The sequence below is a fragment of the Augochlora pura genome, chromosome 3 (genome assembly GCF_028453695.1).
Source record: "Augochlora pura isolate Apur16 chromosome 3, APUR_v2.2.1, whole genome shotgun sequence".
NCBI lineage: Eukaryota > Metazoa > Arthropoda > Insecta > Hymenoptera > Halictidae > Augochlora > Augochlora pura.
Genome location: NC_135774.1, coordinates 29,748,747 through 29,813,244, shown reverse-complemented (window position 1 = coordinate 29,813,244; position 64,498 = coordinate 29,748,747). Strand labels below are relative to the sequence as shown.

Sequence of the window (64,498 nt, the reverse complement as noted above, 5' to 3'; positions counted from 1 at the left end):
GCAATTTGTCTAGACCCGGAAAGTGAGTCATTTTCCCGGCTTCTAAATCCTTTAGCGGCGTTTCAATTGAAATTCCAGGGGCCCGAATTGCAGCAACGTGTAAGAGTTAAATAAACCCGGCAAAAAGCGACAAACCGTTCTGTAGAACAATTAACCCGAGCCCATTCGTTCGCAACGAGTGCGCGCGCGAAATTGCTCGGCCTCGGTGCGAAAAAAAAAAAAAAAAAAAAAAAAGAATAGAAGAAAGAAGGAGAGCGGAGGAACGCGTGCGAGAGTAATTCGCCACGCGTTCGATACAATTTCGCCAGCGGCCGATCGCGTAACGCCAGCGCCGTCGGCCTTTTTTGCCGTAGTCATCCGAGAGAAACGCTTGAAATGAAGTCATTCCGCGGTCTGCTAACTGGTTTACGAGGTGGGTCCGAGTGTAATTGCTCGTGGATTTTGCATTCCACGGTTTTAGGATGCTGCCTCTTCCCACCGACTTTCCATTCCCTTCTTTAAAAAAACAAAAAAAGAAAAGACAAATAAGGAGCCGCGTATACGAGCCGTCACTAATCCTTCGCGCTGCTCCCGTTTTATTCGCAGATTTATGTAACGCCGGCCGATTCGGATTTTATTCGCGAGATCGTCGGTGAACTCTCGCCCGTTTCGCCGCGACAGGGACGCCGGTGTAATATCGAACGGACGGTCGAGAGTCTTCCGTGGGTTTCAGCTCGCTTAAAACCGGATCCCAGCTTCGTGCATTTCATGCAAATCGCGTTTCCCGTAGACTGCAACGGATAGCTTCTCGAGGCCTGTCGACAAATATAGACGAGTCTCTATAAATATTCCCGGCGATGAAAATAACATTTTTACGATGTCTGGCGGTCGTTCGCGAGGGACGCCTCGAATCGAATAAACGGCGGCCCTGGCGGCTTCTATTAAATAAGAGGATTTTGTAATCGTGAAAGAGGCTGACCGAACGACTCCATCTAGTCGGTGGCCCGCTCGAAGACGAGTCTGACGACATAATCGAGATGATCGAGCAAACGCCGCGGCACGATCGACGTTCTCCCGCGGTAGCTTATCTCACCGGAGATCTAGCTCCGTAGCAAGTGTCTTCCTATGAGAACCGCCGTATCGAGATGGTATCGTACCTCGGAATAAGTGGCATTCCTGTCTGCCGGTTCATTCACGGGACGCTTCGTGACAAGATAATGTATTGCGGGAGGGGGGGGGGGGGGCGGGGTGGGCTAGAGCCGTATTTCTCACGATTCGAACAGCTGCGCGGTGGCCCCTCGTCTCTCTCTCACTCTCTTTCTCTTTCTCTTTCTCTCTGTCGGGCTGGCTGCGGAAAAAATCGGGATTGAACTAGAAACCACATGTGGTTGATATGAAACACATCGAACCGGCAATGGGACTGTCAGTGGCATTAGAACTGAACCGCCAGACGGTGTTCAGTGACATCGGGTATAGAAAGGCAGCCGACTCGTCCGTAAGTTTGCCGTCGAAGTCGCGTTCCGATCGAAAAATCCTCGACTAAAATCAATTAACGATCCGCCATATTTCACGGGATTGATGAAAATACCAATTAAATCTAGTATTTGAAAATACTATTGAGCTAATATATAACGAAACGCGTTAGATCCTTTATTAATTAATTCCTATTAAATTTCACAGCAGTGTATGGCGATTTTTATTTAACTTTGTATAGCAAAATTACAATTTTTAAAAAATTCGCTCCTGGGAGATAATTTGTGTAAATAATTGTATAAATCCTCAGAGTACCAAGGGTCAAAGTGATTAACCAAAGGTCACTTCATCATAATCGCTTCTCCGTGTAACTTCGAGGTGATTTAACTAGCTCGGAGCAACCGGCTATCACCGTTAACTCCTGCTTCTTCGCAACAATGTAGATTTTGCATAAAGATCGACAGCCTAACGACAGCAGAGCCAGAGAAATCGTGCTTCCTCTCCGGTTGCCAGGGTTGGCCAATTTTCCCGTGGCATTGCGAAATCGTAGAAACCTGTAATTAATAGCGTCTTCGGAGCCAGGTTTCGAAACCGCCCAGTCATCTGCCGAACGGACCACCGTCCGCCGGGTTGTTAGTTACGTCGGGCCTGTATGTTTATTAGACGAGTCACCCGCGCATTGTCGAGCCAATCAGCCAATTGGAGCAACTTAATACTTCCTGTCGCGAAGGACGTCCTTTGAAAGGGACCGTTTGTTCCTTCTACGGCAAATATCGGCGACACAATTTCCGGCCCGCGCCGTCCGAACGACGCCGTGGCTCCTTTCTCGTCTTTCCCTCCGGTATTTTCTTCATTTCGGCGACGGCACCCACCTTCCGAGCGCCTCGCCGAACTATTTCCAACTATCGCGATTGCTTTGCTGTTTAGCTTCTGCTCGGATCCTCGCTATTCGCGACGTTTCCATTGCTTTTACGAAATTAATCTATTCTTTGCGTCTATTTTAATTTTGTATTTTTTCATCGAAAAAATTTCTAATTACTGACAATATATAACACGTAACATATATATTATATATAGTATTTATTATATATCTATTTTATGTATACAATACCAACTGCTGTGATATATGTATTTAAACTCCAGAAAAATTTAAATTCGTCCGTTCGCCGGGAAATTAACAAGGACCTTGGCAGCATGTAAAAACTGGGTCCTGTTTCTAGGCCACGAGGTGAAACGAAATTTATTAACATCTCGATAAATTTTTTCGTCAGATTTAGAAACTAATCCGCGCCGTGTAATGTTCGAGCGAACTAAATTTTAGTCGAATTCGTGTAACTTTCTAATTCCAGGTTTCTAAACGCCAAACCTACCGTTCCGGACAAAATGGCCGATTTCGTATTTGTAGTTTCGATGTTGCTGAAATTGTATAGACTCTCTAATGGATAATGGTCGAATAAATTTACTTTGTTTCATTTATTTATTAATCCACGGATGAGAGCCTTTGGTAGAATTGGAATAAAAAAGAAAACGTAATAAAATATATAACTGGGTTATGTCACTGAAAATACTTCTTATTTTTGTAAAATTATACACGTTAAACCTTCCTAGGTTTTGAGAGGTTCACAATTTGAAGTTACATAATTTTTAAAGGTTCCAATCGATCAGTGACCGCGTTAAATTAACCCCTATGCCATATTTTAACCCCTTGACGTATATTTCTAGTAATAATTTATTACCTGTGAATACTATACCATTCTCTTTAGTCCGAATAAAATTCTAATTTCTCATAATCAGTATTTAAACATTTAACAAACGTCGACACACGATAAATCTACATTGTATATCCTCTTCTTTAGATTTATCATCTGTCAACATGTCCAAAAAATTATCTTCTTCTTAGAAAATATTTGCAATGAAAAAACTTCTAATAATTGTAAATAATTACGAATAAAATTAAACATCAAAGGGTTAGTAAATGTCACGAGCGCGTTCGAAAAAAAGGAGCGTTCGCGAGAGGCCGCGAAAGCGGAGACCGTCGCATCGTGGAAACATTGTAAACAAATCCTCGGACACTTTCTCGCTAGATCGACCACCGATCGCATGGCCGGCACAGCCACTTTCTCTGGAAAACGCGCTTTTCCTCCCGGCTCCCCTGTATACGACGGTTCGACGATCGTAATATCGTGTTATCGTATTGTCAAGGGTCTCGCGTTACCGACGGTAACTAGACACTTCTGCGTACAGGGGACACCCGTCGTCCACCAGGCGATAGCTCCGCATGCTTCCGGCGAAAGAATGACACGCGAGACGGAGACAATGTCGAAGACGACGACGACGACGACGGTGGTGGCGTCGCATTGACTTTCCATGACGCCGGCGCGACGTCCCTCCGGAATGTTTGGACTAGCGGCGTTCTAAAACAACGCGACAGGCCTACCTGACACTCCGGATTGCAATTAGATCGTGAGTATCGAGCCACGGCGCGGCCGTGTACTGTTCTTGCGTTAGGTAATGCTACAGCTTTACCGAATTCCTGGGATTTCATGGAACTTGGAGGAAATTGCTCTGGTCGCGCGACGATTAATTCACGCCGCGTCGAAGTCTTTATTATTGCTTCGTACGAGTCTATTATACCAGTACGATTTATACGGGTCTGATAACGCTGCACACACTGAGCTCTGATTGCAATAAATATATATATATATATGATACTAAATGTATAATTAAACTTAGTAGAATTTCTGCATTAATATATGCATGAATAAAAAGGAACTAAAAATTTCTTATGAAAACTTTTTTTACAATATTAAAAATTGTAAGAGAAAATATCAGAGATATATCTCTAAATCTTTTAGAAAAATTTTTACAGAAATATTGTTAATAAATAAGAAACGATTTTCTCTAAAATTCGGTGTTCTTTTTGAGCAGCTTTCAGGAAAAAGCTTTCTGCGATTCGAATCGTGTCTCGATCTCGATCAATTTCACGAACTTATTTATATATACTAAATTTTTATGAATACTAAATTCGCGAACTTGCAAGGAACTGCAGACGATCTCGTCCGACGATTTTGATCGCGCTCTTTTCTCATGCGATCCAGATCTCGCTGAAATGAGCATCGAGAGGGTCTTGCTGCTGAGCTGCCTACTGAGCTGCTGCCTGGTGATCGCCGCTTCCGCTAGTCGCTCCGTACTCCTGCCCGAGGCTGCGTGCACCAGGCTAGAAAAGTGAGTGGTTCCTCGAGAGCAGATTGAAAAATCGAAACGAAGTCTAGGCATTTGCGAACGATACAGATTTATGGCAATTATCTCCAATGCTCGCCAGCAGATGGACACCTTTCTCGCAACTACCCGAGCCGCTCCGATTTCTATATATACGATCCTAAACCACCCTTCCAACGTCCCCGCGTCTAAGGCAGGGCCCGCTAGAAAGCCTCACTGATCTCTAGCGGGGCCAGGACGAAACGCGTTACAACCTTTCCCTTCGTCCACAGTCTTCTACTATCCAGAGCAACGTCAACATTAGGGTGACACCGACGACGACGGAAGCCGACGACGCACACAAAGCCCCACGTATTCTCCGTCTGTGGAATTGAAAATGAAAGCACGCGGAGCGACATGGGCGCGTGAGAACAATGCAAAGGGTGGTGCGGCAACATTACACAGGGCCGAGATTATCGTAATTCCCTGTCTTGGTGTGGCCATCGCAACTCGTCCTTTGGACGATGAAAGTCTCAATAGATCGGACGACAATGCGAAAATGAGCTCTATCTACAAAAAGGTCATGCCAAGGCAGTAATCTGCGGCTCTAACGAAGCAACTCATCGTCACGCAATCACGTTTACCCCATTGTTCTCATGGAACTACCGATATCCTTCTTCCTATATTCTGGCGTCTAAGGCAGGATCCGCTAGAAAAAAAAGCCTTACTGATGAGTCCTCTAGCGCGATCAGGACGAAACGCTCCTCTATTTTTTTCTTCCTCCGCTTTCCTGTCATTCATCCACCGCCACGAAGCAATGTTCCGCAGTTTCGCGAACGCGCCTTGACAATAACCCAGACGTTTTTATCGCGGTCCCCGACTGGTCCGCGGCATTCCAACACTCTCCCGATAAGGGTATCGCGTCGGACGGTTAATTGATCGAACGGTTTGCAGTTACACGGTCACCTCGCTGGAAAGGTACGAGGAGCCGGTCACCGTGGAAACGTTCGCCTGGTGCCTGCAGATCCCGCCCAGGTGCAAGATGACGAGGACCGAGATGCGGGAACGGTACACGTTAAAGGTGAGCGCCGCCGTTTGAACTCTAACCTTCCGTTCTCGCGTCTGAATCGCCGACTCGCGCCAAACGGAATCTCTTCTCCAGGTAATTCCTCGCCGTTGAATGCTTCGGCGTTTTTTTTTTCGTTTGTGGTCCGCTTTAATCTTTCACGGAGAGCAAGCTGAATGGCTCCGGGGCATCTCTTCCAGTCTTGTTCTCCGCCAGCGATCCGTCGATTTCGGCCGGCGTTCGCTGGTTGAAAGCAAAGATCCCGGCTTCTCGGGCCAACCTTCGACTTGCCGCGAACTTCTCCGCAGGCTTTTCAATGCCTGGACTCGCTACGTCGAAAGAGTCTGCGTCGTTAAATGAGAGGAGATGGTTGCTCGCTCAATTAACCGTTTATTCGATCTGAAGTCATTCCGGCGACGACCGCGATTTAGCTAAAGATCCATTAGCTGTTATCCGAGAATTTTCTCTGTTTAATGCACTCTTTTTTTCTCTGTTACCGCACCTGTACGCTTGCTAATTATCAATCTAAATTGTATAATATTTCATACTACGTCGATCGGATTGGATATCTAAAAATGAAGCAGTTACCTTAAAGTCGAATAAGCAGTTAATTTCGAATGTTAATACCGTGATGAGGATGCAATTAATTCGTCTCCTCTTCAGGCAGACTATCTACAGCAGTGTCTATAGTTATACAAGGTGTTTCGTCTGACCGAGTACGATCAATACTAATAAGAAATTCATGTAGAACAATTTTAAATAATCAAGTAGACCTTGAAATATCCCCTACCTTTATATAAATAAAGAGATCGTTCGCGCTATAGCTTCTTCGTAGCTTCTCCTTCATAGCTTCAACGCATTCCAATAGATTTCACTGTACTTAATTAGACGAGACACTAAGTAATGGACTCGTTCCGTTTTAACCCCTTGCAGTTGGAGCCATTTTAACTAGGAATCCAAAAATCTTTCTCCAGACTTACAGTGTTTCCATTTGATATAATCTGGTGCATTTTATACATTGTGGAATCGAATTTTGCGAGTCGTGCAACATTTAACAACTCTTGAGCATTTTTCGAATATAAGTAAATTTGATAAAAATTATTTTGACACGCGGCATGATAATGTTTAGTGGCGACTCTAAGGCGACCGCAAAGGGTTAATTTTGCGGGACCGACCGCATCGTCTCGGCTCTATAATTAGCTATTTATCGTTGAAGATCGATGTTCCTCGAGACGGCGGGACACGTTTCCAGCAAATCCTCCAACGATGTAACGTTCCCTCGCGCGAGCGACGATAAAGCAGCGGGTCTTCCGGTTCTGGACAGCCGAGTCGGCCCCGCGGTCGATACCAGGGTCCGAGCTAATTGCAGGGAAACCGAGCACCTCGTGCGTCTCATTAAACGGGGCTGAAAAAGGACGAGCGGGACGCGTCGTTGCCTCGGGGAAAATCCCCGCGACGCGCTGCGAAGTCGCCGGAATCGCCGACCTGTCGTTTGCCGAACGAATGCGCGGAAACACTTGGCAGCAGACGCGTTTCCCGGATCGCGGAACCCGGCGGACACTTGTCGTCACTTTGGGGCCGAGTAGAGCTTCGCTGGTTCTTCCGGCTTGCGAGAAATTAGCAGGGCCAGCGTCGGAATTCGCGTCTGCTCGTTTGCATCCGCGGGACCGGAAGCGTTTCTTTTGTTTAATTACTAAATAACATACGACGCTGCTAGATGAAATCTATTGTTCGTATCTGCTCGTTACGAGTCACCGGGACAAACGAGCATCTGTTTTCACCGAACAGATCAGCTCGCGAAATAAGTGGAATAGAAAAAAGAACGAAGAAAGGATGAAATAGATATCCGATAAGGAGACGGAAGTTATATATGACTCGACTTAATATTTAATTAGTCGCAAACGTCGTCGCCCGTCGTAGAGATTAAATCGCCACATTGTAGCGCAAAAAATATCTCGTTTCTTGAAGAATCTCAACCGCGAAGCACGGAAGAAGTTTTACAGCCCGTGGCGCGAATTTTCCCGCGGCTCGTTCTTTTCGAGCGGGCACCGCTCGTCGTCGGTTACATTGCTGCGGATCGCGAGGCAAAGCAGCATTGTCGGCGTGTTAATCAGCGTCGGCGGCACCTCGGGGCCTCCGTTTAATTGTTTCCTGGTCGACGACAGTCGTCCCGGCTTAAAGAGACAGTTACACTTTCGTGCGCCACCGGTGCGTCCGGCCGCCGGTTTCTCAGCCGGCCGGAAGAAAATCGCGCGCGGAGGACACTCGAGCGCGAACGCGCGCCGGCCGTTGCGCAACGGCATAATTAGAGGAAAGTTTTCGGCCACCGTTTCTGGTGGCCATCAATCTCCGCGGAATGATATCGCGTTTGCCTGTTTCCTCGCGGAATAATTAGCGTGATTAACGTAAGTTAAACGCTCGTGATTCGACGGAATTCGCCGGCCGATTCCGCGCCGATTGTCCGTGGGATCTGTTGCGGAAAACGCGCCGGCACCGATATGATGAATTTACGCGATACGCGCGGAACACCGGCCGATTAATTGGCGGCCGGCCGAGATAGATCAATTAACCGGGGATCCAGCAGCAGCAGCCGTGTTCCGATTTATCGGTAGAATCGATCGCTCCGGCGCGCCAGGACGATTCTACCCGGCCAGCTTAATGGCCAGAGCTTGCGTAACCCGTCGTTCTACCAGAGCTCTGCTTGCCGCCGGAAGAAGGCGAGCGCGCGTTGTTCGATGCAAATAAGCTCGGCGGGCCGGACCGTAAACGGCGATCGATAGTCGTGCGCCGATTTATCGAATCGTTCCGCGGGACTCCGCTTCGTGGATCATAACGGGGTGCCGCGTCGAGCAAGAATCCGGGATTACGAAGGCGACCGTAAAATCCGCGGCCGGCGATTTTTTCATAGAGGCTTTTCCAATAGGGACGGATCGACGTTGATAGTCTGTAGCGGCCATGTTGTTTCGAATGCGTCGATTAAATCATTTTCTACTTCCTCGAGTGTTTAGCAGAGATTACACGAGATGGAGTGTCCGCGCCAAACTGTTTCAAACGAATTGATATGAATATTATCAATTTCTTCTGCATCGAAGTAAAAATAAATTCTTCTGTTATCTTCGAAACAAAAATACGTAAAGACGATAAAAGGAACAAGAATTGTCCGGTCCTTCTAGAGGGTTTTTCAGTAAGGGGCGACCCGCCCTTAAAACCCTATATTAATCGGTCAGGTGTTCGCGGCGAGCCGATGTAAACACCTGCGCTCTCTCCGACGAAAATTCACGGTGGACAACAGAGCTCGGCGAAGATCCCCGTCGAATTCGCGCGTGTATACGCGATGATCGAGATAACGGGTCGCCGGAAGAGAAAAGAGGTCTCGCCTGAATACGCGTTTCGCAATCGGCTCCCATTAACGCGACGGCGGACGGGCTCGAGTGGAAAATCGCGGCGAGAGAACGCGGCTGCGAGACCGCCGCGGCTAGAAATTCCACCCTTCTCGAGCGTGTCGCCCCACGAGCATGTACCAGCTCCAGTTTTTTACCGAATATTACAGTATCCTCTACGGTTCTAGTTTTTGCCGGACAGCGCGCGCCGGATCGATCCAGAATGGTAATTGTTCGATCTACGAGCCGGTTGCGGTGCTGCGTACCAAGTCGGATCGATTCGACGCGATCGGAAGAAACAAAGCTCGTTCTCGGCCGCTTTAAAAATGCATCCGACTTCCACGCTACGTTTAATCGGCGCCTTTATGCTCGACGAGCATGTGTCCCAATCTGATACGGATCTAATTCACATCGCGTTCCCAAGTTTCGCCTGAGAGATCCCCCCCCGATCGGAAGGTCATCTAGATCCCGCCGGCAGATTATACCGGCTGCAAAACGTCTAATGTCTAGGACAAAGAAGAGCCGCAGATCGCGGCGAGACTGCCGCGAACAGCGTTGGGTCATTAGGCCAAAGTCTGCGTCAACCATCGATGCGCAATGGACGAAGCTCGCTTGTCTTCACTAATGTTGCATCCTTAACACCTTGCCGCACTTTAACGAGTCAGACTCGTGATGGAGATTTATTACAATTAGGTATAAATGTTCAGCCATTCCTTTGAGTAGGGATCAAATTTTACTCTCTTGTTACTAATATTTAAATATTCAAGTAGATGCGAGCACAGGATAAATATAAAATTACTTTTTCTTCCAAAACAATTAGTGCGATCGAAAGAATTTTAATCATAGTAATTGCGAAGAAAATGGTACGGAAAGGGGTGTAGTTGTTACTTTTTCTTAACAATAAATTATTCTAAGTAAATGGAATAATTCGGGTTGAATATTCGTATGAAAAGAGCTCGATCGAATAGCTGTCTCAGACAAATGTTTTAAATAATTCGAAGAACGTCTAGCTCGGACAGGAGCGGTGCCGGATCGAGATCGCTCCTATATCTAACCATGGACTCGCCGGTCCCAGAAGTCGCGCGGCAAAGTCGTGCCCGACCGACAATTGAGAGAGCACACTTCTATGAGAAAGAGTCGAAGCCCCACGTGCACCTCGAACGGCGGTATCGAGCCTCTCGGGTTGTGCAGCTACTTGTATCGCGTGTTGGCCAAGTCTCTCACGGCCGGAGCGGGCATAATATTTATTGCGTAGGAACATCACGCCGCGTAATGCGGAGCAAAAGGTTTGCGCAACGATCGGCGCGAGCGCGCGCGGTTCGGCGCGGAAAAGGACTTTCGAACGGCGGCCGATTCGCGCGGGAATTTTCCTCGCCGTGAAAAATTCGTCGGAGTTCCGCCACGGCTCGGGCCGTGTTTCGACACGCGTTGCAACTCGCGGAGACCGGCGCCGGCCCGCCGCGTATCGATCACCGCTCGCCGCTTCGAAACCGCGTTGCGCACGAGCAGGATGCGCGACTGATAACGCAACGATTGCATCGCGCGAGGATCGTCGGCGAATAGACGGTCGATGTCCGCCGTCGAACGGGCGCAGGAAAACGGTGAACGATCGGCGGTGGGTGCTGTTGCGACAACGATTATTGCAGGCGCGACCGGTACGAGGAAGTTTGGGGCGGTTTGAAACGGACTTCCTCCTAGATTCTGGCCGCCGAACTGTTCGCAGATCTGGATATGAGCTTGGAGAACGGAAAATGGCACCTGCGTGTCAAATTCGCAGTGGTGCGGAGACGTTGGAGTTAGTTTGGAGGGAATGAATTCAACGAGGATTTTATCTATAGTTCAAGCTCGATTAACCGCTTGCACTGCGATTCATTTCACGTCGCGTTGATCAACATTCATTTATCCTTAACATTTTTAATATAGGGTTTTCGAGTAAGGGCGGGTCGATTTTCAAATGGAATAAAATAGGCTGTGTGTGAGGTATTTAATTTTTTTTTACTTGAAAGGCCCGTATGTGCCATTATATATGGAATATGACATCGTTCAAATGTCCCCAGCGGCTTCGCACGGTGACACGTATCCGAGTGGTCCAATTATCAATGACTCTGCCGCATAGCTCCGGTGAATTTGAGCGATGGCCTGGGCTAGCACCCGTGGATGGATAGATGGATTTAGATGCATTTGGACGCACGATAATATTCATATTCAGTAGATCTTATATGGAACCGGTATCACGTGTCCGACTCGTTGTAATACCGCAAGCGGTTAAGCATGAAATGGTACTTTATTGAATTCGCAATGGCGCGAAGCTGTTTGAAACAGTTATCGCAGACACTTCATCTCGCGTAATCTCTGCTAAACACTCGAGGAAGTACAAAATGATATCCAACAGCAATGAGTCACAGACGCACATACGAGCATGCATGTTGCAACCGGCATCGTTACAAAAATCTGCAATTAATACAGCATCTACATTTGCGAAACACTTGATATCAACCGTATATGGAAGAATGAGGGAAATCTGAAGCGATCCGAAGCCAGTGCTTCTGAAATTTTATAGCCGAGCGATCTACGATCCATGAGGGAGCAATAGTTCGTTGCGAACAGCACGTTAGAGAGTACTATCGTGAACGTCGACGCGAATTCGCAGCGTCGGCTTACCAAGGACATGATTGGTTCGCGGCAACGGCACCCAATGTTATAATTTTATCGTCCATTAACATCTCGTAACTCAAATGCCAATCGATTCGCAGATCGTGTTCGGGCGATACGGCGTAAACGGCGCGCGGTGATCGTCGAAACGCCGGTTCGAAGCCGTTCGAACAAAAATCGTCGATTCGCCACGGTTACTTTTGCCGGGCGGTCGCTCGCGTAATAATAGGTCGTGGCGAAAACTGTATCGACGATAGGGTATAACAATGGGCGCATTAGCGGAGACAACGAGGCGGACCTTGAACGCGTTACCAGGCGGCCGCGGTTATGGTTGGCTCGGAGCGCGTAAAACGGTACCTGCAACGGCCCCGGCCGAGCCGAGCTTCCACACGAGGCGGGAAAACGCGACGGCCGGCGGGCGCAGGAATTTTTCGAAAGTTTCCCCGGGAAATCGCGGAAAATCGAACGATCCGGCCCCGCGCTGTGGAAACCCATGCCGTCGGACAGTGCCGCGAGCGGCGAGGTCGGCCGACGTTTTCTACGATAGAAAATCCTCGGAATTGCACAACTTTTCGGCGGTTACGTGTTCGCGGGCAATCGATACCCCCCGAAGAGAGCGAGAGAGCCGACTTGCCGCAGTCGACTTTACGAGCCCATAGAATCTAGTTAAGTGGCAATTATTCGATCGGTCTCCGAAAAACGGGGCTGGTGTTGCGCAAAACGACCGTTCCCGTTGTCATTATATATCGCTCATTATCATAGCGATTCGCGCCTTAATTGATTCGAGAGGAGCCCGACCACCGGTTATGAAACCAGAACTATAATTAATGGAAGGCATCGGCTGAATTATAAGAGAGGCGGGGGTTTCGTCAGATCAAGATCGACTTAATCGGCCTTACCCGATAAATATTTACAAGATTCCCGTACTTAAATCTTCGCTCGCGGAAACTATCGAGTCCAGCGCTCGGGCCTCGACTTTCCCTTTACATAAATTTTCGCCGGCCACCGGTTCGATCTCTTTGGTGAAAAAACTTCTCCTGAAACGTGGAATCGGCGAGCGCCGATTATTTCATGATTATTGCTCGATTAAAGTACGCGGATAGGAGACGCGGAAGGCTGGCCGTCCACCTGGTTCTCGTCGAACTGGTAAACGGCCCTGATCGTTGCACCCGGCATCGCGGAAGCGTCAATAAACGCTAAAAGTTCGTTCGATACGTTCACGCGCTCTTCGGAATCACGTCCGACGTTGGCCAACTTTTCACTTAGGCTCGCTGTCAGTATACCGCAGCTGCGAAGAAAACGACTGCTGCAGCGTAGAAATATTTCGGTGGAAACTTCGCAGTTTCGATTAACAAGTCCGCCACGATTGGATCAACCCGCGCTGCAACTTCGCGCGAGTTCGATTAGACGGTAATCGATTCACGGAAATTCAACACTTCTCGGGATTTCTCGAAGCTCGGATAAGACCGGTACTACTCGCTAGATTAACTTGAAAGTTCGAAGATGTGGTGTTTGAAAAATTTGTTAATTCGGCACCGATCTAATTAGGTTGGGGATCTTTATGTATGCTAGAAGTGATTATAGAGTGTTTTTATGACTGTTATAATAGAGGGTTTCATCACTGTCACATAGCTTGTCGATCAATATCCTGTCAGTAACTGTAATTTTAGGTTTCTATTGGTAATTAATAATTTTTATATTTCTTTCTGTGTTTTACACAAATTCCGAACTTTTGTATTATTACTCAAGTCTTTTTGTACCGATAATGGTAACTTTCATTATTCTATTTTAATAATGGCAACTCTCATTATTCTATTTTAATAATAATAATAATTATTATCATTATTATCACTTTATACCTAATTATTATTATTATGGGCTAAACAGTGCGTAAATGGAGACAGTCTAAAAAATTCCATACTATAGTTCACTGATCCGAAAAATCAGAATTTCTTGAAGACAGACATCTATGAATTAAACTCGCGTTGGAAAAAGTGTATAGAAACGAATGGGGCATCTTTTAATTAAATCAATAGCTTTTGGAAAAAGATATACAGTTTCATATACTCACTCAAAAATCCGATATTTCATATGCGCCAGCCTTATATCTAACCCTGTAAAAATTGGCAATAATTGCCGCGCGATCTGTCCAGCTCGCAGAACGTCTTCATTCGCCGGCTCGCGGAGACCGTAGGTAAAGAAACGGTTTTCCCTCGAGCCTCGCGCGAGTTTCACCGCGTATAAATTGGGAACCCGATCCCGGTCTAGCGAGAGCACGGATCGGAGGAAACGGCCGCGAAAGACGGAAACAGGTGGTGTGCCGCGGGATTACGTCGATCGGGGCTACGTGACCGAATGATCTACGAGCGGGAATATTTCGCGTTTCCAGAGCATAGATTAAATCGGCATCCACACGGTATCGTTACGGTGGAATGCCTGGCTCGAAGGTAACGGGAGCCCGTTCCGATGTCGAAAGCTCCTCCGGTCCGGGCGTATGATATCGTTTTAATTGACACGCGGATGAGGCGGCCGGGCCCCCGTGGCGTGTCGCTGATCTCGTGGTTTTTTTTCTTCTCCCGGCACTCCGAATCCCGTTGACAGAGTGAAAGGAACAATTTAATAGCGATAAAGGGTACGTGTTAATGATCCGTGCCGTCGCGTCGCCCAACGCCGCGGGAGAAATCAGTTTTCGCGTTTGCCGCGCGAGCCTCTGTTGCTCGCGCCTTAGCCGACTCGCGATTAATCCGCGAGTCGTCTCGCTTGCGCAACTCTAGCTCCTCCGTCCTCGCTGCACGATGGGGAATATCCGTTGCAACATTGTGCCGGGGGACGATTCCGGGTCGATCGATGATCGGCTCTATCCGCCGAGATCTGCGAACCGATGACGATAGCTGCGCGACGAACAAAACATTGGCAATTCCTCCTCGGACTCAGAGATCCATCACGGGAGAATAACGCGGTTAGAACTGCCCTTAGAGCTATTTTATATACAGTTCTGAAATTGTAACTACAGTGAATATAGTTCTAAAATTTATTTTAGTATTCGTTTGCCAACGAAAACGATTTCTTAGGTCGTGAGTCAGAAATAACTTTTGGATGCAGCTAGGTAAAATCGATTATTTTCTATAATATTTATTGTATCTATTATTTTCTATTATTATTGTATTCTATTTAAATAAAAGAAAACAAGAAGTCTAAAAGGATTTCCGTTCGATAGGTGACCGAGAGAAACCGCTCCGCGTTAAATCGCAAGCCTCTGCGGCTTGTCCGCGAAAGATAGTCGCAATCGAGAGAGTCCGGTAACAGGGTTTATCCGGTTCCAGACGGGGGGTACCCGTGAATTATTACCTCGGCCTCGGTCACCATAAGCAGGATTACGGTCCTAATTCGGGTTAGGATTCACGTGATCCTGAACTTGCGTGTACGACAGGCTCGACCGCGAGCGTGTTTGCACTGTTGATCGATTAATCGTGTGCTCGAGCTTGCGAACTAACTTGCTAACAGTTCCGCCCGGTTTAGGGCTTCGGTTCACGTATAAAGAGGCCCCCCTCCCCCCGCGGCGCGATATACCAGCCGGCTCTACTTGACGCGTCCCTGTAACCAGTCCTTCAACCCGTTACACCGGATCTAATGTCTGCCAGAATCGAACGGAGCCGGGCCGGAATCTTATCTCCACAGTTCGCGGATACGCGAACGATTAGATCGGAGAGGCATTCTCGCCGTCCCGAATTATGCCATTTCTATTCTTGAACGATCCGACGCCGTTTGCGTAACGCGCGCTCTGCAAACGCAAACAGATCCGAGTAATCAGGAAATGAACGCGCGCGGAGCACCAGTTTCTAGAAACTAGATTAAAGATTTTTTCGATCGGAGGGGACTGGCCTGCTTCGCTCGCGCGTATCTTGACCATGTCAACGCCGGCATTAAATCGCTCGCATCGTTAGCGTGGATACGGGGCCGATATTTTCTCGATCGGAGGTGCGTCATCGGGAAAAGCTCGTCTCGACAACGTTGGCTGGTTTGCTCGTCGCTGGAGACGAGGCGAGAAGTAGTTTATCCGCTTCGAACAATGCCGTGCGAAACGCAATCGGCGATAAGCTCGTCGCTAGCAATTTTTCTTCGCTATTTCGCCGGTTAATTGGCTCGCGATCGAGAGGCGGCGGGACGATCGGGCGAGTAAAGTCCGTGAAACGGACTTGGGGAAACAAAAGGATCGAGAATGCCTGGGCGAGCGAGATTTAGCGTGCAGGAACGCGATCGAAGATTAGGAGCGAGAAAAAGGAGGCGCAATCGTTCCGCTCAGACTCGCGTGTAAAACGATCGAGGCGGATCGCGGCGGATCGCGGCGGGGCGCAGCGGCGATCCAGGAGGAAGTGAGAGCGGCGATGGAAGGAGTGGGCGGGTTAGGTTTATGGTTGCTTTATGGACGCGGACTTGGCTTTTCTCGCGCGTATCCACTTACGACGGATTACGAACGGAACGGTTACACGTTTGCACGTGCCTCCGCTCGCTTTCGTTTCGCGCGCGCGCGCTCTCCGTTCGCCCGTTACCGTTTGGCGATCCCCGGTCTTGTCCGACGGAAAGTGGGATCCGGTCCAAAAAGCCGGCCCCCCGTGCCCTGCCAGAACACGACGGCGTCCCCGACGCCCTACTTTTTTCTCTACCCCTAATCCATTTCCTTAACCGCCGCGCCCGTTTGGACGGCCCGCTGTTTTATAGAATTCGAGCCGCGCGCGATTGCACATTTGGATCGAGCGGACAATCTGCCGCGATTTAACGCCTTGCGGCCGGCTGAATCGCTTAGGCGTTAGCCTTATCGTCGATGGACCACTTGGAATCGGCCGCGTCGTTTCGACCCGCGATGCTAGGCTTGCGAGTTTTCTCGCATAAAGGTACAGCGGGCTTGTGTTCGGATCGCTTATAAAAGTTTCGAAATTTATAAGACCTCGAGCCGGAGCCTCCAATTTTGTCGGACACGGAACGGCGCGACCTTCGGCTTTACGTTCCGATCGATTTCAAGCGGAAATATATTTTTGAGATGTGGTGGGAGAAGATGAAAAATTGGGCGTTTTAAATAAAACGGAATCGTTTACGAAGTGATTTTTGACGAAGTGATTTAGTTTAACGGTGAAGGATAATTACTTTCTGTTTCAGACGGAGATAAGAACGAGGACTGTGAACGAGTGCTGCGAGGGCTACAAAATGGTATCCGTCGACGATTCCGACGCACCTGTGTGCGCACCGATCTGCAAACAGTGCGTCGCCGGTATCTGCGTCTCGCCCGGCCACTGCGAGTGCTATCCCGGCTATACCGGAGAGAATTGCTCGATCGGTGAGTCTCTGTTACCATCGTTTCTGGGTTCCGATTATTTTTTTCTCCAGAGAAGCCTTATAGTACCGAGTCATACCGCAGCCGGGCTTTTTCACGGGTCGCTGGCCGGAGAGATCGATGGTTACGCCGTTCGAAATCGAAAGATAAGCGCAGTCGATCCGACCCGTTTCCGGGAGCTTCGCGGACTTTGAAGAGCGCGCGGAACGCTTCGCCAGGCCGGATATATTTCACGCTCGATGAAACAGACCGACCTTCCACGATCGCGCGGGAACGCGCGCGCGGCCGGCAATTCTCGCCGCGATTCCGAAATCGGCGTTCACCGCCATAAAACACGACCCGCGGAAGCTCGGCTGCTTCATTTGCAAACCGACCTCCGCAAACGTTCCAAAAACATCTTCATATTGTTTAATTGAGTCTGTTAACGTTGATTACAAATCGCTCTGTTTTAATACATTCCTTTCACAAAATTTAAAAAAAAATATTTCCGAGAAAATTTTGAAACCGTGAAGCTTGATACAAAGCTTGAAAATTGCGCTTTATATTAGCGTCGTTGTCGTTTGAAAAATAATTTGCGGAAATGTTTTAAAAAATCGACAAATCTCGATATCGTTGCCTCGAAGAGAACTGCTTTGATCTCGGAGGCGGAATCGATTTTATGTCACATTTCCGTGGGAGTTCTTTTTACATAATATAGCTTAAATTAAAGCTGGAAATGTCTGCTTTAAGATAGGGTGTATTAAATGCAAAAAGACTGCATAATTAATTATTAGGAAAACTTAAGGCGACGTTATGTTCTATTCCCATAGACATTGTTCCTCGTAGATCCATTTACGTTTCCGGAGAAAGTCGAAATCATTTTCCCCTGTAATAAATTAGTATTTCAAAGTCTCGAGGTTCCTCGTTTTACATCTGTTGACAGTGTGCAAGCCACACACATGGGGCCCGGCGTGCAAACACGAGTGCGACTGCGGCGAAAACGTGACCTGCAATTTCTTAGATGGAAAGTGTCCGTGCCCGCGAGGATTGAGTGGACCAACGTAAGATTGCATCTTCGCAGCGTTATAAATTTCTTCGTAGCCGCGGTGAAAAGAATTCGACCACGCTTTGGCGTGATTGGCCAACTTAACAATGGCGACTCGCGAGCCATCGGCCCCGTTTCGAACGGTATAGCGAGCCAGTTGCAGCCCGGCCGGTAGATCCAGCGCTAACGAGGAACAGATCCATAAAGTTTCCGCTAACAAACCCGCTCGCGCGGTATTGTGCAACGGAAGGCTTCCGCTATTTATAGAAACCGAGAAAAACGTTCTTCCTGTCCGCGTTACCTGGACAGAGGCCCTCGACTTCCTCGGATTACATAAAGCCACCTGTCGATTGAACCGGCTCCCGCCTAATACGCGGCGCTCGTGCATCTCGATCGACCTGTTTCGCGCGTAACCGCAGCGTTTACCAACCCCCCCAGGTGCAACGAGTCCTGTCCGGAACACCGCTGGGGACCGGACTGCGCGTTTTCGTGCAACTGCGACGGCAACCGATGCGATCCGGCGACGGGCAAATGCGTCGCTATCGAGACACCTCGCTACGAGACCGCGGAGGCTGCCAATACCACGCTGCCGGATGATCGGCAGGAATCGTCGTCGACGCCGCCCGAGACAACGGTGACGTTGGAGACCAAAGGTAAGAAAACCGTGATAGTTGACTCGCGTGACGCAACAGGCGATCGCCGACAAATATTTGCTCTCGCCAAACACGGTTGTTTCTGAGACTTCGGTTCCGTGAGTCAACGATTTGAAACAACGGAACGCGCTGCTCAAACGAACCGAGCACTTCTCACCGGTGCAACGGTCCCGGAATCGTTTCCGGGTCGGATATTCGCGCGGAATGCACCGATCTTTCTTCCCCCTCTCTCTCTCTCTCTCTCTCTGTTTCGAAACGTAGCCGGCGACGAGGCTTCCGTCCCGTCGGATAATCTGCCTAGAACAACGAGCCCGGAAACGACCGCCGCCTCGAGCCCGGATCAGCCGAGAACTAGGACGCAGACGAGCGAGGACGCGAACCCGAGCACCGCCAGGCCCGTGATCGTTCTGGTCTCGGTGCCGGAGAGAAGGCGGAACTTGGAGAAGGACAAGTTCGCGATACAGAACCCGTTCCTGAGGCACCGGGACGTCGTCGAGGACCATCTGCACGAGCTGCCCACGTTGAAATCCGATTACGAGAAGCACATTCACAAAGGTAACCCGACGCTCTCTATGCGCCTCGAACGAAAGCGAGTCTAACGGAGAACCTGACACGCCGTCGATCCTCGTCAGACATGATGCACGTGTCTTCGATCCCGCTGGACATCGCTCTGATCGTCGTAGCCTCGATCTTCTCCCTCGGCTTGACGTCGGTCGCCGTGGTGCTGGTGCTGTACGTGCGGTCCAAGCTGCTCGAGACGGCCAGAGTCTCGATCTACGAGGTCGAGAAGACTAAGAGCCAGGAGAACACCGGCACCATAGACAAGAGGAACCCTTCGCTGGTCAACACCTCGACCCGTGAGTCCCTCTCTCTCTCTCTCTCTCTCTCGCTCTCTTTGCCTCCCCAGATCCTGCTTTTCCACGCCTCTCGGTGAAATCCCGCCGCCCTTGACCCCGATCTCATCCGCGTAATCCTATCGCGACGGCCATCTTGAACCGTTCCGAGGCGTGGATTACTCGTCCGTCGGATTAGATCGTCCCGCTGCTCGCTGTTTCCTCCCACCCTTTCTTTCGACGGAGATACCTCTCCCTTTCTCTCTCTCTCTCTCTATTTTTCTGATCCTATTTAAAAAATTGTGTCAACTCATACAGCGAGATTTCTCGAAATCTGCCTTCTGAATTTTAGAATCTCCTATACGAGAGATCCCGGCGTTCTTCACGTCCACGCCAGAAGCTGGCACTATACTGACGATCCCGACCATCGATCCCAACAGCAATTATGCCAACGGCGCTGCCGCCATCGGCTTCCGCATATCCGGCAATCTGCGTGGTAAGCAGCAATTCGATTTTTCTCGGCTCTCTCTCTCTCTCTCTCTGGTCAGCTCTTCGGAGGGCTTTATTGCAACATAATTCGGAACGTGCTCCACGGCTGCCAAGGGCAACTTCGATTTTCCCTTTAAACTCTTGCCGAGCCATTTTCTACGCGATTAAAACGATACGTTTACGGTTCAACCCTTTGCCCTCTAAGCCACTTTAATTATAAATTTAATATAATTGTTCTAGCTTCTACTATGTCCACTGTATGTGACAAAGTGTATTTTATACATATAAAATTGATTCTTGCGACTCGTACCAACAGTTTCACTGTAAACAATTTTTTAAATCTAAACTATATTAATATACAAATTATTTGAAAACCGTGATAGATTAATTTCAGTGGTGCCTCAGAGTCACCACTCGAGTGCAAAGGGTTAATTATTGGGTTGGGGAATAAATTCGCAGCGTTTTTATATTTATTTTTTACTTTGCAACGATTTGTTGTCAAATTGTATAATATTCATTCGATAGTGGTGTTGAATATTATACACTTTGTCAAACAGCAACAATTGGTGTTAAATGAAAGAAGATGTAATAACGCTTACGAACTTATTCCCCAACCCATATATTTGGAAGGAAACCTCGTACAAAATTTCAAAAAGCTTCCGTCGCGCAGATTTCCTGCAGGACGACCACTACGATCGTCCTCCGTCGACTCGGATCCGTTTGCAGACGTTCGGCTGCGAGACGACCCCGGAGCACATCTACGACGAGATCCCTCTGTAGCCGAGCGGCCAGGTGTCCGCGCAGGAGCGCGCGACCGGGTTGCCGATCGATCGTGGATCGACAGAGGGCGGCCGGGGCCCGGGTATCGAGGCCATAGGTGCCGCGGGATCCGGCGATCCAGCTCAATTAGTCCGTTAAGAAAGCGGCGGCAGGCCTTTTTCCAGGGCCGGTCGGTTTCACGGAAGAGAGGTCGCCGGGAAAAGTGTCGCGCCAGAGGCGTTCGCGTGCCATTGTTCGAGTCACGAGCTCACGTGCGATTCCGGAGGCGGATGTGAGCGAGCCGGCCGGACTCCGCTTCGATCTGCTCCGATCTGCTCGGCTCGGCGCGTCCACGGACCGAGAAATATCCGACCGGACTGGTTTCCGACCTTACGCGAGGCTCGTCCACGGCGCGCAAGGCTCAACGCGATTGCGATCTATCCTTTTGTCGCCCGTCCACGTGACCATAGATCGATTCTCGACTCCGAAGTGGCCTGTATCCACCGCGGAGAAAGGATTGGACCGATCGAAAGCGCAAAGTGTCACCACGCTGCCAGAAGATCTCTATCGGGCGATCTATCTGTCCGATTCTTTTGGATCGCTCGCGATCCGAGAGCGTCGGGCCAAGTGGACGGCGCGGCTGCAGCCGGCAGAAAAACAGCGGCGATTAGATTATCCGGCGGGGGTCGGGCGTGTACCGCGACAAGGCAACATTTCTCCGGGCCCCGTTGACGTCAACGTGGCCATCGAGCCTCCCGGTGGTGCGCTTACGTCAGCCGTGGACACGCGAGTCTCTCGGTCCTGAACAGACTCGTATCCGCGCCGGCCATTCTGGTACCGGACATGGGAACCGGCCGCTCGAACTCTCCTCGAAGAATCTCCAACGAAAGCAACCTCGGACAGCGAGGCGGCCGCGGCGGAGCCGGGCCATTCGGACTATCTATTTTCGCGGGCCGATAATGACGGCTGTCTTAAATTATCTGCCGAGTCGGCAGAAGTTCCAACGGAAGTTATCCGGGAGGTCGTGTCGTGAACTTTATGAATGAATGGCTGGAGATAAACGCCGACTGGGAAAGTGGAGCGCGTGGCGTTTGGATTAGGTTGTCGATGGCTACGAGATCGGACTTCGAGAACACTCGTGGGAGATCGGGCTCGAAAAGCTGCTCCGCGATTCATTGCGATCGAGGGCGAGGCTTTCGTTCGCTGAAACCAAACGCGAAAGAAGAGGAGCCTGTTCGTTGCAGGGATTACCGAAGATCGCGCGCGCTCGGCGTGTCAACGGAAACGGACAAGTGGGACTGCGCCGGAGGCTTGCACTTACGCGCTGACATCATCGATCATAATAAAGTCGCGACGAATCGGACGGGGGTCCATCATCGAGAAACTGCGTCGGAGGCGGCCGAAGAAGAACCGGCAATTGCGATGCATCGCGTCGATTATCGCGTTTGCACGCCTCGGAACATGCCTCGGAACGATAACGAGCCGAGCTCACGCATCGGACCGGCCGCGCACGCACGCGTTTCACTTTGTTACGGCACGGATGCTATCCACGATCGATCGGGAATAGCAACTCGAACGTTTCTCGCCGCGAATTCGGTCTTCGAGCGAATCTCTTCCTTCTTTTTCTCTCTCTTTATCTTTCTCCTTTTTCTCTCTTTATCTTCTTGTTTCTCTCTTTCTCGCCCAGAGCGATTTTGACACTGTCGGCTTTTTTTCGCCGTCGGCTTATCGCGGATCAGAAATGGGACACGAGCAGGCCATCGCGCTTCGCGGACTCCCGACACGTCGCCCCGCAGAACGCGGCCGCATCCTTTTGTTCGACGGTATCGACGGATTACATAAACGCGACGCGCCCGCCTGAAACTGCCGGCTTTTCCGGCGAGCGCGTTCGCGACGCCGATGCCAGCGTGATTCGACCGAGCACTTTTCTCTCGTTTTGTCCGAGGCAATCGAACGAGGGGGAAACATTGAAGCCGAACGTCCATCGAGAGGATTGAATCGTTGATGTCGCGGACGTATTAGCCCGATCTCTCGCGGGAGCGACGCGAGAGAACGTAGGAACAGCGGATGGAAAACGGCTCGCGTATGCCACCTGTACGCTTGTCAAGGCCTACGTTAGGCCTTGTACGTTCGACAAAACAATGAGTCATTTCTTTCTTGGTAAGATATCGAAGAACGGTGCGAGGAAAAAGGAAATGCATAGTCGAAACAGTCCGCGTGTCCCGGCTCGCGCCGGATACCAAGGTCTCAGACACGCGTAACGTAAAACGTTTCTCTTGTTAAGCTAACTATAAATCAAACGGTACGCGACGGAAGCGTCTCCGAGATAGGATTCGAGCGTCTCTAGGATTCCGAGAAGCTGCGGCAGACGCTCCCGGGTCCAAGGACGCGAGTCCGCGGAGGTGTCTTAAACGGGAAAACCGTGGGCCGCGTTCCCGGGAACCGGTCTGAAAAAATGATCGGCGACTGTGCGCTCGAAAGCCGCGATTCGCGCACGAACTCGGCCGGGTTTCGCCACCCGGCGATCTATAAACATTTCTGCGAACAACTACGCAGCCGGATCCGCTGGAAGATGGCACGGGCGGTGTGACCCCGGGACCACTCGGTGTTATCGTAATCGATGTGATCGCGCGCGGCGCGAACATAAGAAACCAGTCTTCGATCCGCGCTCACATGATCAACATGCGTAGAACCGCGATCGTATGCGCGCTGCTGGTTACGCTGCTCGCCGCCGACACCATGGCGGTCGAGGGCGTCAAGGGCGGCTACCGGTCCCGGACAGGTGTCAAAGGGGGTAGGCAAGGACAGGGCGCCGCTGTCAACGCCACCACGCTCGCTGGACGTTGCTACAAGACGATGTCGTGAGTAAAAGCACCGTTTCCACGATCCTCCTCGTTTCCTCGTGCTCGAAACGGATCCGGCAACGCCGATCCAAAAAGAATTTGCACCGAATCGCGAACTTTGGGAATTTTTTCCGGAGAAATCCGTAGGCTTCTTTACTAAATATTGAACCTGATTAAAATCGTATACTTTGCACCATAGGTGGTAATTTTTTTTGAGAGAGAAACTTATGACAATGCCCGAGTGACATCCTCTCTTTCTGATAAAGTACGCGAGCGCTAGTTCTCGATAACGGAGAAAGATAAATATATAAAAATAGAAGAAGTCGACTATTCATAGAGAGCCTGTTAACATCTGATTTCGTTTAGTACGTGGTCGGTTTAATATAGGATATATTTTCGGAGGAATTGATTTGAAAAACGTGATTGGATCAATGTTTTCACGGTTAAATTCTTTTCGACGTTCGGAGCGTAGTAGAGCGGATCGCAGCGTTCGAGGCTCGCGTAAGAACGCGCAACCTTTGGCCCCCGGTTATCACGGCAACGTGAGCTGGCTGGCCCGTTTATGTTTTCATACGTCGTATGTGTATTTCAGCTACGCAGAGGCCATGGCTTTGAACGCCACGAAACAGTTCCCACACAACACTCTACCCTCGACGCCGGAGGAAGGGGCGGTAAGTATCTACGAATATTCGCATTTCGTCGTTTTTAATTGATGAGGATAATTTTAACCCTTTTCAGTACCTATACCTTCGCAGTAACAATGCTTAAATGATTTTTTACCGCAATAATGTCTTGGGGGTGAAATAAAATCAATACTTATGGTGTGCCTTTACTTCGGCGCTTAAACATTAACCCCTTGCACTATGGTTCCTTTCCCGTTGTTTTTTTAACATTTATTTATTCTTAACATTTTTCTTAATAGCGCTAGACAATTTCTCTTTTTTTGTTGTCCTTCATTTTCGTTTTGATCGCAGAAGAATTTATTTTTATTTAGATATAGAAGAAATTAATAATATTCATATGTCTTGCATGAAATGTGTATCACGAGTCCGACTCGTTGTTATAACGCAAGGGGTTAATAACAAAAGCACAGTATTTTATTTTGGCTTGAAGAATAACGTTCATACTTAACAGATCATGATTAGAAATCGCGAGCCAGACTCGTCAAAGTACGGCTAGGGGTTGTATAATTACACAAAATCCTATAGCTGTTTCGATCAGCAAAGATCCGATCTATAAATTTCAATGATCTATGTCCTCTCAGACAAACGGGCAGATCACGATCTTGTACTGCTGCGACGGCTACGAGGCGAACGAGACGTCCGACGCCTGCGAGCCACGCTGCCCGCAGGGTTGCTTCGGCGGCAAGTGCACCGCGCCGAACGAGTGCAGCTGCCCCGACAACTGGTACCCTCTGAAGGGCGTCTGCATGCCGTACTGCGAGAAACCCTGCCAGAAGGACGCGTACTGTTTCTCGCCTAACAATTGCATCTGCAAGCTGGGCTACGACGAGGTCGACGGCGAGTGCAAGCCGATCTGTCTCGGCGGGTGCAACAACGGTGACTGCGTGGCCCCGAGAGTTTGCAGGTGCAAGACCGGCTACATCCTGCAGTCCTCCCCGTCGCCGAACATCTACGAGCCCGAGGAAACCAAGTGCGTGCCCGCCTGCGAGAATTGTCGCAACGGAGAGTGCACTTCTCCGGGCGTGTGCTCCTGCCGCGAAGGGTGAGATTTGGATCAACGATCCTGCATTCTGAGCCAATGCAGTCGCGGATGTTGCATTGCGTCAACGCATGAATAACTTCCGTAGTTTTATCAGGCATTTATTATATTTATTTTATTTATTTCGAAGTGTTATCTATTTACTGAGAACAGAAGCTTGGCCGCTCCGGTGACTCATAGTTGGTAGATGGGAGTAATAAATTCTATCTAGCGGCATCGGAAGTTATTTATGATTCGATCCAATAATTTAATAGAAACGAAACTAAATTTCTATTGCCTTCAGGTACGTGAACCCGCCAGGCGACACCGAGACCTGCACTCCCAGCTGTCCGAAGGGCTGCGAGGGCGGCGACTGTGTCGAGCCAGGCGTCTGCAACTGCAAGCCAGGCTACAAGAAGAATCCATCCGGCAACTGCAGCCCAGACTGTCCCGGAGGATGTCCGAACGGCGACTGCGTTCAGCCGGGTGTCTGCAACTGCAGGCCAGGCTACAAGAAGGATCAGTACGACAACTGTAGCCCCGAGTGTCCGCGAGGATGTCTGAACGGCGACTGCGTTGCCCCAGACGTCTGCACCTGCAAGCCAGAATACTCGATGGACTCGGCCGGCGTCTGCAGACCGGAATGTCCCCGAGGCTGTCAAAACGGCGACTGCGTAGCCCCGGGCTTCTGCAACTGTAAGCCAGGTTACACGAAGAACTCGTCCGACACCTGCAGCCCGGACTGTCCCGCAGGCTGTCCGAACGGCATCTGCGTCCAGCCAGGCGTCTGCAATTGCAGACCAGGCTACACGATGGACCAATCCGGCAGATGCGTCCCGGAGTGCGCTCAAGGCTGCTCGAACGGCGATTGCGTGGAGCCAGGCGTCTGCAACTGCAGACCAGGCTACAAGATGGACGCGTCGAATAGCTGCGTGCCGGACTGTCCCCGAGGGTGCCAGAACGGCGAGTGCGTGGCCCCGGGTACCTGCAACTGCAGGATCGGGTTCGAGCGCGACCAGCGCGGCAATTGCGTGCCCCTGACGTCTTTGTCGGACACCAAGCCCCTGTGCAGGAACGGTTGCGGCGTGAACGGGACCTGCGTGGGCCCGAATCAGTGCGTCTGCGGCGAGGGCTCCCGATTGGACCCCGACCTCCGCAAGTGCGTGGCGTCCTCGTTCCAATGCAGAAACGGCTGCGGTCCCCTCGGCTACTGCGTAGGCCCCGACCTATGCATGTGCGACTACGGACTCGTCCCGGACCCCAACACCGGCCGCTGTCCCCAGTTCAGGCCCAACGAGGGCCCCTCGCAGTGTCAATACGGCTGCGGTCCCTACGGCAGATGCGTCGGACCGAATAACTGCATGTGCGAAGCCGGGTACGTCGTCGATCAGCAGACCGGTGTCTGCGTCCAACCGGCAACCACGCGCCCTGGCAACTCGTATCCTGGAAACTCGTACCCTGGCAACCAGCACCCTGGAAACTCGTATCCTGGCAGCTCCCAACCTGGCAACTCGTACCCAGGCAATTCATACCCTGGCAATTCGTACCCTGGCAACTCGTACCCCGGCAACTCGTACCCCGGCAACTCGTATCCCGGCAACTCGCAGACTGGCATGTCGCAGACCGGCATGTCGCCGTCCGGCGAGCCAATCTGCGAGAGCACCTGCATGAACGGCGAGTGCGTCGGGCTGAATCAGTGCCGGTGCAAGCGCGGCTACATCATGGACCCATCAGACCCGACCCGTACCAGGTGTCTGCCGTTCTGCCCGGGCGGATGCCCGAACGGCACTTGCACCCTGCCCAACTACTGCATCTGCAATTACGGATTCAGGAAGGAGACCGGCGTCAAAGGCAGGCAGAGATGCGTCCGCGACGAGTCGTTGTTGGTGTCGTAAAAACTGCGAGCGTGAATGCGTGAGAAAGAGTGAGAGCGAGAAGGAGAGATTCACAGCGACGAGCGACGTCGCTGGTTTTGGAATGAATGGGTACCTGACATTTCGGGTCCCGAAAGCTTGACGATACCCGAAGATTACACAGGTGCATCGAAGTCGCGTCGGCCAGCGTTAGGTAGATTTTAGGTAATCCGACTCGTCTTCGATGTGGCAAGCTCTCGGCTCCCGTCCTCGACCCGAGTCACGCCGATCCAAGGGATAAGGTACCCGAAATTTTCAGGCACCTTTCCCACCCCTGGCAGGCGTGTCCTAGTGCGAACCGCCGCAAAAGCCGCGAGCCGGCTGTTAGGCTGTCGCGGCGGTACACGTCGATGTAACTTTTGTAAAGTTGTCGGACGAATAAAGGAACGAAAAGAACATATGGAAACGGTAGATAGAGATTTCATATCGTAATGCGTTCGGAGGTTCCCCGATTGTCCAGGAAAGCGGTATCTCTCGGCTTCCTGTTTGGTCTCTGGCCGAGACTGTCGTCGTAGCGGCGTGGAGAGGAAAAACTGCGGCTGTGTTCGGTGGAGCGATACGCCTCGCGAGCATTCAGTCGCGGTCCAAGTTTCGCGAGATGTTGCGGTTACTTTTGTTCGCCGTTGTCCTCGCTCCGGACGATACGTGGGGCCTTGAAGTGCCGACGGATCATGGATCAGGCTATTGCCACAAGTTGGTGAGGTGAGTCCGAATCGCGTGAAATCGCCAGCGGCCACGAGACTCAGACGGGACGCACGTTTTTCAGTTACAACGAGTCCCATTACGTTCCGTACATCGAGACCTACCATGAGAGGCATTTGGGTATTTTCTACAAGAGGCGAGAACGATGGAATTACAAAAAAGAGGTGAGCGACGCGGGAACGTCGGCGGTGTTTGCCGTTAATCTTCGCACCCCCGATAGAGAGCTCTCGATCGAATAGTTCGATCACCAGGCATTACCAATGGCTGTGCGTATGGCTTGTCGATTTTTTTTTTTGCAACGCGACATTGGAGTTTGATTAAGACGTCTTAACTACCTTGAAGAGAACTCTTCGACTCTTCCCTTCAAACTGAACTAAATTCGAAAATGTTCATATCGCAATTTACCTTGAAATCCGTATGGAAACGTTCCGTCGGAATCGAATCGTTTTACTTCGTCTCGGTGGTTGGTATAATTCCCGACCCCTTAGTAACGATCCCGCAGTTAATTCCCAATGAAAATGATTCCGTCTTGAATGCATCTTTAAGTCCATTGGAGATTGTCCCTCGGAACCGGGATACTCTGCGTCGTCGTGACGGCGATCGGAATTACTCGATTTATCGTAATGAGAAAAGTCAAACAAAAGACGATCCTGTCGTTAGGCGGGATCATTCGTCTGCGGTGCAAAGATGATAATCGTCGTTCAATCTCGCCGTTCCAGTACGTCACATTCTTTAAAACGGTGAGGGAATGCTGCAGAGGCTACACGAGAACCGCGTCCGACACCTGCGTCCCGACGTGCTCGTCGCCCTGCGTTAACGGCGAGTGCACGGCCCCGGAAACGTGCAGCTGTCACCCCGGCTACTACTTGAATGACACTATGACGACAGACGAACCGGCGTACGTCTGCGTGCCGATATGCCATGAGGACTGCTTGTGGGGCGAGTGCGTAAGACCCTTTACCTGCATGTGCGATTACGGCTACCAGAAGAAAGGGGACTCGAGCAACGTGTGCGAGCCGATCTGCGAGAACGCTTGCGTGAACGGGAAGTGCACGGAGCCGAACACGTGCACCTGCTACGATGGCTACGGGTACAGCAGAGAGTATCTCCTATACGGCAACGAGACCATGAAACACGTGTGCGTGCCTTATTGCTCCGAGTGCGGCGAGTTCCAGCACTGCAGCGGACCGGAAGAGTGCAGCTGCGACGACGGATACGAACAGGTAATCGTTCGCGTTTTCGTTGAATTCGAATCACGTCGCGTCCCTTTTGGGTAACCGAATGCTTCCAGGTCGGAGATTCCTGCAAGCCGGTGTGTCCCCATGGATGCACGAACGGCCATTGCGTATCCCCTGGCACCTGCGCCTGCTACGACGGCTACGATCATCTGGAGAACGACACGACGCGGTGCGAGCCCCAATGCACTCCACCCTGCACGAACGGCAAATGCATCGAACCGAATGTGTGCAAGTGCGACGTAGGATACGAAATGGTAATCGCTCGACCTCTGATTAAACTACGATCGCGTCGCCCCTTCGCCAAAGCTGCGCAGAACTACAATTTAATTACTCAAGGCATTGTACTTGCGAATGTAATTAACTTGCATTGTAATTTGATAAAATTGCGTTCGAATTACATTACGTTGCAATGATACTGCGTTTTAATTAAAGTGTACTTCGACTACACTGTATTTCCGTAACACCCGCAATTAAAATAATTAGTAATTGAACGAACCGAGAAGCTTGAATTATAAAATTGTCTAGAACGCGGTCGAATTACGATGCAATAAAAACACAATGCGATTCAATTGCACGATTGAATTAACAGAACTCGGCTAACCGAATGCTTCCAGAATGGACCGTTTCGTATATGCGAGCCGGTGTGTCCCTTTGGATGCGGGGACGGCGGCCACTGCGTTTCGCCGAACGTTTGCGAGTGCGAGCACGGCTACGCGCACGTGTCGAACGAGACGTCGAGATGCGAGCCCCGATGCGAAGTGCCCTGCGTCCACGGAACGTGCGTCGCGCCGAACGAGTGCAGGTGCTACAAGGGATACGAGTCCCCGGACGGACTGACGCACTCCTGCGTGCCCACCTGCGGAGTTCCCTGCGGCAACGGCACTTGCGACGCGCCCGACCATTGCGACTGCAACGTCGGCTACCTGCCGACGCCGGGCAATCCGGTCGTCTGCGCGCCGAACTGCAGCGACGGCTGTCCGTTCGGTACCTGCGTCGCGCCGAACGAGTGCAGCTGCAACAAAGGCTACAAGAAGACCGAATCGGGTTGCGTGCCCGACTGCAAGCAACCTTGCGGCGACAACGGGGTCTGCGTGGCGCCCGACATCTGCAGGTGCAAGGACGGCTACCGGTGAGTGCGGAAGCTTCCGAAAGCTCGACGGAGAGCGACGTCGACACTCGTTTCACACTGTTCGCTTTAATGAAACCATAATTTCTCTTCTCGAAATACCCTTTATTTATGTCAACACCACTGGTCGAAATGGCTTCGAGCGCAAAGCGTGAACTCTGTCTCTCTTCTCGTATCTCTCCTGGCGTATATTTTCTGTTACTCTTTCTTTCTCTTCTTACTTATATGTCCTCGAGTTTGTTCCACCCGCGCGACCAAACGCCACCACTTTTATCCACGCCGGTGTCCGCAGGTACGTCGAGAACCCGGCGGAATTCACCTGCGAGCCGGTCTGCCCTTTCGACTGCGCCAACGGCACCTGCCACGCGCCGCAGCTCTGCACGTGCGACCACGGTTTCGTGAAGGACCTGGACGGTAGATGTGTGCCGTTCTGCGTCTCCTGCGTGAATGGCAGTTGCACGGCTACCGGGGTCTGCGAGTGCGCAGACGGGCACAAGCTCGTCGTTCGCAGCGAGGCGAGCCAGGTCTGCGAGCCCGATTGCGGAAACTGCACCTACGGCAGGTGCATAGCGCCCGGGGACTGCCGGTGCGACGTCGGGTTCGTTCGGAAAGACAACGAGACCGGCTGCGTCAGCGCCTGCGAGGACAACTGCAACGAGCGCGGCCTCTGCGTCACTGAGAACGCCACGTGCGAGTGCTTCTACGGCTGGAACGGGCCGCGATGCGACCAACCCTCGTTCTGCGTTGTCCACGCGCGACCCGACGACCAACACCTGAACGCGTGAGTACGGGTTCTCAAGCACCCGGTGTGTCGTGGAATGTTTTAGGTAACGATGTCCTTGGCTCACAAGACTCTGGAACCAATTGTCTTTGAAGTAGGCGACTGGTAAACGAGGATATGGGTGGTCTCTGATACAGAGTGCATTCCGAGCGGCGGAGGGTCTCAAGGGATTGCAAGACCTCACAATGAATGCCATTAGAATACATTGGCATTTTTTAATCATATTCTCGAGGTCTTCTCTCCACCACGCGGAGCACATTCCACAGCATCGGCGATCTTGTCCGTGACGCGACGCCCTGAAACAATGCTCCCTTCTATTGCAGAACGGTCATCGCCGACACCGTGAACGACACCATCGCCAGCGTGTTCGCCAGCAGCCCGCTGTGCTACAACAATTGCTCGAACGAGATCGGCAGCGAGACTCTCTGCTCCAAGGGATACAGGCCGGATGGCGCCAACAACGATTCGGTCGCGTGTCTCATGAGCACAGGTGAGGGACTCGCGTCGACTTGGTTTGCGACGGAAGCTTTATTATCGAGGTTACTCTGTTCTAGACTCGTCTTGCTACACGATCTCCGAGCAACAGACAAAGACCACGAGTTATGCCACGATGGGCGGCATCTTGATAATCGCGATCATCGCGGCGACGGTCGCCACCGTGGCCGTCCTCCTCGTCATAAAGCGCAAAGCGAGGAGGTATTCCATCGGTAATTATTCATTGTTCTCGCTGTAACTGTCCATTTACGGAGCCAGCTTTCCGCGGCGAGTAATTTGTTAATTTCCACGCAGGCGACATACCGGCTGTGTCGGCGCGGAGTAGGACCTCTCTGCTGCCCGAGGAGGACAACAATCTGTAGCGTCGCGGGACGGGATTAATTTAACTTGTATTCTATACTAATTTAACTTTGATTTAACTTGTTGCATTGTTCTTTCTGTAGTTTTTATCGCCACGATACCGAATAAACGATTTAATATGTTCTTCGACGTGTCGAGCGTTCGGATCGTTAGAGAGAACCCCGCCCTTGAGCTTCGTTCAATCTATAATATATTATTGGAATAAAGAGTTTCGTGACTAGCACTTCTCGTAAACGTCGCCTATAGCTTCTTAGAATGTTCTGGAACTAGTTTCGCGGATGGAAACTTAAGAAATCAAGCTGAAAGTTAATCTGCGAAGTTTTCAACGTCGGGAGGGAGAAGGTTGCGTTCTGATAAGCCGATTAGAATGCAGCATGAAAATAATTGTAAAAAGATAACCGTGGCGCCTCGTTTCCGCTGCGCGATAACGACCGCGATACGCGAGCCGTTTTCCTGTCGCTGGAATTTTCTCGTTCGCGGACTAAATTCGAAAGCGAGCTGGTTTTCTCGGCTCTCGGCCGTGCCCGAATCGGACAGGTTCGTGCACGAGATCGATACGCAATCAAGAATCGCGTCGCATGTGTCCTACGGCAGCGCAGCGTCAACCGAAGCCAAACGACTACTTCGGCCGCGATGCACGAACCTCCATTATCCCTCCCCCCGCCCCCCTCCGCCAGCCACGCCGAGCGTCGTCGTCGAACGATCTTCACGCATGCACCCTCGAAACCGACCGGAATCCATCCTTTGCAGCCTCCTCGAACTAGGTCCTCGTAACGGACTCCCGAAAAAACTTCAACCACCCCTAGCGAGGCACTCCCCAATTGGCACCCTTCGCAGTGCAATTGTTCTCCACGCGTTTATCCTCTCGATGCCTGCGAACCAATTGCGACGGTTCGCAGATCTTTGTCCGAAAATATGCGAAGACCTCGCCCGATTTACCTATACTCAAATTAGATATACTTGCAGCCAATTGCACAAGGTTCGATAAACAAGATTAGATAAACTGTTCACCGATGTAGCTGAACCGCAAACTCTGTATTATATTAATATCAGCTTTAAAACTTAATTAAATCAAGTTGAATTATATTCAGTTAAATTAAATTGAATGAAATTAGATTAAATCAAGTTGATTGAAATTAGATTAAATCAAGTTGAATGAAATTAGATTAAATCAAGTTGAATGAAACTAGATTAAATCAAGTCGAATGAAACCAGATGAAATTAAAACAGCATTAACGAATCGTACCGATGAATTGGCGACTTCGAATCTCGAAGAGACGATTACCTGGAGGGGAAAGCGTGCCTCGAATCGCGCCACCTGCGAGGCAATTTATTCGACGTCGCGACGGCCTTGGGGCGTCCTGGGAAGATCGTAAACCGGATTTATTCCGTCTCTATTTACGATAACGTCGTCGTTCGACCGATATTGTTGGCGTCTCGAAACTCGAAGGTAGCGACGACGGGGCATCGACGACGAAACGTTCCGAAACGGGAGAAGCGGTTCTAGGGTGAAGATTTCGGGGCCAATCAGGAGCCGTGTCGGTTCGAGAAGCAACCAGCGATAGTCTATGGTAGTCGCGGTGGTGTTTCGCGAGGCGACCGGAGGCAGAGCCGCGATCCGGATCGACTGGAACGAAGGGTGGAAGGGTGTCGATGGTAGGGAGGCGAGCGGGGGTTGGCACATCGCGCAGCTGCGGCAGCGGTGGTCGACCGGCTAACGGAAGGAAGGCGTCAGTGAACGGGGAGCATCGGTACGGAGAACGCTGTCCGACAGAACAGGGAACGAGCGACGAGTCCTCTCTCGTTGGCCGCGTCGGGTGGTTCGGTTGCGCGTGTGCAGGCGGCGAAAGGCGCCTTGGACGGGTCTCGTGCCTCGTGTTTTAGGGCGAGTCCGAGGGGATCGCGGGGCCGTGGACCGAGGAGGCCCGCGAAGAGGGCCCGCGGAAGTGGCCCGAGAGGGGCCGAACGGGGCCAGTCCTGGGACGCGGTCGTCGCCGTGAACGATACAGCTCGGCAGAAGCGGGGAGCAACGAGTCGCTCGCGAAACGCCTAGAGGGCGAGAAGGCGTGCTGGAGGGCGGGAGGGGGGTAGGGCAGGCGACGGGGAAGGATGTCGATGCGCCGCCGGTGGTCGGTTTCGGGGGTTGACTCGCGCCGCGGGGGCGATGAGCGCACTTCCCTCCGCCCTGAGACTGACCTGCTGCCGTTCCTGGCTCCTGCTGATCTGCCTCGTCTTCCTGGTCTCGAGCCGCGTCGGCTGCGGCGCGAACGACCGGCCGACAAGCCGACACCTCGCAGGTGATGACCTGCGCGGCTCCAGCCTGGCCGTCGCCAACAACAACGACGACGACGAAGACGACATCGATGTCTACGACGACGACGAGGACTACCTCGAGGAGAACATCACTGCTGGTGAGTCGGTCGGTGCCGGGCAGGACCTTTCTCGCCCCGGAGGAGAGTCCGCAAAACGACCCGTCGGGGAAACCGTTGGATCTGCGTGTCGGAGTGCGCGCGGACGACGGGACCGAGAGGAGCGTAGACGTTCGACGCGGGGTTGGAAAAACTGGGACGAGGAGGGTTCTCGAGGCGGTCGCCGCCATCCTGCACCGGGACCTCTGGCCCCCCGGAGGAGACGAGGTTGCAAGGAGAACTCGTCGGAATTGTTGGATACGCGTCTCGAGTGCGCGTCGGACGGGACGATGGAGCCGCGAGAGCGTAGCGTTTTGATGGGGTTGGAAACTGGGGCGAGGAGGTTGGAGGGTTGTTGACACGCTTGTACGCGGTGCAGAGTGCCGCGGAGTGTGTCCGCGAACGTCGGCTTCGCGGCCGGCGACCAGGGAATTCTCTGAACACCGATCGAGGTTTCCAGGCGATTCGCGAACGACCGAGTTGTTCAGCGAGCTGCCAAGGAGACCGTCCCGGCGATCGAGGACGCCCCGATGCGCGCCTCTGTCCCACCAGGTTGTTCCTCGATCGATACACACGCCCTACCGCGGGCAGGAAGAACGTTGTCTCGCCGCCTCGTCGCCTCGTCGCGAGGTGAAACAAGGACGATCGCACGCGGAGACGCGGTTCTCGCTCGATACCGAGCGGGCAAACACTCCGCCGCGCCGGAGGGTAAACACTCTCGTCACACTGTCATCGTCATTCAATCGCCGCGTTTGCTCTTCTCTGGGATCGGCCGTGATCGATTCGCTCGAGCACCCCGCCGAGAAGCTACTCGATCGAACGTTGTCAATTTTACGATTTTACTCGTCGGTGGCTACTCGGGCGACGGTGGGCCGGCAGCCGTCGACGGCTACGAAATTCGGCTCGGCGAAACGTCGAATACGGTCGATTCCGGAGGGCCGCGCATCCTAAGCGCAATCATGCAAATTCCTCGAGGGAAACTGGGTCCGAGGGGGAAGAAAACAAATAGTACGTGTCACGGAACGCGGCTGCGGTTCTCGCGCCTGCGTGCAGAGCCGCGTCGGAGCCCTCGTCCTTCTTGATTTTCGCGCCAACCACGCCGTCGGTATTGATTTTAATGGATGCTGCAAGCTCTCTTGCACGGCGTCCGCGTGTGGGAGGCTTGCACACCGCCTGCAGGCTGCGTGAGCTTTAAAGGAGCCTCTCTTCCTCGGCCTGCCCTCGGCCCACAGGGGCGTGCGAAAATCCGAAACAAGAGAGGGCGAAATACGAGTGAGAGAGAGAGATCGCGTCGTGGGAAAGGTTAACAAAGGGAGAACCGTGCGTCATTCATCTCTGGTTTTTTTTTTCGTGCCATTCAGTAGAGTCCCATTTGCAAAGGAGAGCTCGATAACCGGCTCGAGAAACGCCGGCAAGTCGCGCCCCGCGCGGTCCCGTCGAACGAGGTCACCACCGTAATCAACCGACCACCTTCGGTCGTCGGATAAGGGCTGTCACGGGGATGCTATTCTTCGCGACGCGCGGCCACAGAAACGTCCGCGACCCCCCTGACTTCCGCCCGACGCTGCCAATGCACGGGCCAATTGATTCTCGAGTGGTCGGCTCCGAGCTGAAGAGGTAGCTTCCAACCCCAGGTGGAGTGGTTTCGTCTTTTCCTTGTCATCGAGCCTTCCGCCCTTAATTGGATCGTTAGATTTTAATATTTCGACGGGAAATCACTTCTGCATTTCCAACAGAAGCAGCTCGAGTCTGATGGGGTAGGTTCGAGCCTTGTAGCGGTCGGTTCCTCGGTTCATCTAAGATTTAACACTAGAATTACTGAGCACTTGAATGCAACTGTTTTACACTGGTTTATAAAGGTAACAATATGTTTGTGCTGTCAGTAAAGCTTCGTACCAATAATGTTTCAAAGTAGATAATTACCTCAGTCCATAGCTTGCCATATTGCACAAGCTTCAGTGCAATCAATACATTGAAATTGACTTGTGCTGTTCTACCATATAGTAACAGATTTATTCTGATTTCCAAGAGCGTTATTTTCATATTTTCCACGAGTCACACATATGTTGAACAACTAACTCGTAAATGTGTCTTTGCAATCCAAGCAAATTAAAAAATTAGTGACCCGTCGTTCAACGCCTAACGTTAAATACTTTTCGAGAAATATATCTTATAAGGGTCGAATAGGGTTTAGTCCAAGTCGGACATCTTCGGTTCCGACTCGGAATGCCAGAGCCGAGAAGGAAAACGCGTCCACCTTCGATCGGTCTTCCCGTAAGAAGGAATCCTCCATTCGTATGCTAGGCGGATTGAATTTGATCGTTCGGGAAACGAGAATTCGAAGATGCTAATCGGAGAGGATCTGGCAGCCGGCTCGCAACGATCCCGAAGAAGCTTAATTAGCGGAGCCACGGTGTATGGCGGACACGGTCCTGAACGCCGGCCAACGGTGCTAATGGCGCTCGCCTCGTTGCACAGGGCTGATTCTCCGAAACATTTAATAACGATGTAATACCGTAATTAAGCCGGGAATCGATAGCGGAGTCGTCTGGCGAGTTGCCCGGCCCATGTAACACGGCCCCCGCGAAACGTCGCAATTAACCGGAGAAAAGTTAACCCGGTAATTTCCGAAACAAAACGATCACGGCCCCCGCGGGACCTAAAAGGATGGTGCGCGTCGCGGGCCGAGCCGGCCGATTGTTGATTACAAAGAAACACGCGGCGCCCGGGCATCTTTTGATCGGCCGGATACCGTACACGACAATGCTTCCGTCTTTTATTAGTCGGAGCAGCCACCGGCGGTCGGCTCCTCGCGTGACAAAGGGCCAAAGAACGGGTTCGCCGCGACCTGCACAATTAAATACTTCCTTTTCGACTCGGCTAGTTTTATCTTATCTGTCGCTCGAAGACCGCGGACGCGAGATACTTCGTGTAATTAATCAACGAGGACGCTCCTCTTCTGGCGTCGCATCGTTTCAACTTTCCGCTCCGCGGTGCGAACGGATTTTTCTTTTTTTTTTTTTTTTTTTACGAGATGAAAGAACACGCGGCTGTGCAATTTTATAAAGTCCCCTGTCAAAGGCTTTGATTCCGAACGTGTGGATACGGCGCGGATCGCTTGAACTGTTATAATTTCGTAAAGGCGTAAATTTCGAGGGGTCGCCGGCGAAAGAAAAGTTTTAATATTCGCGTCTGCGGGAGATCCGCTCAGCTGTCCGCTGTTTTCCAGGCAATCTCGATTCGTGGCATTTTCGAGTAAGCTTCAATCTCGCGCTTGCTCGTATAAAAAACTGCTAGGAGAAAATAAGCAATGAGCTTCGAAAGTAGAAGCTCCAAGCTCAAATACGAGTGGATGTTCATCGTCGCCCGCCTCGGTTTTACGAAATTACGACGATTTTACGCGTCGACGAGTTGCCGACGATTTATGTAAAATCAGAATTTTTATTTCTGGGTGCAACGATTTGCAAAAATGTCAGCCCGAAATCGTGAGAATCGTCCTCTCGGCTCCCGGACCGGTATATCCGTCCCCGAAACGACAGTCGATTCCCCCGTGCTATTCGCGGACCGTGTAACTTATTTAGAAACCGGGCGCACCGTGCAAAAGTATCGATTGCTATCGTGTTTCCAGCGAAAGGACAGTTCCTGGGCTCGCCGTGCGATGACTCGTGCAATCCGGAGCTGCTGCACGTGGTCTGCGACACCGCCACCGGTCTCTGCGAGTGCGAGAAATACCATCCGGTTCGTCTTGGGGCTAGCAAAGGATGTGCCAAACGTATGTAGCACGCGATCCGTTCAAGTAGGTCGTTCCGATATCAAAAACTCCATGGTAACGCGGACAGAACGAAAGAGTGGCAGAGGGAACGGGAGAGAAAGAGAGAAAAGTGCGAGCGAGAGAGAGAGAGAGAGAGAGAGAGCGAGAAAGAGAGGGAGAGTGTGAGGTAGCATGAGAGAAGCATAGAGTGGGAACGGGGCATAGCGAATGGAGGAGCAGCAGCAGAGACGAGAAAATAAATGTCGAGGAAGCTGGCCGTCGTCTTTAAACGATTGTTCGACGCGCAGTGAATAGAACGTTTTGTGTTCCGCTCCTCCCCTCGCGTGCCCGATCCGTTTTGACGCCCGGTTATTCAAACGCTTGTCACGGACTAACGCGCTGATCCTCCTATCTGTTTCAAACGAGCATTCATTGGCTCCCTCCCCTCGGGTTTCAAATGATAATTGATCCCCGCGTATCCACTCGCGCTCCATTATTTTCTCCTCGCGTTTTTCTGGAACGCGAAACTCGATTAAACGGCACAATAGACCGTCGACCGGATTCATCGAAATTATCGGGGCCTTCTAATTTCTTGCTGAACTCGGCATTGATAACAATATCCTGCATTTAATTTATTTACGTGTATCGGAGAGAATTCAATTTTCAATTGAGATTTCAATTTTCGATTGAAATCGAAGGATTTGTCGCGACACTTCAAATTGCCATTTCTCAGCGACGAGTATATTTAAGAGGTTTATTTTTCTAGGATAATCGAATCGATTAGGGCGATTAACTACACTGCTTTTAATTCGTTTTCTAGCATAATTATTATTATAATTATAGAGTAAAAAACGTACAAAAGAGATTCGAAATTAAGCAAAGTGAAATAATGAGAAATTAATGACGTCCGAAGATAAGCCAAAAATACAATAACTATTGAATAGGACGTGTTATATAATAAAGTGTACAGTGACTGATTACCCCAGAAATCGCGTTATAAAAGTGACAAGTGTTTATGCTAATTTTCAGGACATAACCCCTTGCACTATAATGACAAGTCAGACTCGTGATACAGATTTTATGCAGGATCTAATAAATATTAATTTCCACTATGTCGAAATAAAAATAAATTTTTCTCTTATCAAAATCTAGAAAGGAAAGCGCATAAAAATAATAAAACAAAATTGTCTGGTTCTTTTATTAAAAATATTAAGGATAAATAAATGCTAATCACCGCGGTTTGAAAGGAATCGTAGTGCAAGGGGTTAAGAGAGTGTATGCGAGTGTTTCGTGCATGGTTCCGCGTTGCCAGTAGAGGTGCCGTAGGCTCGGTCAGACGATCGAGAAGTAGTCTAGGTCAAGTAATCGAACAACCGACCGGTTTTTCCAGCCAAAAGACTCGGGGAGCAGTGCTTCTATCGCGCGACTTGCACTTTTACGGATCAGCACTCGACCTGCACTCAAGTGCAGCACAATGCTGTGTGCGACTGCGAGGAGGGCTACCATAGGACCACCCTGTCCAAGTCTAACAGGAAGGTGTTCTGCGCCGAAGGTATACCGTGCCAAATAATTGCCAATCCCGTTCAAAAGTAATCAACGAAAGAACCCGGTCTCGTGAACACAGTGCCCTTTAATTTCAAACCCTTCAGTGCACGGGTTAAAAATATTCTCTCTATTGTATGGTTCGGGACGGTGCTGCTCGCTTTATATTTTTATTAATTAACATTGGATCAATTTAATGAACTGTGTTACTAAATTACTTAAAAGTCAATTTTAAAGTTTTTTTCGTCGATAGTATTTCAAGAACTTTCATCTCTTTTATGCTCAACTTTAACAAATCCGAATTTAATTCAACAAATTGGATACGTCTGATACATACGAATTCAAAATTAATCGTGCTTGAAAATGAACAAAAGGCACAGTAACTGGCTCCGTAACCGTCTTATAGACCGTCACGAAAGAAACGTTCGAACATCTCTCCGAGCGAACTAATCCAGAAATCATTCGGCCGTGCTCTAGCGAACTTTCGTTTCTCCCCTGCCATCGAGAGTGTGTTTGTGAAGCCGTAGCCTCTGTTGGCAGATCTGGTGCTGATAACTACGGATATTCCGACCCTGCTCTGCATAGCATCGGGAATCGCGATATTCACGGCGATGATATGCTTCGTGCTCAAGTTGTTCAGCCGCGCGAGATACACAAGGCCGCGGCACTATGCCAACGCGAACCACGCGCCGCCCATGCTGTTCTCCAGCGACACGGGTGAGTACCTCTCTGGCGCGCAACAGCCCCCGCGGGGCCGAATCCCCGCGTCCCGTCATCGACGATCGATGGACACCGTGTTCGTGTCAACCAGGATCGAGATCGAACGGACCTCGGATATCCGGACGGTGACGATCCGCACACAAGGATTCTGCACCGTTGCGTTCGCGCGAACGATACACCCGGTTCGTGTTACCGCGGCACACCGGAACCACCGCCTCCATATTCCATTACGACGACCTCCTAGCCGCGTCGAATCAATAACTTTAAGTATCGGCGAGGAGCACTCCAATCTTCGCTTCGTTCTATTTCGAGGGAATCTCGACGGCGCTGCTATTACCGAAGGGTTAACAATCGCCGACTGCCTCCGAATACTTCTGCCTTGTACACACGGCCCGCGGTCTCATCGAGTTACCACCGCACTCGGATTACTCGCGTTCCCAGCGCCGCCTCTAATCAGTTTACTTTCGCGACTTCTCCTCGACGCGATACACCTCCGATATACTTCGCCCTACTTGCTCCTCGAACTTTGATCCTTCTAGTCCGCTTCCCTCTCACCTTCTGGTCGGTTTACCGTAATCCAGTTCCACCGATTCCGTCCTACACCGGTGTCAGCCTCGTTTTATCTTGTTCGTCTCACGCTTGCTCGATCACTTCTCGTTCTCCGATTAACCCTTGAACAGCCGATCGTGATTCCGAGACACGGTCTCCCCGACGACACAGGAGAATCAAGCGGAACGATCTCGTTCCCTTCTTTTACGGCAGCTGCGCGAAACCGGACGATCGCGTATCAAACGCGCGAGTAGATCGCCGCTCGACGAAACTAATTACGAAGTAATTACTCTGCGGAACGAAGTTTCGAAGGGAAACTGTTTTCCAGTCGACACGTTGGTCGGGTCGAGTGAACGCGACACGGCGTTCGTCACGGAATAGAACCGGACGGTCGGACACGCTGACTCGAATTTCGAAAATAGTATTCTATTTAGACGGATCTTGTAGAACAAGCTTCTCTCCTACGATTTCATTCTGCGACCGCAAGTGCGTCCCCGATTCCCCGAGCAGCGCGCAAGAGTGTTTTGCGAGGGGTGCGTACGCGCACTCGAGTGCGCCGAGTCGAAAAGATCGCCACGCATCTCTGCGAGACGAGCGAAGAACGTGGGTTTTGAAAATGGCCCGGAATCGGCTGAGCGAGGGTTAACGGCTGCTCCGCGAAGCCGAACGAAGAATGGCCGACGTATTCTCGTGGAGGCCGTGGAAAATGACGATTGAAATCCAACAGGTATACCACTGACGCTTCACGGCGGCCGACCGTCCTCCCGTTCCAGCGAAAGAAGCAGCACAGGAGGAGGACCTTTGACCTACGGGTACAACAGGAGGCCGAGCAGCGGCGGAAGCCGCGGCCCTTTGGTACCAGCGTCGAGAGCAGGTGCGGCACGTGCCGCCGCCATCTTGCTTATATCGTGTCACCTGCAGGCGACCAAAGGCGGGAACAAGCATCGACGTACCCTTAGCGACGTGGCTGAGGGATCGTCCGACGGCCTCGGTAGACGATCAACGATCAATTTCTAACTCTTTCGTTGTCTGTCTTCTCTTCTATCTGCCCGCATCTCTCACGTTGTGTACAGAGACACGACACACACCCGCAAAAAAAGAAACACACTTGTCTATCTTACATTACAGAACAGAAAAACGATTACTCACAGCTCTCTCTCTCTCTCTCTGTCTCTGTCTCTGTCTTCTCTGTCTCTGTATCTATCTATCTCTCTGTCCTACGTTTCTCCTATTCTTCTAGCTCGAATGACTCGTTCTTCGGCCGTGTTCTCTCCTTCTTTCTTCTTCCGTCGTTCATTTGCCTTCGAGCGGTCTACTGGTTTCACGTTCGACGCAACGGCGACGAGATCACACGAAAATTAAGATAAATCGTAATTAATCGTTATCGAGATTTCAAACTTGCTACGTCAAACACGTATTCTGTTCGCTTTGTTGAGATGCAAGCAATCATCGGAATTACAATCGGAGTTGGATTACTCGAGAATTTATAACTACAAAGTAATTAAATTAGTCTACAATTGGATCATGTTACAGTTCGCGATGCAGGCTTCAATTTATTTAATTTATAATGCACTTTGCGATTGCGGTTGGAGTACAATTAGAGAATACCAAGTAATGAAATTACATTAATGTAGATGAATATTAAGATTACGAATTGCGATGTGAATGAAGACTTTAGAAACGACGGTGTAAAGTTTGAGAAAAATAGCTGTTATCGGTCGGTAAAATAAATCCACGGAATCGGTGTAGCTCGCATAAATTAATAATATCGTTACAACGGAACTTCCACGCGGACGACGTTCAATTTTGAGATGAAAGTCTAGCCGGTGTCTTGCAAACTGTCTCGTTAGTACACTGCGGACCGGATCGATGATTATTAAGGGAACGAAGTTTCCATTGAACTCTCGTTTCGTGGAGCCGATGCATTATTTCGGATCGTTTATCCGCAGTCTACTTATCGGCATCGAAACCGTATCGGAGACAGCACTCGGCGCCGCGATTATATTCGGCATCGGGACAAGCAAGCGGGGTCGAAGGGCGGCGGGGCGCTCGTTAGCTTCCTGTTGCGTCGAACCAGAGGAGGACCACTCGACTCCCATTATCCGTTCGCCGGAATTAATTCTATCGATTGATTCCGTTTTTCGCTGTTTTCCCTGTTTCTTGGTCAAATCGTGAGGAGGCGAGACCGATGACGAAGAAGAAGAAGATGATGGTGGTGCTTCGAGTCGTACCGTGCCGTTCTCGCTGTTGTGTCGTAGTTTTGTTGTGACTTAGCGTTTTTTACCACCCACGCCTCGACTGCGTTCCCTCGTTCACGATTCGTTGGATCGTTCCCCGATCGAAGATCGTTCGCACGCCGATGGTTGCCCGTTCGGAGCATGTAGAAAACCGACGCGGAAACGCAGGACCTGATTTCGTGCTGGGCAACGATGACGAAACCCAGTTTCTCCGTTTAGATACATATATATATATATTGTTCTTCTATTCCGCTCCACGACACACCGTCATCTCGCGACAGAACGATGACGCCGGTCGACATTTCAATGATTCCTCACAACACAACACTAAGAACAGCGGCGGTCGTGGAAAGTCGCCGGGCAAGGGGTTGGGTGGCGATGCACGCCCGGAGGCATCCGTACGGTCCTACGCCGCTGCACGGAACACCCACGGACGCCTCGTTCGCTCCCACACCCCCTCTGTTCACCGACTTTCCGTGACGGCACTGCGCCAGAGACAACGAACACAGGACACACGGGCACGGTTCCGGGTATGGAATCGTGGCACGCAGATCGTGGCCGACGATCGCGAGACACAGAAAACACTGCCAAAACCGACTACCGATTGTTCTAATTGTACTGTCCAAAATAATAAAGCGCTGCACGAGTGTGTTACGAGATAGCAAGATGGCAGCGGCCGATTTCGTTGCTCGTTAACGAACGAAACTGTTCTTCTGGTAAGACGTAGAGAGACACGAAATCTTTACGCACTAGCTAGCTCGCCGCACACGCACGCATCACGGTGCCGGAATCGCATGCGAGAGCCCTCCCCCCCTACATTCCCCGCAGCAAAACCAAAAAGAAACGAAAGAGACGAGATGGCTTCGATCCTTCCTCCCCGCCGCCGATTTCCTTCCCCCTCTCCCCCCTGCCCCCTGCCCCCTGCCGATGTTCGCCGCCCGGCTGTGGTTTTTAATGAACGCAACCGCGCCGAGCTGTGTTCCAATTAACGGAGGCTTCTCGGGCCCCGGCTGTTTATTCCGCGCGCTTTCACGAGGAACACGCCCGCTCGGAAATAAAAAAGAAAAGAGAGAGAGGGAGGGGGGGCGGAAACCGACGGGAAATTCTAACGCTTAGACCCTCTAATTGGGGTGGGTCGCGTTCGACGAGGCCTCGCACCTCGAATAACAAGCGAGCGAGCGTGAACAATCGCCGTCTCTCGCTTCCGACGAGCTGCGCTTTTGTGCTTTCGCCGAAAACTCCGCGGAGATTAACCGTGGCTGCGGGACGCTGATATTCTTTCCCCTCCCCCGCATTTCTGCTTCACACTTTCTTCGATGGTTGCGTTACGCGACTGCGGATCTCGATGCAACCGGACGAAACAGGAAGCGAATTCAAGTTCGTTTCTTTAATCGCCGAGGAAGATTAGAGGCGACTTTCCCGTTCGCATCCCGAATGCACGAGTCAACGGGCGACGAATTGTCCGAGAACGGAACGCTTTGCGACGAATGTTCTTTGTGCTCCGAGCCGGGGAATCTGTTGCGTTTAACCCTTTCGAGACGAATGCCGACACGGTGGCGGCACCGAGACCGGGATGACATACTTTTGGGATAAATATTAATTTTAGTTGATCTTGCCTACTTTCAATTGAAATTAATTTTGTTAAAGTATGTACCATTTTCATCGATATTCGATGTTTGGTTTGTAAAATATTTGTTTGAGGAAAGTGTACTCGCGAGGGAGAGTTTTTAGGTGTTCGCTTTAGGTCGCTTTAGTTCTCGGATAAATTACAGAGAATTAGATTCTTCAGAGGGGATGAATTCACCCTCCGAAGTTTATCCGACGCGAAAGGTGGCTTAAAATGATCAAACTAGATATCAGTTTAATTTGAACGATAATAATCTTCGCTCGAGATATATATCCCAGAGCTGAAGCAATTGGGAACCGGCGCGCCCAAGAACCCTTCTCCGCCGGTGCGCCGAGAAATCCTCGCCGGGCAAAGGGTTATTTCTGTAACTTCCCGCTTTCTCGAGCGTTTCAATGGAACTTCTCTTGAATTATTTAGAAAGATCGAGGCTTCGCGTCCCGCAGCCAATAGTAACGATCCGTGGACATCCTCGGCGTGGCTGCGCTTGCCAGCTCGGGAAAATGGCGACGTTCTCTCACTGGCGCGGCGCGGCGAGTTTCCATCTTCGCTGGGCGCGTGGTCGCGACAGGAATAATTGAGCGTCCGGAGCCATTCTAGCCGGGCGCGGTTCGTCTCGTTCGAGGCTCGTAGAGAAAATGGTGAAAAGAGCCGAGAGAACGCCCGGTGCGATTCAGGGCGGGCCGTCCGCCTCGTCTCGGCCTCGCGCGGGCAATTAAATAACGCGGAGCGTCGCGCCGCGGCCTATAGCTGGCTGGTGTGCAACAGGATGGCAGAAACGCGCCGCTCTTTCTCCGTCCAGGCTTATTTTCTGTCGCCCTTCGGTGCCGTTAATCAATAAGGACTGGTAACGAGGTCCCTGAATTGGGAACACTTGAGAGCCGCTCCCCAGGAGCCTGCACTGCATTCGTCCGCATGGAACGCGCGTGAGGCGCGCGAGGCGCCGGCGCCGCGACGCGCTGCCACTTCGTGTCAAAGAATCTCATTTGGACGGAATATCCAAGGTCCGCTCGCGAAGGAGAGTCGCATTGATTAACGGCCGTGGGGGGAAAGCTCTCACGTCGACGGAGTCGCCCGACACCACGCTGCTGCATCCGCTTTCTCGTCTATGCTTGACCATGGTGAACTCATCGATCGCGTACCCCTCTCGTCACACCCTCACTCTGAAGAACATGGTCCCTCCTCCTTCACACTGGAACAGCCGCGAGGGTTCCCACAGGGATCGCCGGGGATCGTCCCTCGTTGCGCGCCGTCACCGATCTCCTCCCGAGAATTCTCGACTCGCTCGATTTATCTGTTCGGGTCTTTCGTTACGGGGAGACCTTCCGTCACCCCGGCCGACGCGGGTCCGAGTCCGCTGCGCGATTAATAAACCGTCTACCGGCGTATTCTACGCGGAGCGAAATGCATTACAAGGTTCATAAATATCCGCTGTCCCCCCCGATAACGACAGAAATAGCCGTTTCGATTAGAATCGTGGCTGACCTAGAATCGCCGCCGAGCGACTTCCAAGGGGTAACAATTAATCAAACCGCCTCGCAATCGAATTAACATTTCCATTCTACTCGAGCGTGCTTTCAAAGGGGGTCGCCCGGGACGCGCGACCACTCGGTAGAGAGACTCGGCTCCGCGGAATCGAGAAAGACCCGGTATATATTCTCCTCTCTATCATCGAAGCTCGCATAATCATCGGCCTGTACCGAAGTCGTAGAACAACTGATCTAGAGAAGCCTTAACGGATCTGTCTTTGATCGGAGCAGCTAGATTTCGTGGCCCCGCCGAATTCAACCTAGGCACTCAGAAGTTAGAGTAGCGGGAGGACGAGTATAGGGTGACCGTGAGCCGGCAAGCTCGAACTGAACTTCTCGTCCCTGTTTCCGCCAGGTTCTCGTCGTCCTAGCTTAACCTCGATTCACAGTTCAACGTCGTCGGCGCGTAGCTACAGCGCCCGACGCCTCGAGAAGGAGAGGAACGAAAAGGAGCAACGACAGGCGCTGCAGGAGCTTCGGCTAGCGAAGCAGAGGGAGCAGGAGAAGCAGCAACAGCAGCAGCAGGTCGCGCCGACCCCTAGCCCGAGGACGCCGCATTCCACGGACGAGCTGCTGCCATCCGTCGAGGAAGGGAAAGAGGTCTTCTACAACGAGGTACCGGTCTCGAATATACAGTTGGGGGTTCAAATTGAATGGATTTTAGCATCAGTAGATTAGTCTTGCTCGATCGTCGAAAAATGAATTCAAAGAATGGAAAGAAATTCCACTCAATTTTTGCCCCACACTGTGCTCGATCGGCACGTTTACACGGCTATGGTAATTATCGTTGTACCCCAGCAGGTGCCGACAACGTCGGACATCACGGAAGAGACGCCGCTGAAGACCATGACGACGGCGATCACGACGGCGATCACGACGACCGGCGTGAACGCGAACAGGTTCGGGGAAATGGCGCCGATCACCACGCCAACAACGTCCATCTTCGAAACGAACATCGCGCCGCGCGCCACGGGTGACATTTTCCAAGTGTAGTGAAGCCGGATAGGATAACGATGTCGCGGTTCCGTGATCGTCGGGGATCCTCGGATCGAGGACCGGACACGGACGGAGCCGTCGATCGATGTTTCTCTGCGGCGGGCGACCGCTGCCACGAACGCGCGAAACGGGGGCCGCATTGATACGTTGAAGCTGCTGTTTGTTCGAGCCACGCACGAAGGCCTAGCATTGTTTATTAAAAGATATATTTTTCAATATCCAGGCGCCGGATGTATCTAGATCGGACGTAGGGTCGCTGCGATGGTGGAGCGTGGGTTCGGCTGTGAGATCGGCGGCCGAGGTACAGCGAAATCGGTTCGAATCGTCGGATCTCCCAGGACCCTCTTTGCCCTGGCGACGCATCGCTCGGGCGACGTTGGACGGTCGACATTGTGATCCCCACACACCTCCCCCCCTTGAGTTCACGCAAAAGGATCTCATTTTCGGTATTATCATCGTTGTTCGACGGAGCCTTCGCGCGTCCAGTCGGCACCGCGTTCGTTTCTTAGCGACAATAATCTCTGGACACGCGCCCCCCACCGCCCAAGTCGGTTTTCGGGCAACGATCGACGCGAGGATCGGTTTTTTCCTTCGGTTTCGTTCGACCGGGATTTTGTCGCGAGCTTCAGAGAGCTGTACCGAAGTCAGCCCCGTTGCCGATTCAACAATGTTCTTTTCACCGACATATCAGACGGTTCTTACATTTACAGTAGCGCCCGACAGATTTTTCGACTAATTTAACGTCACATATCAGATCGTAACGGTCGAACCACGGTGCACACAGAGATCGATCCAGCTGCTGAACGACAGATTCGAACGAGAGGCGCCTTTGACCGCGAGACGACTCCGACACGATTCCACGATCGGGGGAGATCGCGTTCCCGAGCACCGCGCGTATAGTGGCATTAAAATTTAGTGGACGAGGCCGCGGAGCGATTCCTATGAGCGGACGCTGAAAACGCTGAAAACGCTGAAAAGTACGCGACAATGATTCGTGCGAACGTCGCGGAGGCGCTTACTGTTTAAGTCGCGACGAGGGGAGAAGCGCACACACCCGGTGTATCAACGTTAAATTCCGTCTCACGCGAAAAATGATACCGAACGCGTTCGATCGTCTCGTTTGGCTCGACACGGAAACCCGCTGCGATGGTGAAGCAAATTGGCAGGGCATTCTCGAGTGGGTCGAGGCTAAACATACCTCTAATCTTAGGCGAACTATTCAAACGGCGTGGAAAACGGTCACAGAATTGTACCCGCGCGCGCGCGCGCCCCGGCAACATGGCGGCGCGCGCCATCGGCGTCCCGAGAACCGCGACGTTCCGTTCACACCCCTTTACCCCCCTTTATTCGTTCCGACCAGATCTCGCCTCCGTGGATTTATCGCTAATTCATGATGAGAACAACTGCCTGCCCGTTATCCTCCTCGATGAATTATACAACTCGGTTTTTGTGAAACGTCCCTCGCGGGACAACACGCCGGAATTCGAGCCCATCGTCCAAATTGCTGGAAGAAACGAGCCGCGGTCACGAAATTCTCCACCCTCCCCCGCCCTCCCCTCCGTAATCCGCCTAATTATCGATTCCACCGTGATTGTCTCGGGCCGCCGGGCGAAATCGTAGTGCTAAAGCGTCGTTAACAGATGAAATTATACATACATATACATTATACAATATATGCGTGTAAGGATACGTAAGAAGCGATCGCGCGCGACAGGCTTTGTCACGCCCCGCGTGGGGGGGGATGCTGAGAAGCGATGCGAGAGAAAGAGAGCGTGAAAAAGAAAGAGAGAGAGAGAGAGAAATCATTAATCCAGTGTCCCGCGAAGCAAAGAAACGCGTACCGACGTCCGGTGTTCGAATAATTATCGCTGCCTTTCCCGATTAAATAACCACACGACACAAAAAAAAAGTAAGAAGCGCACGGACGAGCGAGACGACCGTAGGGGAACGAGCCTAAACGAACGTACGGGAACGATCGCGAGGGGCGCTAATATCTCGAGGGAGGACACGGTCGCTTGTCGACGCGTCGAGCACGGTCCCCGTCGCTGCTGCACACGAGCGAATGTTAAACCAATGAATTCTATCGTCACAGCCCGCATGAAATAATTCTCCCCACCCGAAGAAAAAAAACGAAAAAAAAAAAAGAAAGACAGAGAAAACGAACTCAGAAAACCGGAAAAAAATGTATGATACTCGATTCGACCCGCCACCGCCGCGCCGCCTGATTTCTAAAGACAACCGAGGATGGAGAGAACGGAGAACGGACGGACGCCCACACGACAGACAAACACGCATGACGACACAGAGAAGAGTTATAATGAGAATGGTCGATGTTCAGCGTTATCGTTTTATCCCAATTTTAAATGTTTACTGTATAATAACATTGTAATATAGTCGTTGGGTAAATAAAGCTCGTTTTTCGATAATACACACACGCGGCATATTCAAGCTACCCCTATTACTTTCTCAGCTTTAATTCCATGTCCGTCGAACGACGATCGTTTCGAAGCTCGAACATTCTTATTTTTCAATGCATCGCTATTTTAATTAACGCTAGAACCGCTAGAAAATTAACGAGACTAATGTATATCATTTTCTCCCAATGGCTATTTCTATATTTCTATAATCCTCTTATATTTCTATAATCCTTCGATGAAAAAGTTTATGCAAAAATTTCTCCTAGAAACATTTCTATAATATCAAACCAGTCACTTCGACTGGTTTGTTAACCGACTCGTGATGGATATTACTAGTAATACATAATTAAGTACGGATATCATTCTGTTCTTTAAAATTGGAATAAAATTCTAATCCCTTGTTATTAACATTTAAGCATACAAGTCAATTCAGGCACGGAATAAACATTAATATTCTATCCCTTCTAAGAAATTGTGCCAATTGAAAAATTCCTAATCGCGGTGACTGTGAAGGAAATACTACGTCAAGGGGTTAAAGCTGCTGGTAGTCGACGATCCACCCTTAAAGGGAAACACGTCGAATCGTTGCCGTTCTTTGCGCTCGTCGAGGAACAATTTCGTAAATTCATTTCTCACGGTTTTTCCGCCAGGACGTCGATGCCTCTTCGTGTCTATCAACGACGAATCTAATCTGCCAAAACCCGCGTCCCATAAACCATAAGGTCCTTTGAATTTTACATGATCTCGCTTATCGCGGCGATCTGGATCCACCGAGGGACAAGGTGTCCTGGCAATTTCGTGTAGAATGTGGCGAGCTGCTCGAGAGGCAACAACCTCGAAGAAAACGGAAGAGAAGGGAAGACGAGTTCTTGATCCAAGTTCTTGATCCGAGTTCGCGCGATCATGGAGGAAGAGACAACGGTTCAAGTGGAGGAGACCCCACCGAATCCGGAGAACACTCTGCGCCCGATAACTTACGTGGCTTGGTTCCTCGGCGTGGGAATCGGTAGCCCGAAAAACTGCCCTAAACCGATCACCGTGATCCTCCGCGGGATCCACGTGGCCGTCTGCACGGTGATCGTCGTGTTCAGCGTGATGGATTTCGCGAACTTCGGCCGGGAGTTCACCAGCAAACTGTTCGAGATCATGTACTGCATGAACGAGACCATCTGCCACCTGTCGTCGTATTATTACGTCTGTCACATAGCGCAGCACCACGCCAAGTGGCCGGAGCTGATGAAGACGATGGAGTCTTTGGATCGACTGATCAACAAAGAGTTCTCCATCGACGACAAAAGCGTTCGCAGCAGACAAATCCTGGCCATCTTAACGGTCGTCCTTCTCGGACCCGTATCCTTGGCCGGCCACGTCCTCTATTACTACTTCACCGATCCTAATCAGATCTTCGCGTCGGACTTGCTGCTCTATTACACGATCGCGCAGACATTGATGAACAGCTTCGTCTTCGATATCGTCGTCTACATGATCTGTCTGAGATTTCGGACCATCAATCTGGCGATCGAGGGCTTGGACGAGAAATTGGGGAGCTTCTGGGTCGCTCTGAAGATTAGGAGAATCAGGAAGCTGCACAGTGGTGAGACGATTCGATGGACTCTTAACGCTGAACCTACCGAGGTCCAAAAGCAACCAACAAGTATTGCCTTGTAAAAATTATAAGATCCAGTTTATTTCACTTTTTCACAATTTTTGTAATATTGGAAGTACCTCCGCCATTTTTATACGCAGGAATTTCAATCCCTTTTTCTTTCGAGCTCGATGCTTAATTCTTGTCCCTTGCAGAAGCGTGTTCGGTGATCATGACAATGAACGAGATCTACGGTATGGATCTGCTACTGTGCTCCACGAACGCGTTCATCATGGTGGTCGCCAAACTGTTCCGTATCTACATGAGCGCCGCGGAGCAGAAGAACGGCTTCATACTGTTGAACAACTTGATTTGGATGATCTACTTCGGCCAGTTCGTCGCGATGTGTTGGGTGTGCACTCTGACCCATCGCGAGATCAATAAGATCGGCCCGCGCGTGCAAAAGTTCGTGTTGGACGCGCAATACTTGACGAAGTTCAACAAGTTCGCCTCGTTTCGCAACTTCTGCAACGAGGAACGGACACGGGTCAGCATCTGCGAGGATCAAGCAGCGATCTATCCGAGCAATTTCGGTGTGGACAGCCTGCTGCGAGCGAACTTCGAGCGCGATTGCGTTCGGAACGAGGCCAACGATTTCGCGTTGCAGCTGCAGCAGCACGATGTCCGATTCACCGCGTGCGATTTCTTCGACATGGACAATTCCTTGCTGACGAGAGTAAGTCCGATCAGATCGTTGTTTTATATCGTCGGTCCTTTGTTCATCGTTCGTTTCGATCTGTTTCAGTTCATCAGCGTGATCACCACGTATCTGATCATTCTCGTGCAGTTTTACAAGCCTGAGACATTCTGATGGATCTCCAATTTGCGATTACAGTAAATGTATCACGGTAATGCTTTCGTGCTAATGTTTGTTTATTTAATGGGCTAAAGAATAGTTTATAACAAATCTAGAATTTAAGAATTAATTTCCACCACGAGAATGGAGCGCAATGAATTTGTTTTGTTAATATATACGATTATTAATAATTACAGATAATATAGCAAGTTTCTTTAATATAACAGTATATTTTTAATATAGTAGTATATTCTCGAATCTTCTGTTGATGGAGCATTCCATCGATGGCACATCATTCAGTGTCATTAATTTAAAAAATAAGAAAAACAGTGAAGAAACAATCACAGAATATCTGTTAAAACCCTTCCCGTTTAATCGTAGAATTTTTCTAGGCGACTACTGTTCATGAAAAATAATGATTTACGGCGTTTTTAGTTGATATAAAATTAAACTTAAAAGGTAATTTGAAAAATTGCCAAAAGGCGGTACTTCAGCGCCATCCGTGGCAAAACGTCCAAGCTACTCGCCCTTTAGTACGGTATTTGCAGTACAGATGGCAATTTGAAGCTCGCAGGTGGCGCCAGTCGTGGCGAAATTTTGAACTAAACGTAGACCGAAGGTGGCGCGGCGATATATTTTGCGAGATGCAAATTGAGGATTTTTAGCGCGTGTTAATTTAAAAATTTGTGCAGTATAATAATTGTTACTTACCTTTGCAAGAAGTCAACGCGTCGACTGCGGAACAGGTTCTCGCCAACTGTAAGTACTCCCATTATCGATTCTGCTGGAAACTGTTCCTTATTCGTCAAAGGTCTGACTCGTATTCTTACTCTTGGAAGTCGACTAGCGCTAAGTACACATTTCTTAACATCTCGTTCAATTATACCACCTTTCATTACCGATATCGATTGTTAAGAACACTAACCAATTTGCGAACTAAATCAACCGATCCTATCGATCAAACGGTCACAAATTTAAATTCAAATCGCGCACTTCTCCTCCCCCGATTCGATCGCGTACGACAACGGATTTTTAACTACGTAGCGGGAAAGCGCCGCGCTCACGATTTGCGGCGGAGTGACGCACCAATGTATATTATCGTGCTCTGCCAATGGCAGCGCAGTGCTGCGTACAACTACAAGATGGCGTCCTCGTGCTTGTGTGAGTGGAGTACGACACGAGCGTGTTGCTCGCCGCTGCCGCTAATTTACGATTGCGCTTTCGAGGAAATGTAAACAATAATTAGAGTTTTCGTTAGAGATTATCGTAAAGTGTCAGAGCCTGCGGAGTGCTTGAAACGAGCGTAGGATACAGGAGAATGCCGACAGCGGAGAGTATTTAAACGTTCGAATCGCTCTCCGGGAGATTTGTTACGCCAAACTGGGTTGGTGCTGTGTCCGTTCGGATAGCGTCGTAACCTCTCGCACGAGCTGTGCATTTCGGCTAAATCGGTACACCGTCGAGCGAAGACAGAGACAATGTTCGTTTGCACGCGGTCCAGCTCGACGGAAACGATTCTCGACGCGATGTGACAGCGTCCGAGACTGTTTACGCGAGATGACCAGGTACTTGTAGCTGGTGATTATGGATTATGACCCGTCCGAGAGTCGTCTGAGAGATTTTGATGCTTCAGAGGATCTGTCTCGACCCAGAGAGCCACGTACGATCGATAATCCCGTATGCAGCTCGGATACCGTACCATGGCAGAGCCTCCAAGTGATGGCTTCGCAGCCGAAGCTGAAACTGGGCATGGTAAACAGAAGCCTCTCGACACAGGTAATGGAATACTATCAGAAATACTCTCAGAGCGCGAATCTGGATCAGTACTTTTCATTACCTGCGTCCAGCAGTACGCCAGAAGCCATTAAATATTATTACAGCATATGCAAGCTAAACCCAAAGTTGGCTGCTGGACGCCAGGACTGCATAGGAGAAGAGTACAGCTTGCGCTCTTGCGTCCCCAGAGAGAGAAGACGATGGGTCAGACCTCCGCTCATAGGACAGTCTTCCACTGCAGATTCTTCGGCTAACTATGCCCAGCAGCTTTCGAACTCTGAGTCCCCGTCTCCAGATTTGAGACTCAATACGCCTGAAACCATTCTGGAAGAGAAGCACGAGATACCAGAGACATTGACAGAATCTATAGAGCGCAAAGTATCATCCCCCACTTCTAGCATAGCCTCCCATAAGCCGCTCGAATGGGACAACGGTGCGGACGTTGGTTACTACAACACTCCACCCCTGAACAAGCAAGGTGACAAAAACTTAAGTACTATAGAGCGCATGGCTTTAGCTAGAGGTTGCTCGGCCGCTTTAAGATTAGATCCCGAAGGTACCACTGAGTCTGGAATCTCAGGCAAGCTTGCAGGGACGCAGAGGAGCACGTTAACGTCTGCGCCCGACGCCAACTCCACTCCTCTGGTGGAGAATATTTCAGGTTCTGAAAGCGAGATTGAGATCACTCCTATAGTGAAGAATCACTTACCAGGAGTCATAGCGGGCGGTAATTTAAGCGTAAACGAGAGGTCGTTGCCGAGGAACTCGAAGCAACAAGACTCGGCTACGAACAATGACACGCCGAAGCTGCCGTTCTTCAAGATACCTGCTGTAAAGCAGCCGGAGACGAGGAGACCGCTGAATAAGCCGAACAAGGAGAACGTGTGTCCGCCGTTGTCGCCGCTGAAGAAGAGCACCTCGATGAACACGTTACCGATACCAGCCTCGAAGTTAACGCTGAAAAGAAGCCAGAGCGAGCTGAATCTGTACGCGAGAGAAAGAAACAGGGCCGGATTGCCGTTGATGTTCAACTCTTCGTCATCCATCGCTACTATAGTTAACAAGCCCTCCACCTGCGACAAGGTGATACAGACGAGCTTGCACGCCTGCAGCCAAGAATCCGTCGGCGTCCAGGTTTCCGTTGTCGATGAAGAGAAGCCGCCGTTACCAAAGAGAGGAACCAGTTTGCAGAAGAACATGACTGCGGTGATGAAAAGCTCCAGGGATACTTACAAGGTGCCTAGTCCGAGGAAGCAGAGGGCCGAAGAGCCTGGGGAAGCTAGCAGGGTGCGCAAAGCGAGACGAAGCTGCTCGGAGCCTTCTCAGGACGGCTCTGGGAAGCAAACGCCTCGAGAAGAAGCTGAGAATGTAACTGGAAGAGTCAACAGCTTCGAGTATTTCCCAGGTCATGTCTACGAAAACGTACCTAATGGTAGCGGTAGTCATGTCTCGTCGACTGACACAGGAAGGTCGCAGTCCACCTTGCCAAACACCAGCTCCAGCATCAACGAGAAGTTATGGGGCGAGTCGGACAGCTTGGTCCGAGATCTGGAGAGAAGCGTGAACATCCTGAAGAGTCTTGTGGACGCAAACAAATGCGATAAGGACGTGAGGAAAAGACTGATTCATCATGTTGTCAAGAGACTCATTACTGCAAAGTATACCGATGACAAAATCGAACATAATCTGGAGGATAATGTGCCTTGGAACCCGGACGACGCTAGGAATAAAGTATACAGGACGGAGATCCTTCAGGCTCTGACCAAGAAGCACACTACTAGCGACTCGTCAGGGGATTGGAATCATCAGAAGAGTACTGCTTGTGGGCGCAAGCCTCCGGCAAGCGGTAGAGTCATGGGTAAGAATGTTTTAGGTAGTAGCAGCGACAAAATTGACAAGAATACGGATAGAACGGAGACTGACGGGAGAAAAGCTAGGATGGGATTGAGATCGGACGACTGTCGACGAAGCAGCAACACTCCAACGGAGCCAGATAAGAGCGAGAGCTCGGAGTGTTTCTTCCCGCAGAGAAACCGTAAGGGGGCCAAGCCGCAGGACATTTTCTGCGTGCAGGAAAGATGCAAGATCTCCAGGGAAGAGTCCAGTTTATCGAACAGCACGCCGGCAGACCATAACAGGATGCTGTTAGATGCTGTATTGAACAACAGGAGGCCCGGCAACGTTCGTTCCAGTCATACCGAAGAGCAAATGGACTGGAGGTTGCTAACAACCTTGTCGGAAAGACAATTCGAGATGAAGAAATGTGGGAACTCAGAATCAGGAGACTCTAAACTGCTCAGCTACGCGGAGATGGAGAAGAGGAACCAGCTGATCTGGATCACCAACGAGATCAGCCATTTATCCAACTTGAAGAAGCTCCTTGAAGAACCGTGCAGGGTCGAGAGGCCCCGGATGTCGCCTAGGAAGTCGAGATCCACGAATTTCAAGTCGAAACCGGTTCATGGTTGCGTCAGAGACGTTGATTATTTGCGTAGAACCGAATCCGATGGTCAGGCAAATTCCATGGACGAGCCTTGGTCTTCGCACTGCAACTTGGCTGCCTATCGGCCGCACAGCAGAGCCAACAGCGTGGTACAACGCATCAGGAAGCGCAATAGCTGTGCTCAGACTGCAACCAACGTCACTAGCGCGCATTCGAAGACCGGTGGTGAGATCGTCTCTGCCACGAACATGCACCATTCGACCTTAAAGTTGGTGAACACCGGCGTTCAAACCGAGCCTCAAGAAGCTTCGACGATCCCTACGTTGATACAGTCGGAGATCGTGCACTATATCAAGTGTCCTGCACACAATGCACTGCACTTTCAGAATAGTTACAAGGGCAGCACGGAGGCTGGACAGTGTCCCAAACACTGCGCGATTCAGAACGTGGTGTCTGCTTGCATGTACTGTCTGCAGGAGCAAAAGGATCAGTCCAACGTGCAGACGGTATACAAGAATGCAGAAGTGTGCCGAGAGGAAAGTCCCGCTGACTCGCACACGGTGAATCACGTTAACGATGATAGCACCAGCTCGGTCGAGGTGGTCAGGCAAAAGGAAGTCAGTCAGCTGAAACAGAAGGAAACCAAAAATCAGATCAACGCTTCTAAGTCGAAGCATACCTGTGACTGCAAGCTACAAAACAAGAGGCCCTTGTCCAAGGGCTGCCAGACCACCTCGACCACTCAGACTTTAGAGACCAATAGCGTTTCCAAATGCGGCGACTGTCAGAAGAAGTATTGTGTTCAGGAGAGGGAGGATGCAAGCGGGAAAGCTTGCAACTGTGCGACGGTCTGCGACTGCGAGAGCAGTCAGGTCAAGAAGGGCAGAATGCCGTTCAGACCTAATTCTAGGTACCATCAGGAGAACGATGGATACGTCTCCAACTTCGAGCAGAACGGTCATGGGAAACTGTGCGAGTGTTCTGCCGACTGTTACTGCGAGAACAGAGGTGGGAACAAGGTCATGCACAATGGCCATCATTGTGGCCGCTGGCTGGAAGCCGAGGATCGACCGATCCATGGGTGGCCACAGCACAAAGTACAAAACAACTCGAAATGCGAGTGCGAGGAGTCTTACGTCAGGGGGCATCCTGAAGCGGGCGATTCTGAACGGACCTGTAAATACTGCAGGAGATGCAACGCCACGCAGACTGCCACGCAATCTGGCAAGCAGGATAATTACTGTCAGACGTACCCGAAAGCGGTCGCATACGAGTTGTCGTTCACGAAGGACAAAGTGCCATTAAAGAACCGTGCTGTTAATGGGAGCAAAGTCGAAGGCTGTGTCTGTAACGTGGTGAAGAGGACTGGGACGAGCAAGAACTCGCCTCGGAAGGACACTTTGCAGGTTGGTACGGGTCATTCCGTTTCAAATCCCATAGAATTTTCCATTGAGATGAATTCATTAAAAATTCAAAATTTTATTCCAGGACTACCTGACGAGGAACAAAGCGGATTTTGTAAGCAACGCAGAAACCCGCAGACAATACATGTCGGAGATATCTCATCTGCGTCAGCTGCGGAAAGAGAAGCGGATTCAGCTGCTTGCCATGGCTACTACATCTAGCATACTGAAGTCGCCGAAGACGTCTTCAAAGCCCACTGGTAAGTATTCAATGTCCTTCATACTTAAACTTTCTCCTTTTCACTTTCATTGTAATTCGATATTATGGGGATTATTTGTTCAGTTCTTCTTTTATCAAACTGTACTTTTACTTTACCTTATGCTTGTTCAGTGTGCACACAGAAAAGGGTCACCGACGAGGAAATCCGCGAGAGGCTTCGTAAACGGTACCTTCGCCTCAACGAAGTTCGCCAGAAGAAGCGACAGCAGGAGAAGCAAGAGGAGACCCGGCGAAACATGCTGATGGCTAAGATCTTCTGCAAGAAGCTGCAGCAGAAGGTACTGCGTGGCCAGGTGGACCTGTCCCAAAGTGTCAGCGTGATATCCAACATGTAACGTTGGGGCACGATCGGCTCCCGTCCAGAGTCGACCGACAATTAGGGAATCGCAGTCCTCCGACTCGACCAAGGATATAGAAACGTACAAAGTAGTTTGACTCTCGCCACGAGAAAGGCTAGATTAAATCTCATTCTTAGGACACACTTTTTTATTCGCGACAGTGCATAATGCGTATTATTAGTTGCATTAATGTCCATAACTAGACTATGGATCCTTATGCGTTTATTACATTTTACGATATGACGAGATTATTTCGTGTGATCGTTGGCGACGAAATTTTATTTTTATTTTATGTTTTACGAACGAAATTTTTATCCTTGTTTCGAACCGTTGTAGAACGAGAATCAGAGTTCGCATAATGATCTGCAGTCGGTTAAGTGTTCGTTTCGATTTAAGTTGCGCCTCGGATCTTAAAAAGTTGACGATAGAAGCAGGACCTTGGGTACCCGGGAAGCATTAGCTAAGCGTTAAAGTATTATATCGCGTTGTTCGACACGGTTTGTGCCTAGATTCTGCCGATATTTATATATCAAATATAAAGAAGTTTGTCTTGCCAAGTTATTTTCGTACTAAGAATATATTTAGCTGACGTTGCACGTGCGTTAGATCTGATACGACGGAGGGAAGCTGTTGTAGCAAGCGGACTGGGTGCTACTTCGAGGCGTTTTACTGGTAAAACGGCCGCGAGGTCCCGATGAATCGCTCGCAGGGCGGAACCGAGTTCCGGTTCGCTGGAAACTGAGATGCTTTAAAAACAACGAAAGTAGTTGTTAGTACCTGAATCACAGTACACAATCCTTCATTACTCGTAAGATTTAGACGATATACAATATAGTCCCCCTTGAATTTTTCTAATATTTTACCTTTTTTGTATGACGATTATACTCGTCCGGTTACTCAGAATAAAGTGAACCCGTACAACAATATCCAGCACCTTCTTTCCCCCCGCGTTGAACGATCGTCTAACACAAACCTGTTGCGCCGCAATTGAGTAAAAAGCTCGGAACTGCCGTCTTTTTGCAGGCATGCGCGCGAACGATTTCTCCTTAGATATTCCGATTTGTTGTCTCCGTTTCGCCGGCTCGAAACCTGTTCGGAGAACTGTTAATCCCTCTGCCATTTATCAACCCTTCGAATTCTGAAAACGAGATTTTTTTTCTATTTCGGTATTGATTTGAATTCGCAACAAAATTTGCTGCACCCTAGTCTGCTGCGTTGTTCTATTCGTTTAAAGAGAACGTTCGAGTCGCTTAAAGAATTTACTTTTTATCGCTCTCGTAACGAAGACAGTTGCGCGCGAAGCGTGAAAACAATTTTCCGAAATTGGAGAGCATTTTGCGCGGGGAACGTGCAGTTTTCAGAAAAACGTAACTAATCAGCGGCCTTGTTCCACAAACGCGGAAAGAAAACCCGTTTAAACAACATTAGCCCGATTGGTTTTATTCGCTGTACGTTGTATATAAGTACAACCGGCAACTTCTAGCCAGTTCGAACCAAGCAGGGGACCTTCAATGTTCAACCGAACCGCAGACTCGCCGCCGATTTGAATGCCACGGCTCATTTACGCGAAATCTGTTCTCGCCGCTCTGATCAACGACCATTACAAATAATCACCGATACTACGGAAGAATCGGAAGGATGGCACCCCACCTCGAAACGGTCGCCGATCTGGATCGGATTTTGCGCGAGAAGTTCACGAACGAGTTCCGGAAAGGCTATGTAAACGTGAACGGCGTCTGCTTGCCGGAGAGGTATCAAGAATTCGCGAAGGCGTTCGAAGAGTTTGAAGTTAGAGACGACGACGTGTGGGTCTGCAGTTTTCCCAAAACTGGTACCCCTCGCGCCCTTTTAACATTTTAGCTACCGAGGATCTAGTCCGCCGATAGTTAAAGTGTTAACTGATCGTATGAACCAGGAACAACGTGGACGCAGGAGATGATCTGGTGCATCGCGAACGACTTGGATTTCGAGGGTGCCGAGGTCCTTCTGCCGGAGAGGTTCCCGTTTTTAGAGTAAGTTCAACGCCGGACGAACTTTGTGAGTGAAATGGTAACGCTTGTTCTCGATCAGGCACTCGATTCTTTTCGATTACACGACGATCATACCTCGGCATCCGGAAGTAAAGCTCCATCAGCTGGTCTCAGACAGTTTGGGATACGTGAACAGCAAGCCCAGTCCGCGATTCATCAAGACTCATCTCCCGTTTCGCCTGCTTCCTCGTCAGCTTCGTAGCGGCGAGAAGAAGCCGAAGATCGTCTACGTCGCCAGAAACCCAAAGGACACCTGTGTCTCCTACTATCATCACTGCAAGCTCTTGGAAGGCTACCAAGGAGACTTCGACAGCTTCTGCCGCCTTTTCTTGGGCGCAAAAGGTATACTGCAAGCTCTCTCGACTTCGAACACGTCTCTAACCCTTTGTATTCTCTTCGGCAGTGTCCTTCGCGCCGTTCTGGGACCATGTTCTAGGATTCTGGAACAGAAGGAGCTATCCCAACGTGTTGTTCCTGAAGTACGAGGACATGAAAGCTGTGAGTAATCTCGATTAACAATTTTAGAGGATATCGATGCCGAGCGCTTTGAAATTTAAGGACCTGTCCTCGGTGATCCTGCAATCGGCCGCGTTCTTGGGCAAAGCGATGTCGGACGACAACGTGAACGCGTTGATGAAGCATCTCAGTTTCGAGAACATGAAGACGAACCGCTCGGTGAACTACGAAGAAGCGGTGGAGTTGAATAGGAAGCTGAAGCTGATCGACGTCGCCGGCGACTTCTTCCGGAGCGGAAAAGTGAACCAGTGGAGGGGGGAAATGGCCGAAGATGTTGTCGATCGCTTCGACCGGAACACGAAGGAGCACTTCTCGAAGCACAATCTATTCTTTTAAAGCTACAAATTGTGCTTTACTTTCTCGAGGTCCTCTTATCGGGCCGAATATAAATAGTATAAACGCTGCTAGAAAATTAGAACGTAGGTGATACTCTTGAACCAGATGGTTATAGAGGTTTTTTAGCTTCGTTACAGAATCCTCAATTTTGGTTCAATGCAGCGAAGAACACTGGGCATGGCGGTTCTACTCAGCTCACCGATCGAAGCTTTTGTTTTCGGGGTGAACACGCTCATGTCGCTCCCTCTCTCCATTAAGGCGATAGCTGCGTCCCTTTTCCTCGACAGAATGGCCAGCTGAAGGGCTGTGAGACCGTTGTTGTCACTGGCGTTGATATCAGCGCCGCGGTCCAACAGGAGCGTCAGTATGTTCAAGTTCGAGAGGTACACTGAGTAAATAAAATTCGATTGATCCCGAAAGAAGTGCACTAATGATTACCAAACCGGTCAGAATTTGTATCGATCTTTTATTTACCGGAGGTCATCAAGGGCGTTCGACCCTGGAAATCCCGTTGATTGATCGGAACACCGGCGTCCAGGAGAGTAGACACGTTTTTCGAACGTTCGCCGACGATAGCGTATTGAAGAGAAGTCCAGCCCCTGCTGCATTAGTTTATAAAAATTCAACGATTACCGTCCCAGCGCCGTGCTCTTACATGTCCGTCTTCCGCAGATCCGCGCCCTTTTTCAGGAGCACCTGCAACACCTCGGGATCCCTGGAAGAGTAAGCAGCGTACATCAAGGCGGTCCTCCCGCAAGGCTGGGTGAGCGTCTCGTCCAAATCCGCAGAATTTTTCTCCAACAGAAGAGACAAGATCTGTGGATCCGCGCGATCGATAGCCGCGATCAGAGGCGTCTTCAAGTTCTCTGTGGGGTACCGCAAGTCGATCGATCGGCTGCAATCACGAATTCGATTCTCTGAAGATCTTATAATTCTCTTCGGACAATTCTTTCGTTAGACGAACTCACTTTTTTGAGAGGAACTCCCTGATCCTCTTGAACTTTGCGAACATTAGCATTCGGATGAACTGCTCCTCCTCGGGATCTGCGCGAATAGAATTGCTGATTGCCTTTCCGATCGTTCCGCGTGATTTTAACGAATATTGGAAAACAATTGTTTCGGCAATTTCGTTAATAAAAGCTCACCGTGTCGGGCTTCCTCGACCTCGGCGCTCGCCATTGCGAGAATCCTGTTCGCCGAAAGCTCGGTTGCTTTGCAGCCAAAGCTCAATCGATCAAACAACCCGCGCATGCTATTTTCCGCAGCGAGACTCGCGTCCTCGAGAGATACGCGGTTTTTAATTGCCCAAGGCCACGCTACGCTTACATTTATTAAACGACCGTGTCCGAGTCGACGTCTGTTCATCGAACCGTATCGTATTTCTATCGAGTCGCCGTGGATCCCGCGGCTGCTTCTCCGCTCATCGGACAGCTATTCGGAAATGCACGGAACGTCCGGACCTTTAGTCACTCCGTCGGCTTCCTTCCCTGATACGCATTCCAAGTTAGTGACCACGGGAAGGACGGCAGTCCAGTGACACCGCGCGGCCCGTTCGTGGAGCGCGCGCGCTCGAAAACCGCCTCTCCGAGGCACGCACACTTTCTCCACCGACACTTGGGAACACGTGCCAAGGCAGCCGGAGAACGGTATACTAACCATACTAACCGTTCGGGCCTGGCAAGTCGACTTTCTAGAGGCCCGAAGCCGCTCAGACCGAGTCGGAGCCGCGTCCATTGCAGTGCCGCGACGCTCGTTCCATTCACGACGCGCGCGTTCTTCCTCGCACTTTCTAATCGGAATTCGGGCTTCCATGTGCATCCACAGGAACGGGATAGTGCACCGGAACTACCGCGACAGTTCTTGAACAGTTAACGAAGACACGAGGAAGATGAAGCGATGGCAGATGTTACGAGGCGACGGATAACAAGGGTTCTAGCGACTGTGCTGGCATGTGTGCTTATTTCTGCCAGCGGTACGTTCGTTTCGACGCTCTACCTTGCGACAAATCTGCCACCAGACCTGTTAATCGTTGTGCTAGTTTAGGAAGAACCGTAGAAATTTTCTTTTTCAATGATCTCATGGTGGGAAGACTTATTTAAATGGATCTGGATAAACGTTCGATCGATTATTCAAGAATTCGTTGCGAAAGTAAAACATCGGCTGTGAATCATCGATTCGAACAGATTCGTAGACGATCGTGGGTGATATAGGTTGATAAAAATAGAAAATCGTACGATTATGTGCGATCGGTAATGATGGAACGGTGACAGCGCCGCGCGATCTCTCCTTACTCAGCGTTGAAGTCTCCACGCGTCAGCAGTCGTCGCCTTCGGTTTTCGGGAATTTCCGGGATTGAGAATCACTCGCTTTGCGTCAGATCATGCTTTACACAATGCTCCATATTTTTTAAGAGTAACTGTCAATAATAAACTGTGCATTTTATGCATCTATGACGAAACCGTGTAGATCGAATAGTGAAAACATATATTCAAAAACAAAAATAAAAGCTTTTTTATTTTTGTATATTATTAAGAAAATATTATCGCCCTGTAATTAATGCAATTTGTATGCTACGTAAAACCCATAGTATCTTTACAAATATTAATTAGTAACTCGAGTTTTATCACCTCCGCGACCTGATTTCGTCGGCGACTAGAAAACGGTATGATAATTGTCGACGTTCGCCGTTAATTTGCGCTTAGATTGGCGTGAAAATCTCATTTAGACCGCGGCGATCCAGTTCTCACGATCGCGGTCGCCGCGCGTATTTCTCTCCTACTCCCGCGACATCAACGCGAGACAAAGAGCTCGCGCGATTTCACGGTCGCCGCTCGGTTCGCTGGCAATTTCGTCCGATCGGCGATCGTCGTCGAAGGATCGGTGAGTCACGATCGAACGGTCAGCAGGTTCCGCCGAGGATGACGACGAGGTGTACAGGGGCAAGTACCTGGGAAAGCTGAACGCGTACCATCACCAGGTGTCCGGCGACGTCTACGTTGTCGACGAGTACACGCTGCTGTTGACGTCCTTCAGCTACGATGGGAACGGGGCCGACACATTCTTCTGGGCCGGTGGGTCGAACCGGCCCGGGCCTCAGGGTTTCATCGTGCCCGACGAGTGGGGGAAGTCAGTTCAGTCTTTCAGTTGTCTTGAATCTAGCTTCGAAAC

At 50.5% G+C, this 64,498-nt stretch overlaps 8 protein-coding genes across 13 annotated transcripts in view; 7 read left to right on the top strand and 1 right to left on the bottom strand.

Moving 5' to 3' along the window:
* Nucleotides 1-3,824: 3,824 nt before the first annotated feature.
* LOC144467785 (uncharacterized) lies at nt 3,825-23,229 on the top strand. The gene is made up of 10 exons (XM_078176730.1): nt 3,825-3,915; nt 4,551-4,677; nt 5,605-5,731; nt 16,903-17,080; nt 18,000-18,117; nt 18,540-18,754; nt 19,016-19,309; nt 19,387-19,611; nt 19,940-20,083; nt 20,747-23,229. Exons 2-10 carry the CDS (start codon nt 4,562-4,564, stop codon nt 20,854-20,856), a joined length of 1,527 nt encoding a protein of 508 aa, XP_078032856.1. The 5' UTR covers nt 3,825-3,915; nt 4,551-4,561; the 3' UTR covers nt 20,857-23,229.
* Nucleotides 23,230-23,493: 264 nt separating this feature from the next.
* On the top strand, nt 23,494-32,123 carry LOC144467738 (uncharacterized). Its single transcript, XM_078176657.1, has 14 exons — nt 23,494-23,696; nt 24,271-24,349; nt 24,943-25,403; nt 25,684-27,270; nt 27,391-27,446; nt 27,709-27,994; nt 28,059-28,158; nt 28,714-29,217; nt 29,286-29,486; nt 29,847-30,361; nt 30,651-31,139; nt 31,463-31,629; nt 31,694-31,846; nt 31,929-32,123. Exons 1-14 carry the CDS (start codon nt 23,509-23,511, stop codon nt 31,994-31,996), a joined length of 4,854 nt encoding a protein of 1,617 aa, XP_078032783.1. The 5' UTR covers nt 23,494-23,508; the 3' UTR covers nt 31,997-32,123.
* A 1,616-nt stretch (nt 32,124-33,739) lies between these two features.
* Nucleotides 33,740-49,780, top strand: LOC144467782 (uncharacterized). Of its 4 annotated transcripts, none has more exons than XM_078176727.1 (7): nt 33,740-34,405; nt 38,031-38,174; nt 39,544-39,705; nt 40,236-40,412; nt 41,692-41,838; nt 46,710-46,969; nt 47,153-49,780. In XM_078176727.1, exons 1-7 carry the CDS (start codon nt 34,159-34,161, stop codon nt 47,345-47,347), a joined length of 1,332 nt encoding a protein of 443 aa, XP_078032853.1. In that variant the 5' UTR covers nt 33,740-34,158; the 3' UTR covers nt 47,348-49,780. The 4 variants fall into 4 exon arrangements, with proteins under 4 accessions (XP_078032853.1, XP_078032852.1, XP_078032851.1 ...); XM_078176726.1 differs by having other exon boundaries at nt 41,692-41,955; nt 47,156-49,780; XM_078176725.1 differs by having other exon boundaries at nt 41,692-41,955.
* Nucleotides 49,781-50,670: 890 nt separating this feature from the next.
* On the top strand, nt 50,671-52,246 carry LOC144467983 (uncharacterized). Its single transcript, XM_078177028.1, has 3 exons — nt 50,671-51,361; nt 51,568-52,088; nt 52,158-52,246. The coding sequence occupies exons 1-3, from the start codon at nt 50,671-50,673 to the stop codon at nt 52,221-52,223; spliced, it is 1,278 nt and encodes a 425-aa protein (XP_078033154.1). The 3' UTR covers nt 52,224-52,246.
* A 1,185-nt stretch (nt 52,247-53,431) lies between these two features.
* LOC144479139 (uncharacterized) lies at nt 53,432-59,461 on the top strand. 3 transcript variants are annotated; one of them, XM_078197665.1, is made up of 4 exons: nt 53,432-54,462; nt 54,565-57,833; nt 57,916-58,090; nt 58,222-59,461. In XM_078197665.1, exons 1-4 carry the CDS (start codon nt 53,793-53,795, stop codon nt 58,443-58,445), a joined length of 4,338 nt encoding a protein of 1,445 aa, XP_078053791.1. In that variant the 5' UTR covers nt 53,432-53,792; the 3' UTR covers nt 58,446-59,461. The 3 variants fall into 3 exon arrangements, with proteins under 3 accessions (XP_078053791.1, XP_078053792.1, XP_078053790.1); XM_078197666.1 differs by having other exon boundaries at nt 53,432-53,773; nt 53,842-57,833; nt 58,222-59,460; XM_078197664.1 differs by having other exon boundaries at nt 53,432-57,833.
* Nucleotides 59,462-59,782: 321 nt separating this feature from the next.
* Nucleotides 59,783-61,718, top strand: LOC144479141 (luciferin sulfotransferase). The gene is made up of 5 exons (XM_078197667.1): nt 59,783-60,279; nt 60,364-60,460; nt 60,519-60,820; nt 60,882-60,976; nt 61,037-61,718. Exons 1-5 carry the CDS (start codon nt 60,087-60,089, stop codon nt 61,328-61,330), a joined length of 981 nt encoding a protein of 326 aa, XP_078053793.1. The 5' UTR covers nt 59,783-60,086; the 3' UTR covers nt 61,331-61,718.
* On the bottom strand, nt 61,462-62,509 carry LOC144479142 (uncharacterized). Its single transcript, XM_078197668.1, has 5 exons — nt 62,476-62,509; nt 62,299-62,374; nt 61,986-62,225; nt 61,805-61,932; nt 61,462-61,718 (listed from the first exon to the last, which is right to left on the bottom strand). Exons 1-5 carry the CDS (start codon nt 62,507-62,509, stop codon nt 61,462-61,464), a joined length of 735 nt encoding a protein of 244 aa, XP_078053794.1.
* A 134-nt stretch (nt 62,510-62,643) lies between these two features.
* The window catches only part of LOC144478900 (protein Skeletor, isoforms B/C-like), a 4,679-nt gene continuing 2,824 nt past the window's right edge, over nt 62,644-64,498 (top strand). Inside the window, exons 1-2 of the mRNA XM_078197255.1 lie at nt 62,644-63,302; nt 64,237-64,456. Coding sequence (XP_078053381.1) covers nt 63,227-63,302; nt 64,237-64,456 — 296 coding nt within the window. The 5' untranslated portion in view covers nt 62,644-63,226. The remainder of the gene's footprint in view (nt 63,303-64,236; nt 64,457-64,498) is intronic.

What these genes read in the sequence shown, in the direction of transcription:
- LOC144479139 (XM_078197664.1), top strand. Translation starts at nt 53,793, where the DNA reads ATGGATTATGACCCGTCCGAGAGTCGTCTGAGAGATTTTGATGCTTCA. An exon ending in CTCGGAAGGACACTTTGCAG is followed by an intron (nt 57,834 to 57,915) that starts GTTGGTACGGGT and finishes ATTTTATTCCAG; the next exon opens with GACTACCTGACGAGGAACAA. An exon ending in GACGTCTTCAAAGCCCACTG is followed by an intron (nt 58,091 to 58,221) that starts GTAAGTATTCAA and finishes ATGCTTGTTCAG; the next exon opens with TGTGCACACAGAAAAGGGTC.
- LOC144479141 (XM_078197667.1), top strand. Translation starts at nt 60,087, where the DNA reads ATGGCACCCCACCTCGAAACGGTCGCCGATCTGGATCGGATTTTGCGC. An exon ending in GAGAGGTTCCCGTTTTTAGA is followed by an intron (nt 60,461 to 60,518) that starts GTAAGTTCAACG and finishes GTTCTCGATCAG; the next exon opens with GCACTCGATTCTTTTCGATT. An exon ending in AGTACGAGGACATGAAAGCT is followed by an intron (nt 60,977 to 61,036) that starts GTGAGTAATCTC and finishes TTGAAATTTAAG; the next exon opens with GACCTGTCCTCGGTGATCCT.
- LOC144467738 (XM_078176657.1), top strand. Translation starts at nt 23,509, where the DNA reads ATGATCAACATGCGTAGAACCGCGATCGTATGCGCGCTGCTGGTTACG. An exon ending in GACGAGTCGTTGTTGGTGTC is followed by an intron (nt 27,271 to 27,390) that starts GTAAAAACTGCG and finishes GGGTCCCGAAAG; the next exon opens with CTTGACGATACCCGAAGATT. An exon ending in GCGACGTAGGATACGAAATG is followed by an intron (nt 29,487 to 29,846) that starts GTAATCGCTCGA and finishes GAATGCTTCCAG; the next exon opens with AATGGACCGTTTCGTATATG.
- LOC144479142 (XM_078197668.1), bottom strand. Translation starts at nt 62,509, where the DNA reads ATGGCGAGCGCCGAGGTCGAGGAAGCCCGACACG. An exon ending in GGTCGAGGAAGCCCGACACG is followed by an intron (nt 62,375 to 62,475) that starts GTGAGCTTTTAT and finishes CTATTCGCGCAG; the next exon opens with ATCCCGAGGAGGAGCAGTTC. An exon ending in GATCTGCGGAAGACGGACAT is followed by an intron (nt 61,933 to 61,985) that starts GTAAGAGCACGG and finishes AAACTAATGCAG; the next exon opens with CAGGGGCTGGACTTCTCTTC.
- LOC144467983 (XM_078177028.1), top strand. Translation starts at nt 50,671, where the DNA reads ATGGAGGAAGAGACAACGGTTCAAGTGGAGGAGACCCCACCGAATCCG. An exon ending in AATCAGGAAGCTGCACAGTG is followed by an intron (nt 51,362 to 51,567) that starts GTGAGACGATTC and finishes TGTCCCTTGCAG; the next exon opens with AAGCGTGTTCGGTGATCATG. An exon ending in ACAATTCCTTGCTGACGAGA is followed by an intron (nt 52,089 to 52,157) that starts GTAAGTCCGATC and finishes GATCTGTTTCAG; the next exon opens with TTCATCAGCGTGATCACCAC.
- LOC144467785 (XM_078176730.1), top strand. Translation starts at nt 4,562, where the DNA reads ATGAGCATCGAGAGGGTCTTGCTGCTGAGCTGCCTACTGAGCTGCTGC. An exon ending in GGGAACGGTACACGTTAAAG is followed by an intron (nt 5,732 to 16,902) that starts GTGAGCGCCGCC and finishes TTTCTGTTTCAG; the next exon opens with ACGGAGATAAGAACGAGGAC. An exon ending in CATATCCGGCAATCTGCGTG is followed by an intron (nt 20,084 to 20,746) that starts GTAAGCAGCAAT and finishes TCCGTCGCGCAG; the next exon opens with ATTTCCTGCAGGACGACCAC.
- LOC144467782 (XM_078176725.1), top strand. Translation starts at nt 34,159, where the DNA reads ATGAGCGCACTTCCCTCCGCCCTGAGACTGACCTGCTGCCGTTCCTGG. An exon ending in CGAGGAGAACATCACTGCTG is followed by an intron (nt 34,406 to 38,030) that starts GTGAGTCGGTCG and finishes TCGTGTTTCCAG; the next exon opens with CGAAAGGACAGTTCCTGGGC. An exon ending in TAGCAAAGGATGTGCCAAAC is followed by an intron (nt 38,175 to 39,543) that starts GTATGTAGCACG and finishes CGGTTTTTCCAG; the next exon opens with CCAAAAGACTCGGGGAGCAG.